General features: G+C 48.8%; 2 long non-coding RNA genes across 3 annotated transcripts; both read right to left on the bottom strand.

Moving 5' to 3' along the window:
- Positions 1 to 11740: 11740 nt before the first annotated feature.
- LOC120101772 (uncharacterized) lies at positions 11741 to 32052 on the bottom strand. The gene is made up of 5 exons (XR_005502681.2): positions 31226 to 32052; positions 25452 to 25550; positions 13035 to 13184; positions 12530 to 12610; positions 11741 to 12321 (listed from the first exon to the last, which is right to left on the bottom strand). It is a non-coding gene; the product is annotated as an uncharacterized LOC120101772 (long non-coding RNA).
- Positions 32053 to 52526: 20474 nt separating this feature from the next.
- LOC108350620 (uncharacterized) lies at positions 52527 to 54410 on the bottom strand. Of its 2 annotated transcripts, none has more exons than XR_005502680.2 (3): positions 54185 to 54410; positions 53364 to 53467; positions 52527 to 52599 (listed from the first exon to the last, which is right to left on the bottom strand). It is a non-coding gene; the product is annotated as an uncharacterized LOC108350620 (long non-coding RNA). The 2 variants fall into 2 exon arrangements; XR_001837470.3 differs by having other exon boundaries at positions 53364 to 53463; positions 54185 to 54364.
- Positions 54411 to 71654: the final 17244 nt, after the last annotated feature.

Here is a 71654-nt window from a genome sequence, read left to right as displayed (position 1 = left end):
CTGTGCCTGAGAGACAGAGGAAAAGGCTGTGTGCTAGGCTAGCTCTCCAGAGAGGGCTCTGGGTAGACTGTGGAGCTCCCGTTAGTCAGAGACGCAGAGAAAGAAATGCCTAGCATCCTCCTTGCCCCGACACAAGTCGGACATCGGAAAGGAGCAGAGACAGAAGAGAAGCAGATAGCACTGGAGGAGGAGAAGGGATGGAGCAGAGCACCGAGCACAGAGAAGGTGAGGGGGAGTTGTGGCTTTGCCAGGAGAATGCAGCAAAGTGAGTTGGGCTTTGAGGAATGAACAGGAGCTTGTGGAGCATCAAATTAGAGGAGCGTGGCCCAAGTAGCTGGCATATTATACTAGCTTCCCTGCTAGAATCCTGGTGGGTGCCTGAAGCCACAGGTTGTACTCAGCTTCATGCGCACTGACACTTGGATGTGGGTGAAGAGTCATTATTACTCTGATTCAGAACACACACTCTCCTCCCTCTAAGTCCTGTGTCCAAGTCTCAGCACATGGGTATAAGCTCCCTGCACCCCCTGAGGCCTGCCTCTGGCACCTTACTTTAACCACTAGCAGAGCCACCATGGGGGAGAGATTTTTGACCGGGCCATCGTACCTGGAACTTGTGTACTCAGCCACTGCCCAGTACTTTGAGAAGTATCCTGCCAGCCCAGAGTTTATGCTGACCCTCCTGGCCTTGAGCCCTTGGCAGGCAGCCATCGGGAGGGCCCAGAGCACAGGACCAAGAGACTCCGGTTTCCATTTTGCTCTAGCTCCAGTTTGCAGTCCAGATGCCTCCAGATCTAATTCCGAATAAATAATTGTGCTGAGTAACCCCGGTCCCTTGGTGATTAAGTAAACAGGCCAAGGCGGTGGAAATTGAATTAGTGCAGTGTGCTCAGCCATTATTACCCACCCCTTCTCATGAATATTAATGAGGGGTTATTAAGAAATGTAAATGCTGCCCCAGGGGGCGTGGAAATGGGGAGGGGAGGTCAGGGCCAGAGGACAGGCCCTTCGGAAAGCCGTGTGATCGAAGGCATTTTGAAAATTATGTCAGAACGTTCGCTTCTGTGCCATGGCATCATTTCTGGACGCCTCGCTTTTATTAAAATGAGGAAAAGGGAACAAATTTTAATTTGAGGATAAAATTAGCATTTTCCAAGCAGCCTTGGCAGCAGAGAGGACATATTTTGCCAGAAAAATGGACATTCAGGGCCGGGCGGGGCAAGGTTGTGCTAGGGGGGTGCAGCTGATGGACGATTAGTTCTCTCAGTTCATCTCCAGGCAAGGGAGTAAACAAATTAATCTCTGGGCAGGGAGCAGGCCGGAAGATGCTGGAAGCCAGCAAAGTCTTCACTGGAAAGTCAGAGATGTCATGGGGCCTGGAATCCTCTCAGTGTTGGCCGGGAGAGGTCAGACTCTGCTCTAAGGTCGTTCTGGAAGGTCAAGAGCTCTCGCTGAGTTTTGTAGCAAGATGGATGGAGATGGCTACTCCCTGACACACTGGGCAGGGGTGGAGCCCAGGGGTGCAGCCTCTGATCCCCACTCTCCTCACCTGACCTCCAGGGTCTGAGGTGTCTGCCGGCTCTGTCCTAGCTTCAGTCCTCACCACTCTGCTGCCAGATTCATCCCCCCCACCTCACCCACACCCACTTTGACCAGGTCTCCTTTCACTCTGTAACCTGCCAGGAGTCACTAGTTCCCTTAGGGTGAAGATTACGTTCCTCTTGTCCTTGTGGTCTCTCCAGGATCTGACCTCAGTTTAAGCTCCTGTTGTGCCCTGCCGTTGCAAATGGATGGAGAGAAATCGAGGAGACAAAAAAAAATAAAGACAAAGAGGTAGGAAAGAAAGGAGGAAGGAAGAACATGCTAAGATTCACTAACACTTTAAGTGATGCTGTGACGGGTCGGACAGCTGTCGTCCGTCGTGGACCAATTGCAGGCCCTGAAGCATAGCTGTCGCTACACCGCAGAGGACACAGCTCTCATCCGTGTATAGTACTCTTACTCCAGGTCACCGTGGGCATCAAAGCTTGACCTCTGACCAACGACTGCAACTATGGGGCTAAGGATGACCTTGAATTTTTCTGATCACCCTGCCTTTTCTTCCTAAGACCCACATGGTCCTCTGACTTCCACATGCACACAGTGGCTCTTGAGCCCCACCCTGCCCTCCACACATGTACATGCAATTTTAGGGACTGTTGTTTTGTTTTGTTTTGTTTTGTTTTTAATAAAAGGAGGATAGGGAGTTTGAGAGCTATGTCCTGCAAGTATCCAAGATAAACCGGCCGAAGAAAGGAGTGAAAGTTCTGGAATCAAGCCTCTTCCACCTTGAAGATTTGCCTCCTCTGGCTGGGGCTGGGGCTCAGTAGGTCACATGCTTGCCTGGTAGGCACAGGGCTCTGGGTTCCATTCCCAGCCCTGCCTAAGCTGGGTGTGGTTGTGCACACGCGGGTTCCCAGCGCTCTGGAGTTAGAGGCGTCAGGGATCAGGTCAAGGTCATTCTTGGCTGCAGAGTGAGTCAGGCCAGTCTAGGGTAGGTGAGGCCTCGTCTCAAAATAAACAAGGAGGCAGAAGGAGGGAGAGAGGAAGAGGAGAGAGAAAGAGACAGAGAGACAGAAGGAGAGATTGAAAAAAGACTGCCTTTGAAGACACAGATAGAATACACCTGCTTCCTGCACCTGAAGGAAGCCGGCTATCAGAGACCCAACCATGCTGTGCTCCCCACAATATCGCTTAGAGGAAGCTGGCGTCGCTCCCGTAGTATCCATAGACAGCCTCACCATGAGCCTCTGAGCTGCCAACGGGAGCCCAGATGAGGGGCTCTTGGGACTCACCCCCCCACCCCACCCCCAGCCAAGAAAGAGTGGATCAGATCTAACTCGTGCATTTTAACGACTTCTCCAGCACACCTCGCTCCACCCGCTCGCTCTCGCTCGCAGGAATAAGGGCTGACAGGTGCAGCCGAGTTAATCAGAGTGGATAATAGAGGAAGAGACAGGAATCGCTGGCCAAATTGCTGCAGAGAAAAATGGGGCAAAACCATGAGAAGCAAGTCAAAAGTGTCCAATTAAAGCGTGGTGGTGTTTAAAGGGCAAGAACCGAGTCCCTGAAAGTAGCACGCGTGCTCTAGGAGCCAAGGGCGCCCTCCGTCCTAAGAACCATTTCTCGTGGTTTACAGATGAATTCCTTTATATCTGAATAGATATTTTAATGTGTATTACAAAAATGCAAGTAGCATATAGAACCGGCTATTTCATGCATATTATTGCCTAGGATGAGTCTGAAAAGATATTTTATTGCTAGTCAATTAAAAGAAAAAAATTTATAAGGGAAAGGAGAACATGGTAAAAATGTGTTGACTCCGTCTGTATGTGCGCACACATGCACACACATGTCTGTATATGTCTATGTGATCTGTCTGTGTATGTCTCTCTGTGTGTGTATGTCTCTGTGTGTGTATAGGTCTGTATATGTATGCATGGTCTCTATGTGTACACCTTTCTGTGTGTATATGTCTATATGATCTGTCTTCCTCCATGTTTATCTGTGTGTATGACTGCATGTGTGTGTATGTCTGTATATGTCCCTGTGTATGTCCATATGTGTCTATATGTTTGCATATATGTCTGCATATGCATGCCTTGTCTGTGTTGTCTCTGTGTGTGTATGATCTCTCTCTTTTTTGTGTGTTTGTGTGTGTTTACATGTGTGTATGTGTATATATGTCTTGTGATCTGTGTGTGTGTCTATGTGTATTCGTCTGTATATATATATATATGATCTGTCTGTGTGTGTGTGTGTATGTGTATAGAATATGTATACTGATACCACTGATCCTCCTGTCTCGGCCCCCAGCCCTGGGGTGACAGGCATATAACCTATGACATAAACATTCACGTCCAGCTTTTTATGTGGGTGTGGGATTTGAGCAGGGCACACACACACTCTTACCTACTGAGCCATCACCCTAGCTCCTGATGTTGGCTCTTACATGAGCAAAGCTTAGGCAAGAGTATTTGAATTCCTTGTTACTAAAAGTGGGGTGCATGGGACAGCAGTATAGTACCATATAGCAGCTTGAGAGGAGTGCAGAGTCGTGTGTGTGTGTGTGTGTGTGTGTGTGTGTGTGTGTGTACCTTCCCCAGACCTACTTTGTCAATACTGCATTTTAACAAGAGCCCAGGTGACTTGCGTACACAAGTACACAAATCCTCAGTGAGAAGGAACAGACTAGAGAATGCACAGTCCTCAGGAGGCCCTCTGCTAACAGCTCCAGCAGGCAGCATCCACTCTTACTAGTTTACCTGACTTCTGCCAAGGCTCTGAAATGCCATCTACATTGGCCTGCACTTGCTCTCAAAGGTGGTCCACCCCTGTGAAGGAGGATGCCAACCGGGAGATGAACTCCTACGTTACTCTAACCTGGAGGTGAGAGGTCACAAAGCAGAGGCTGTCCTGCCCGGCCCTGGGGCTGCTTCAGATGGAGACAAAATTTCAGCTAGCTCCTCTGCTCTCCTACTGTGACCTCTGAAGCCAAACCCCACCCTTCAGCCTGCGTTGTGCCCCTCACCTGCTGACCCCTCACCAGTATGCAGCAGCAGGAAGTTTAATAGCCAGTACCATGGGTGTTGCTGCTACTCCAGGCCAACCAACAGAGGCAGAATTTGGGTTTTGAGGCTCAAGAAAGGGCGTTGTTACTCTCTTCTTCTGTTGGAGCCCGGAGCCCTGTTATCATATTATATAATCATATAATATCATATAGTCATATCATACCATCATGTCATATCTTATATCTCATATCATCATATCACAACATATATCATCATATCATATATCATATCATATTATATAATCATATATTATCATATGGTATCATCATATCATATATCATCATATCATATCATATCATATATCATATCATCATAGCATATGATATATCATATTATATAATCATATATTATCATATGGTATCATCATATCATATATTATACCATCATATATTATTATATGGTATCATCATATCATATGTATCATATCATACATATCATATTACTGACTCTAACCCAGTGAATAAGAAGGCATTGATGCCAAATATCCCTAAAGATTGAGGCACAATTTTGTTGTAAATAAAGTATAAGTTACTTGCAGAGAGAAAACAAGCCACAAACCTTTTCCTTTAGGATAATGAAGACACTTTCAGATTTGGTCCCAGAGAAAGGGCACTGGACCAAGAGTCCATTCTGGCTGTAAGATTCTCAGCTGGGTGTGGTGGGCATGCGTTTATTTCCAGCACTCAGGAAGCAGAGGGGCAAGGATCAGTGTGAGAGAGGCCAGCCAGGGACTGTCTAAAAACAAAGAGACCCTGTCTAAAAACAAAGAACAATAAAAAACAAATGTAAATTGAACCTACAAGACACCACTTCACACAGCCAGCAGGAGATGACTCAAGGGACACTAAGAGACAGAGAACCAGTGCCAGGAAGGACAGAGAAACCAGAGCCTCCTGCTCTGCTGGGGGCAGAGCAAATGGTGCAGCCACCTGGAAAACACGGCACACACCCAGAAGACAGTAAGCATGTGACCAGCAATGCCAGTCCTGAGACCTATCAGCCATAAAAACCACATCTTTGAACACAAAAGACTGCACAGAGATGCTTATAGGAATGTTACTTATAATCGTAAAAAATAGGGGACAACCCACGGTCTATCAATGGGTGAAAGGTAGATGGTACAGTATGTGCACACAGGAAGTGAAATATTACCCTCAAAAATATTCGTGTCATAGGATTGTGTTCACATGAAATGTCTATAACAGGGAAAGCTATCAGTGTGGAAAGCAGACCAGTAGCTGCCCACGCTGGGGTCTGAGCCACGCTGAGGAGTGAGCCATAAGGCAAGAACCAGGAGTGACTGCTAAAAGGCTTGGGGGCCTTTGGGGATGATGAAAGTGTACAAAAGCAATAGCAGTGGTGTGGTTTGAGTGTGCCTAGCCCAGGGAACGGCACTTTTGGAAGGTGTGGCCCTGTTAGAGTGGCTGTGCCACTGTGGGCTTAAGCTTTAGAACCCTTATCCTAGCTGCCTGGAAGCCAGTCTTCTTCTAGCAGCCTTCAGATGAAGATGTAGAACTCTCAGCTCTGCCTACAGCATGCCTGCCTGGATGCTGCCATGTTCCTGCCTTGATGATAATCAACTAAACTTCTGAACCTGTAAGCCAGCCCCAATCAAATGTTGTCCTTATAAGAGTTGTCTTAGTCATGGTGTTTGTTCACAGCAGTAAAACCCTAAGACAAATGATGACAGCCATAACATTGGGGCATATGGGCATACTACAACCGTGTGTGTGTGTGTGTGTGTGTGTGTGTGTGTGTGTGTGTGTGTGTGTGTATTATCACGCGCGTGCATGCACATGCCCTCACAAATATATTGCATATGGAGGTCAGATGCCAATCTCCAGTGTTGTTTCACTTTACTCTTTGCTGTAGGATCTCTTAATAGCCTGAAGGTTATGGTCATGGTTATGGTTACAATTAGGGTTACGGTTAGGGTTGTGGTTAAGGTTAGGGTTAGGGATAGGGTTAGAGTTTCCTGTTTCCTCTTCCCCAGTGTTATGATTGCTACTGTGTGCCACTGTGAGTGCTAGAGTTCAAATTCAGGTCCTTACACTTATTCAATAAGCACGTTGCCAGCTAAGCCATCTCCCCATCCACCACAATACTTAGTTCCACATTCTAAATGTGTTGTGTCCTATGGAGGCCTAATGATGGCCCCTGAGAGATGTCCATCTCCTCAGTCGCAGACCCCATAAGCATGTTAGTTACCATGGTGAGGAGGCGCTAAGCTCGCAGTGGGAAGTAAGGGTACCAACCTGCTGGTTTTAAATGAGGGAGGTTTTCCTTGGGGGAAACCAGATAGAAATATAATCCCAAGGGATCTTGAAAGTAGAGGCAAGTCCCAAAAAGGAGGTCTAACAAGGACTTGTGGCCACCGTTGAAATTCCAGAAAGGAATGTCTGAGTGTGGGAGGAGGCTTCCTCTCCACGTTTGACAAGAGGGGGAAACCAATTCTCTAGATGAGTCTCAGGAGAGGAGCCCAGCCCTGCCTCCACACTGATCTTAGCCTAGCAAGATCTGTCCCGCTTCTGAGCTAAAGAACCAGAAGAAGAGTGGCTAAGCTCGTGGCCATTTGCTGCAGCAGCAGGAGCAGAGGATCCATACGGGGAATGTGTGAGTTACATGAAAGGAAAGCTGTTTAAAAGTGGCTGTCGCCTTAGGCTGCATACGTAGAATATGTAGCAGGATGGGGGCGAGGCTTCTTACAATCTAAGGGAGCTAGATCCCACACGGAGCTCAGCTCTCAGTTATGTGCTATGTGAGGAAGGTGGGAGACCTGGGGGGGATTCAAAGAAAAATGGTGTGTTGGTTGAAAGATCAGACAAGACAGGTAAGGACTCCCAGAGGCAGGGAGTCTTCAACTGAGAGAAGACTGCTGTCTGCCTGTTCTTGTTGGCGACTATTGGCGGACACAGGTTGTTTTGTGGGACACAGGGGTATGGCCCTCACATATGTCAACCACAGGCCCAAGACTCGGCTTAAGATGAATTTGCTTTTCTCTTTAAAAAAAAATTTCTTTTACTTGGGGGCTAGAGAGACGGCTCCATGGTTAAGAGCACTTGCCGCTCTTACAGATGTCACAGGTTCAATTCCCAGCATCTGCATGGGGACTCTCACTGATCTGTAATTCTGTGACGTCCTTGTCTGGACTCTGTACGCACCAGGCATGTACTTGGAGCACAGACATACATGCAGGTGAAACACCCATGCATATACAACAAATAAATAAAAATCCTTTAAGAAATATCTTATTTTAGCCGAAGCACATGTCTACTTAGGAAATATAGATAAGCCAGAAAAATGAAAGCCCGGAGCAAGTCGATGGATGGCTCGGCAGCTTGCGTTCAAGCCTGATCGCCTAACACCCAGCCCTAGGTCTCACTTGGTAGAAAGAGAGGATGAATTCCCCCAAGGGCTCATCTGACCTCTACACCAGCATGCCCACACATACACACACACACACACACACACACACACACACACACACACACACACGATAAATAAATGAATGTGATGATGATAATTTTAATTTAAGAACCAAACAATTAAAAAAAAATGAAACAATCGCTCAACGTTTTGGTACAAGTCATGGATGCTTCTGGTGCCCTGCCCCACGGTGGGGAAAACCCAGGTCTGTCAATGTCACCGTCACATTCTCAAACCATCTCAGGACAGAGATCGTGGAGCGCTTGCTGAGCGAAGGCGTGGACCGAAGACACAGACGTTTTTAATTCACAGCACTAGCGTCTCCTGCACACACAGCCTCTCACCTGCTCCCCTGCTGCTAATCCCCCGGGAATGTCTTTCCAGTTCAATAAATATACATTTTTATCCTGGATGTAATGGAGCTGGCCAGACTGCAAATAGAATTCGGGGGGGGGGGGGTTGTGAACTCAAATGGGTGGGAAATTATATTCTTATTTTCACTTGCCTCAAACTGAAATTTCTCATTTCCTTGGTTTGAACATGGGCAAGCAAGCTAAGGAAGAGCTGGTGTGAGGTTCGGGCAGACTCCCCACAATGCTGTTTGCCTTTGCCACTGCTATGAGATGACACTGGCTCTCACACCTGCCGCTGGGTCCTGCCAGGAAATATGCTAATTAGGAAGCAAGTCAGTTACCGTATCGGGATTTCTAAAGTGTGCACCTGCGTGTGCACGCTCTCATACTCTTGTTCGTGCTGGGTTTTGTTTCCTTTCCCTTTTTCTTTTCTTTTATCAGCCCTTAACAACACTTTGACAATTGCTCTCCAATACTCGTCTTCGTGGAATTCTTAAAAAAAAAAAATCTTGTGTTTAAAACAGTTATTCTGAGAGGTAACCATGCTAGTCATCACAGCAAAAATTAAGGTTCCATGATCTAGCCAGGGCTGGTGGTGCACACCTGAGATCTTAGGCACTTGGGAAGTGGAGACAGAAGGATCATGAGTTCAAGGTTATCCTCAGGTACATAAGGTGTTCAAGACCCTGCCTTAAAAACACAATTCCTTGGGGCTGGCAAGATGGCTCATCAGGCAAAGGGCTTGCCGTGAAAGCGTAATGACCTGTGTTCAATCCCAGGGACCCACATAAAAGTTGGAAGGAGAGAACCAACTCCACAAAGCTGACCTCTGACCTTCACACATGCCCCATGGCACACATGCCCCCCCCAACATCATCCACACATACAGTTTATATATTTTCGACAAGAAGATCACAAGATAAATCACACGTCCACTTGGAGGTATTTCAGAGTGTCCTATCAGGAGGATATTTGGTGGCCTCCATCCCTCCTTTACATTTTCAGCATCTTATGCCATCGTGTACTTCCTTGGTCCCCTTGCAACAGATTTGTCGCTTACTGTGAGAGACAGAACTACCTGGAGAAACCAGCAGCCATTGGAGTGATGGGGAGGGGGATCCTGTCCTCAGAGGCACACAACAGCCTACCTGTATGGGATCTGTTTGCGTTTCCCTATAGAGAATCTGGTGGCACAGGTCACTCACACGATGCCCAGGGGTAAGAAGTAAGGGTGCATCCTCTCCTGGACCTGATCCAGGACCCATGTGCCATGGAGGGGACTCTGCTCTCCGCAGTGTGGCTCTGGTTAATCCACGGAGCTCCCTGCCCTACGGAGGGCTAATTGCCTCTAAGAGCTGAGCTCACTGGAGGGGAAAATGCAAGGCAGTTTGACCTTTGCTGGGCTCAGCTGGCCAATGGCTTTTCGCTCACCCAGCCCGCCCCTTCTCTCTGGCATGACTGCTAATGGATTGGGGGCAGGTGGCCATGGTGGCTCACCCAGTGCCAGCAAGGCAGGGGCTGCTGGGAGCTAGCACCAACACATGATGCTGGGCACCCCCAGTGCACAAGGGGCCAGAGCTTGAGAAGAGGGACTGGAAGCAGCTAAGGGAAGCTTGGTGCTAATGGTTGCTCTATAACCCACCCAGCACCAAGCCTCAGAATTGAGAGAGCAGTTCTCATGCGGCTACACAGTGATCCTGCAGACAAGAGGCCTCCTGAATTCATCCATTTGCATGAGGCTTGAAAGTGGACTATTTTAACCACTGGTCAGGTACACTGGAGTAAAGCATCATCTAGCAAGAAATACACCCAAGATCGTGGGTTGAGGTGGGTGTGGTCACTTTGCTGAGCAAACATGAAGCCCTGAGTTTGGATCCCCAGCACCTTCGGGTAAAGCCAGGTATGGCACATCTGTAATCCTAGTGGAGAGAGCCTGGAGATAGGAGGAGCCCTAGGTCCCGCCTACTAGCTGACCTAGCTGAATTGGGTGAGCTCCAGGTCCAGTGAAAGACCCTGTCTCACGAAAATAAGGTAGCACTTGGTAGAGGAGGATACACAGCATCCTCCGTCCTCGGAACATGGTGCACTAACCTATACACGTCTGCATCCATGTGTACACAGACAAAACGATTTTTGTTCTGTGTGAGACTCAACTTTAGCAGCTACAGAAAGACTGCAAAGAACCAGAAGTCCTCCTTGGTTTCCTCTGGAGGAGGAGGAAGAAGAGGCAATAGGTATTAGCTCAGTCAGCATGGCTTCATGATGTTGAGTCCAGTACCCAGAGTCCAGTCAGCAGGATCGGGCTGATGGTGTGACCTCGGTGGCTGAGTTAAGAAAGCCATTTGGAAGATGCAACAACAGCCAGGGCCTTAAGAGACACACTCCAATGTGGGCAGTGGATTCAGCCTACATGAATCCTGGCCTGGACCCCAAGGGCGTGAGCATGGGTGGATCCAGTCCCTGCCTTGAGCCTTAGGCCTGGCAGGAAGAGCAAGTCACAATTGGTCAGGTGACAGTGGATGTGGGGAAGGCTGTGGAAGAGCAGACAGACAAGGAAAGGTACCGGAGGCCGGTGGAGTGCAGGATCCACTGGACCTGAGTGTGTGGAGTAGAGAGCTAGGGAAGAAATGAACCAGCAGGGTTGAGGGAAGGCCAAGGCAGGCTGCTGAGGGGACTAAGGACGCTGGCAGTGCTCTGGGAAGATCCTGGGGAACTCTGACCAGAAATAGTATCATCTCACTTCAGTGATAGCCAACAGTCCAGTCAAACTCAGAAACAGTGTGGAAGCCATGTGAGAACCGAACCCTCACTTTGCCCTGGTAGAGCAAAGTGGCACCGGCAGCCTCTAAGGCAGAGGTCCTCAACCTTCCTGACACTATGACCATTTGCTACGGTTCCTCACGCTGTGGTGACGCTCAACTATAAGATTATTTCGTTGCCACTTCATGGCTGTAATTTTGCTGCTGTTATGAATCGTAATGAATATCTGTGTTTTCCAATGGTCTTAGGTGACCCCTACGAAAGGGTCATTTGATCCCCAAAACGGTCACGACCCACACAGGTTGAGAATCATTGCTGTAAGGAAGCAGGGGTAGAAATGTCCTGCTGGGTCTTGTAGTACCCTCCATGCTGTAGTACCACCCACATAATAGGATAGTACACCCCAAACCTCAGTTAAAATGTAAAAGCACAAGAAGGGTGAGTGAGATGGCTCAGTGGTTAAAGGAGCTTGCTGCTAACCCTAATGACCAGAGTTCAATCCCCAGAACAGGCATGGGTTGCCATACCTAGCATGCTAAATAGTTTTTCAATAACATTTTTAATTACATTGTGTGTGTGTGTGTATGTGTGTTTGTTTCTAGATTCCTTTCATCTTTATTTTATGTGTGTCCTACATGTGTGTCTGTGTACCACGTTCATGCATCCACAGAGGCCAGAAGAGGACATTGGATCCCCTGGAACTGGAGTTACAGAGGGTTGTGAGTCATCATGTGGGAGCTGGGAGTTGAACCTGGGTCCTTGGGAAGAGCAGCCAGTGCTCTTGACAGATGAGCCATCTCTCCGCCGTCTGATGCTCCCTTCCACGTGAGCAATGGGTGAAGGACGTGTGTTCCAGCTCTGCCACTGCCGCCCCAGAGAGGTTTGATACTTTGTCTCCCACAGTTACCTTGCCCTGTGCAGCAGATGTCATCCCTTCCACCGGCACCCACAGGTTCTTTCAAGCCTGCTGGTGATTGGACTTTGCAAAGTGTTCCCACTTCTGAAAGCTCCGGGGGATGCTTTCAAAGACCCGCCACGTGTCTGTGTCTTTGTTTCTTTTTGGTTGCCACATAATGTACCATTGTATGGACAGGTAGCCAATTATTTACCTATGTGCCATCAGATGAGCTGTGGGGGGGATTGTTTTCTGTTTCCGGCAACTCTGAGGAAAGCTGTTAAAAATCATTTGAAGGATGTGTTACTTCCCTTGAGTCAGTCTGTGAGTACTGGGGTTGGTGGAACTCATGGCCAATCCAACACTGAGGTGCCAAAGTGGTTGCTGGGTAAGGATGCTTAGGCTAGACAGGGTAGTGAGGTTGAAGGGCAGCCAGAGTCCCTGCCTGGAGCCCCACGGTTAATGGTTCCCACTGGTATACTCACAAGTTCCTCGAGAAACAGCAGACCCAAAGGCCGGGCCTGACAGCTGAGGCAGAGGACACGGGGTGGGGCCACTTTGCCCCTCTATGGAAGGAAATAATGAAAGAAGAAAAGAGTCAGGCAATGTGAACGCCGAGGAAATTGCCAGATACAGTGAAATATTAATTCATTTGAAGCGAGTCATTTTCCTCTGCTCCCCACATCCCTTGGTCCCCAGCAAATTTTCAAATTAAAGCGCTGAAGGGCCCTTCTCGCTCCTCACCCCCAGGTGGCCACCACTGAGAGCCGCTGTGGACAGAATACAGTCCGAACCAGCAAACCCATGTCACCCGCAGCCCCAGACAGGCCCCTACCCCAGCATGCTGAGAGGTGACATCCCCTAGTTTGAGGCAGGCTTGACCCTGGCGGGGCCGCAGGGGGAAGGGAGGTTAATGAGATTTGGATGAACCTGCCTTCTCCATTTTGTGAGGGAGAAGGCTCAGAGCGCTACTAATTAAAGGGAGCTGACCTGTGAAATGAACCTGGGGATGGGTGGCGGGGAAGGAAGGCTGGCCCAGGAGGAGAACAGCCCTTGGCTTTGTACTTCCTAGTGAGGTAGGGAGATCAGGCCCACAGGCTGGGAGCGATTGGCTCTAGGACACAGCCGGTTCAACCGGAGCTGGATGTAGAAGGTGGAGAAAAAAAAGAAAAAAAAGAAAAGTCTGAGAAGTGGAGAGATGGCTCGGTTCAGCAAGAGCTTGTCTTGCAAGCATGAGGAAATGAGTTTGAATCCCCTCCCCAGAGAATGCTCAGCACTCCGGGCAGGCTCCTACCAGGCTGCCGGACGCAGAGATGGTAAGTGGCTTGCCCAAGAACATTAAGCTGGCCAGGTTTATCTGACCCCATGCTTAGAGCAGCGCCTTCTAGACACTGAGGGTGAGGCCAGCTGGCACACGCTATCCTGTCACAGATACAGATAGTGTCCCTTTCCCAGTCCTAATCGAAAGTGTCTATGACTCCCCCACCTCAGCTGCACCCCATAAACCACGACAAGCCTAGCCCAGGCTCCAGGGCTTAGCATAATCTCAACAACTCACCCTAACACGTAGATCGGTGCCTATAAATTTTGGATGTTCCAGAAATATTTGTCTGAGGGAGGAGAGCATGAAAGAATAGGGAAACCCCCATCGGGGCAGGAACTCTCTGTAACAGTGTCCCACGGGGAGCCTGTGCAGGACCTGCTGTAGTGTTTGTTGATTGACTTCTGAAGTAGTCTGATGGACTGACCACCTAGACCCTAAGGCTGGGGTGACGGGATGGGGCAGGCTTGGGCCAGACAGTGTGGGGGTTCAGGCAAGGAGGGGTCACACTGCTTGCTGCGTGTCTTCTCTGGCCACGCCCACCTCCCCAGCTCAGCCCCTCCCTCTCCCTTCTCCTTTTCCTTTCTGAGATGAGACAGTGAAATGATTTTTCTACTTGAGCAGTTTTCAATTTAGATTAAGAAAAATGCAGGCTGCAGTCACTCAGCAAGAGCCCCAACAGCTTTGTCCCCTTGAGGACTGGGGTCTGCTCAACCATTGGCAAAGCACAGCTGGCTACAGAATGAGAGGCTTTGGAAACTGTCTTCATGCCCCTCTGCCTCCCCCAACCCCTCCCCTGGCTTGGTTTCCTGCCGTTCCCACCAAAGGTCTAGGGTATGCAATGAGATAGACTCCGATGGCCAGGCTTTGGTTATGAAGCTGTGTGACCTCAGGTGGGCAACAGGCCTCTCTGAGCTGTCCCACTCCATCTATAGAAAAGGTCTGTGTTAAACTTTCTAAACTGGTCCCTGCCTGCTACCAGATCAAGGGGGCCTCTGCCAGCCCCACAGCCTGTAGAGGAATGAACAGCAATGAGAACTGGAAGACTCTGAGCTCAGTACAGACAGGTAGGGAGAGCCTTAAAGACCACCAGGTGGGGAATACCATGCTTCAGTGTCATCCTGGCAGATGACATCACCATGTGACAGTCTCAGGTTGCGCAGCCTCTCCAGGCTCTGAATTGCCCTGTGTCCATCCTGGCTACATCGGCCTCAGAGATGTGACTTACATCTGGCAGCTACATCTGTCTAAATTTGTTTTGCTTCTTTGAGACAGGTAGCCACCGCTGTCCGGGAACTCCCTAGGTCAAGCTGGCCTCGAACTCAGAGATCTGTTTGCCTCTGCTTCCGGAGCGCTGGGATTATGGAGAGCACCACTATTTGGATATGTTTTAAAATCCATTCAGGCCACGTCACTGTCACCTTGGTCAAGAAAATCAATAGTTTGGCCTCAAATGATCTCTTGAAACTGGGCACAGTGGTGTATGCCTGTGACCTCAGAGCTTGAGAGGCTAAGGCAGGAGGATCTCAAGTTCAAGCCTAGGCTATAAAGGGAGATACTCATAGACACCCCATCGTGTAACTCCATGTAGTCCTCTCTGGGACACCTAGAAGTCCAGGTGTGCTGTGGGTCACCTGCCACTGGCCATGGTGCACCCGAAAGTCCCTCTCTACCCTATGACAACTCCCCCTGGCAGCCAGACCCCACTACTCACAATGCCTTTTTTTATCCTGATTCTTTTGTGAGTCCGTGAGCTGCTCAAAAGAGGGTCTGAGTATTCCAGTTCCGCTCATCACCAAGTCCCAGCACCCAGTAGGACCGTGCAAAACAGCAGGCGCTCGATAGTGAGTGAGTGAGAAGAAGCCTGTGTCTGAGGGTCTCCCTGGCTACACCCTCCAAGCGCTGCTCTCCTCAGTGGCCCTATCATTGTCCTGTCGGTGTCTGGCCGAGGTTAGAAAATGCTCCGTAAACGCTCAGTGCATTTTTTTTTTTTTTTTTGGTTCTTTTTTTCGGAGCTTGGGACCGAACCCAGGGCCTTGCGCTTCCTAGGTAAGCGCTCTACCACTGAGCTAAATCCCCAGCCCCGCTCAGTGCATTTTTACTCTCTGCCGCCTCTCCCGACAATCTGATCTGAGACATGAGGCACATGCATGCGGCTTCAGTGCAGACAAATCCTTCTCATTTTGAAGTGATTTCAAACTGTACAGGAAAGTAGCAAAGACCTACACCCAAAAGGCCACTTCCAGATACCTGCCTCATCTGCCTCACCCTTTTCTTATGTAAGTGCTTACAGATGCCTGGCTCTGTCGGCAACATAGAAGAACACACACATGGCTGTAGGTTGTGTTACTATTAAATAGGACTTGGCGTGGCCAATGAGATAGCCCAGCTGATCAAAGTGGGTGCCACCAAGACTGGCCACCTGAGTTTGATTCCTGGGTCCCACATTGTGGAAAGAGAACAGACTCCTGCAAGTTGCTCTTTGACCTCCAGACATATATTCTGTCTTTCTGTCTCTGTCTCTCTCTGTCTCTGTCTCTGTCTCTCTCTGTCTCTCTCTGTCTCTCTGTCTCTGTCTCTGTCTCTGTCTCTCTCTCTCTCTCTCTCACACACACACACACACTACTAGATTGATTAAAATGAAAAAAAAAGTACTTGAGGACCTGGGGTGTGGCTTAGTAATAGAACAGTTTCCTAGATATCAGGTCCTAGGTTTAATCCCAGAATCTACTGTAAAGCAGAAATTAAAGGTGGAAAGGAAGAAAAAGGAAATGAAGGGGGGGGGGGGAATCGGGCTAAGGATTGTAGCTCAGTTGGTAGAGTGCTTGCCTAGGATAAATGAGGTCCTGGGCTCCAAATAAATTCGATGTGCTAATGCAAGCCTCAGAAGGTGGAGCTAGAAGAATCAGAAGTTCAAGGTTATCCCTGGCTACATATCAAATTAAGTTAGCTTGGACTACCTGAAACTCTGATTAAAAAGAAGAGAAGGCATAAGAAGGGGAGGGAGAAGAGGAGGCAGAGGAGGTGGGACCGGGGACAGGATTTGGACATCTGTGGGTACCAACAGATTAACTTCCGGAATCGGCTTCAGTGTGACAGCCCAATTTTACTGGGGTGAACAAGGGCTCTATAGATCTTGGGGAGTGGGTAGGGATTTCCAGGGTGAGTGTATGTTTGGTGAGTGAGAGCAGAGGTTCTAGGAATGCTTTATTTACATGAAAAGAAACCCCAAGTACTGTTGGGCAGGTTCTTATCAGGGAGAGAGGAGGTTGAACCTGTAATTAGGCCAAAGACTGCAGGACTGTCCTCAGAGGTGGAAAGGTAGAGGTCTTGTGCTGGAGCAAGAAGCTGTTAGATGGGGAGATAGCAGTCCGAACTTCTGCCAGTCTCAGGGTGAGATTTTCAGGGCTTTGGGCACACCTCGGTCTCACTCTTGCTACAGGCCAGCTTCCCTCAGAAGCAGGTGCACATAGAGGAGAGGAAGGAAAGGAAAGAAGAATGAAAGGAAGAGAAGGAGGGATGAAGGAAGGGAGAAAGGGAGGAATGGAAAGGGAGGGCAGGCAAATCTTGGCCACCTCTATCCTCTACAGAGGTCGCTTTTCCCACATAACTGCCCTTTCAAGTGGTTCTCTCACTAGATTTGACTCATGAGACGTGATCAGAACTCGGGCCCCCTCTGGTGAGAAGCTGTTGGCCTGGCAGTGTTTTTTTTTTTGTTTTGTTTTGTTTTTTTTCTTTTGCCTTGGGACTGCTACAGTCCCAGCAGAGTTCAGAGGACAACATGGCCTTGGAGTGAGGAGGTTCTCTCCACAGACAGACAGGATAGGAAACAGCAAACTCCACTGGAGGGAGACATACTTCTCACTACAGTCTAACGTCACAGTCACAAAAGCATTTGGGGGGTACCCACAGATACTGATATTTGAGAAGCTGGGCACTAGCCAAAATGACCCAAGAAGGTGTGGTTGAACAGCCCGATTTGATGAGGGGAAACGGAGGCTCTACTGGTTAAGGTGTCTTCTAAGACCTCTCAGGAAAAGGGTGCTGATGATTCTGGAGAGTCTTGTCAGAGTCGACTCCTCCAGACAACCTCCTCCTCTCAGAGCTCCTTCTGCTCCTCTTCCTGACAGCCCCGTTCTGGGAGGTTCTTTCCTCAGCTGAATGCCAACTGGCTCTGTGAAGGAGTGAGCTGCAAACTGGAGGTGTTACCTGTTAATGAAGGTGCCTGCGGTAACTAAGGCATTAGCTAATATGGATTAACACCTCTCCAGGTGTTGGCATATTAATAAGGGATACAGGAAGGATTTTAGAGGGCCAGAGGAGCAGAGCTTCAAAGAAGGCAGAGTATGTTGGTCCACGATCCCCTCTGCCATATTGTTAGCTCAGGCCAAGCTCAGACAGACACAGTGAGCACATTGTAGACACACGGTGAGCACATTGTAGGCAAACAGTGAGCACAGTGTAGGTACACAGTAAGCACATTGTAGGCTCATAGGCACACATCATAGGTTCACAAAGCTCAGTGTCAACCAACTTGTCCCTCATCCACCATCTTTCCCTCAGTCTTTAGGTCACACAGCAAGGTGAGAGTCTCCATCCCCAATGTACCAATGGAAATTGAAGCTCAAAGAAGAGAGTAGCTTACTCACCAAGGCTATACACCAGGGGATGCTAAGTCCTGGTCCTGTGTTCCTCTCATGGTCTCCAAACCTCCAACATGGGTGAAGGAATATGGTGACTTGAATGAGAATGACCCCCATAGACTCATATATTCGAATGCTTGGTTTCTACTTGGTGGAACTATTTGGAGAGGATTAGGAGGTGTGGCCTCACTGGGGGAGGTGTGTCCCTGGGGGTGTGCTTCTGGGTTTCAAAAGCTCAGGACATTCCCAGCTAACTCTCCCTCTCCCCCGCCCCCCGCATCATGGTTGCTGGGTCAAGACATGAACTCTCAGCTACTGCTGCAGTGCCATGCCTGCCTGCCTGCCGCCATGCTCCACACTATGATGGTCACAGACTCACCCTCTGAAACTGTAAGCCAGCCCCCAATAAACTGTTTTCTCTATAAGTTGCCTTGGTCACAGTGTCTCTTAACTAAGACAAAGACCAGACCAATTTCAGTCTCCTCTTCACACTTGGACATAACAACTCAGACCCCAGGAAGTCGGAACCAAGACTAGGCTGGTTCATGAGTACCCATTGATTGGTAAATATTCTATTGCTGAAACAAGATAACTAGGAAAAGCAACCTAAGGACAAAAGGAAGGGTTTGCTTTAGTTCACAGAATGAGAGTATGGTCCATCGTGGTGGAGAAGGCATGGTAGCGGGAGTATGAGGTAGCTGGTCACACAGCACTCACAGTCAGAGAACAGAGAGACGAATGCTGGTACCCAGCTCCTTACCCACCCGCTCCCCTTCAATTCAATCCAGGACCCTGTCTGTGGGAAAATATCATCATATTCCCAGTGGCTCTTCCCTCCACAGTTAACCCTTTCTGGAAACACCTCACAAACGTGCCCAGAGGTGTGTCTCCTAGGTGATTCCAAATTGAGTCAAGTTGACAATGAAGACTAATCATCACTTGTCAACCTGAAAACTCAAACATATCATGCATGCGTTTGTATATGTGTATGTGATGTGCATGCATGTGCATATACATGTATGTGGGGGGCATGTGTATGCAAATGTGGGTGCATATATGTACTATGTGTGTATGCACTTGTGTCTGTGTATTTGTGTATGTGTATTTATAATGTGGTAGTTTGAATGAAAATGGCCCCGTGGGCTCATAGGTTGTGGCACTATTGTGAGATGTGGCTTTGTTGGAGTAGGTATGGTCTTATTAGAGGAAGTGTATCACTAGGGACAGGTTTGGAGTCTCCAGAAGCTCTAGCCAGGCCTAGCAGCTCACTGTCTCTTCCTGCTACTATGGATCCCGACGTAGAGCTCTCAGCCACCTCTCCAGCACCATGTCTGCCTGAGTGCCACCATGCTTCTTGCCATGATGATAATGGACTAATTCCCTGGACTGTAAGCCAGCTGGCCCAATGAAATGTTTTCCTTTTTAAGAGCTGCCATGGTCACGGTGTCTCTTCACAGCAATGGAAACACTAAGACAGATATTGGTACCAGGAATGGAGTATTTCTGTGATGAGCTGGACCTTGCTTCTTGTTGCCAGAATATGGACTTTGGAACTTCGGATTAGAAAAGCAACTGAACACATTAAGAGGGGCTTAATGGGCCATACTAGTAGGAACATGGAAGACAGCAGTGATGAGGGTGATTTGAAACATGGGGGCCAGGCTCAAGAGGTTTCAGAGGAGAAGAATTTTAGCATGTGGCCTAGGTATCATTCTTGTGATATTTTGGCAAAGAATGTATTTGCTCTCTGCCCTTGTCTAAGTTGAAAAGCTACAGATTAACAGCTTTAGCAGAGGACATTTCCAAACAACCTAACATCAACTGTGGGGTGTCAATAATGAAAAGGAGCAAGCGGAGTAAGGAAACATACAAAATATGTGGTTTGAGGAGAAAATGGGCGCCAGGACATGTAAACAGATTAAAGAAAAACCCGGTGCTAAGTGGAATAAAGGGAGCGGTGACCTCAGAGCAAGATCCCACCCAGCTAAGCTTCCAACCTGTGGAAAGCAATTAAAGAAAAGTGAAAAGGAATTAAAGAAAAGCTTAGGTCTGGGCATGGTGGTGCATACATTTGATTCCAGCACTCAGGAAGCAGAGGTCGGTGGATCTCTGAGTTTGAGGCCAGTCTGGTCTACAGACCAAGTTTGAGGGCAGCCAACCGTAGATAGTAAAAGAAACCATCAAAACAGAAACCTGGGGAGAAAGCCACAGAGGCCAAGCGAACGTCAGGGATGTCCCTGCATGGAGGCTCAGAGAGGACATTTCATGAAGGCAAAGCCTGAATTGTGTTAGAGGACCCAAGCTGTCGGAGATGCCAAAGTCGTGGGCCACCTGCTGAGGAAAGCTGCTAAGAAGTGGAACCAGCCCAAGAAAAGAGTGTGCTACAGTCAACAAAGGTGAGAGGAGGGGGAGAGCTGATGAGTGCTTGACATCAGACACAGGGATGCAGAGCTTGGAGCTTGGCCAGCTGGAGTTTCACCTCGTTTTAGTCCAGTATCTCCTCACTGTCCCTTTCTTTCCTCCCTATGGAATGGTAATGTATATCCTGTGCCATTATATGTTGGGAGTATGTTATCTGCTTTTTACTTTCATTCTACAGGAAATTACAGTGAAACGCTTGCATGATTCTCAGAAAAGACTTTGGACTTTAAACTTTGTTGAGATCATGACAGATTACGGGGGCTTTTGAAGTGGGACTGAATGCATTTCTGCATTATGAAATGACTACAAGCCTATGGGAGCCAGGGATTAGAATGTGGTGGTTTGAATGAAAATGGCCCCCTGGGTTCATAGGGAGTGGCACTATTGGGAGGTGTGGCCTTGTTGGAGGAAATGTGTCACTAGGAGCCGGTTTTGAGCTTTCAGACACTCCAGCAAGGTTTAGTGGCTCACTGTCTCTTCCTGCTGCCTTTGGATCCAGATGTAGGACTCCAGGCTCCTTCTCCAGGACCATGTCTGTCTGCACACAACCATGTTTCCCACCATGTCCATAATGGACTAATTTTCTGAAGTCTAAACCAGCCCCTGTAAATGTTTTCCTTTTTAAGAGTTGCTATGATCATGGTATCTCTTCACAGCAACAGAATCCTAAGACATGTGTATTTGTCTGCACTTGTGTGTTTGTACTTGTATGTGTGTATATGCACTAATATGTGTAGGCACTAGTCTTTGCGCATGCACTAGTGTGTGCATGTGTGTATGTGTGTGTATGTGTGCATATGTATGTGCATGTGTCTGTGTGTGTCTGTGTGTGCATGTATGCATGTATGTATGTGCGTGCATGTATGCATGTATGTATGTGTGTGCATGTGTATATATATGTATGTGCTTGTGTATGTGTGTGTGTCTTTGTGTGTGTGTATGTGTGTGTGCCTGTGTATGTGTGTGTGTCTCTCTGTGTGTATGTGTGTCTATCTGTGTGTACCTGTGTAAGTGTATGCATGTATGCGAATGTATGTGTATGTGCATGTGAATGTATGTATGTATGTGTGTGTCTATGTGTGTGTGGATGTATATGTGTGTGTCTGTTTGTGTGTATGTGTATGTATGTGTATGTGTGTGGGGGTGTCTGTGTGTATGTGTGTGTGTGTGCTTGTGTGTGTGTGTGTGTGTGTGTGTGTGTGTGTGTGTGTGTGTGTGTGTGTGTGTTTGATGAAGGCTTGAAAATGATGTCAGGTCTCGTTCCTCATAGTTCTCTACTTTATTGAGGCAGGCTTTCTTGTTGAGCCCAGAGTTCATCAATTCCAGGAGGCCAGCTTGCCCTAGGGATCTGATCTTGGCCTTCTGAGTGCTGGGAATAGAGGCTCCACCCCTGCCCAGCGTTTATGTGGGTGCTAGGAATTACACCCTCATGCTTCCCAAGGAAACACTTTATCCACAGAGCCATCCACCTAGTACATAAAAAGAACCACTCTTAAACCAGAACATTCCATCCCTGGTCCTCAGACTCATGGCCATCTCAGTGGCAAAATGCATCCAGTCCAACTTCAAAAGTCCTCGTGGTCTTTAACAACCCCCACACTTCAAAAGTCCAGAGCCTCCTCTGAGATTCAAAGCAATCTCTTTTTAAAAACCTTTCTGAAAACTTTGATTAAAAAAAAAAAAGCACAGAACGTAGACCTTTTCACGTCAGCGTGTGGCGTGTCACCTTTCCAGTTTGTTCAGTGATTTAAAGCTCAAAGCACTTTGCATCGTGCATGGACCTGAAGCAGCCTAGTTTTTGGCAGGCAGGCAGGAGACACAACAAAAAAATCAAAATAGGAAAAAAAAAAGGCAGACTGGATGCAAGGCACATCTGTGAACACATTACACCTGTGGAAATTACAGTCTCAGTAAGAGTGATATAGTTTATTTTTGAAAGAAGCATCTGAAACTCGCCAACCGGATACAGCAAGTTGTTATACGTATTATGCCTAAAAAGTTTTGTTTACGGAGCATGGAATTGGCGCTCCTCACTCATACTTCAAACAAACATAAGCAGGGCAGAAATCCAAAGCAAAATGAGTGTTTTACTTTCTCGCAAATCCAATAGCTTCTTTCAGGAATTGTTTGTTAAAAGCCTGGAGTAGAGGCTGGAGAGAAAGCCCGGTAGCTAAGAGAGCCTGCAGCTCCCACAGAGGACTAGGCTCAGTTTCTAGCAGCCACATAAGGAGCTGCAGGCTCTCTTAGCTACCGGGCTTACAACCACCTATAACTCCAGTTCCAGGGGGTCTGATGCCCTTTTCTTACTTCTGTGGGAGCCCAGTACGCACACGATGCACATATATGCATGAATATAAAACGCTCATATACGAAATAATTTTTAAGAGCTTGAAACAATTAACAATACCAGAAAAATCCATCCATACCATAATCACTCAATCTTAAGAAAAGGGACAGAGCAAAATGTAACTGCTTTCTCCCCAAATGTGTCCAAGGGAGTTAATCTCCTTTTGTTAGAAGGCTGACACTGTAAATGTCAAGGCAGCCTGAACTGTGAGCTCCATCAAATCAAACAGTAAGTCGCGTGCTTCCGTACACAACGGCACAGATCCAGCACTCCCATTCCGAGTAGGAGAAACGGGGCACCACAGGTAAAGACTGGACCAAAGCAAGACCAAAGCACAGCAGGGAAAGAACAAAGCTGTAGTTCCAGGGCAGGCACCTGGGGTTCTTAGTGGTGTCATCTGGACCCCAACAGCCTTGGGCAGCCTAGGCCCTTCAGTTCTGCCACCTACAACCCACAGAGCCTCACTCTTGGCCAGCTGTACTCTGTGCTGGCAGCTTTACTGGCAGATGTCCCTCGTCCTTGGCATATCCGACATACTCATGGTCTCCATTGCAACATAGGCTTGCCTTCCACAGCTTCAAACAGTCACTGCTTAGGGTCTCTGTCTTAGCTATTTTTCTATTGCTGTGAAGAGACACCATGACCAAGGCAACTTATAAAAGAAAGTTTAATTGGGGGTTTGCTTAGAGTGTCAGGGGGGGGAAGAGAGTCCATGCCCGTTATGGTAGCAGGCAAACAGGCATGGCACTGGAGATTACATGTTGAAACAACAACCATGTGACAGAAAGGAGGAGGAAGAGGAGGAGGAAGAGGAAGAGGAGGAGGAAGAAGAGGAGGAAGAGGAAGAGGAGGAGGAGGAAGAGGAGGAGGAGGAAGAAGAAGAGGAGGAGGAGGGAGGAAAGAGAGCATTCACTAATTGGGAATAGCATGGGCTTTGAAACCTTAAAGCCCACTCCCAGTGACACACCTCCTCCCACAAGACCACACCTACTAATCCTTACCAAATGATTCTACCAACAATTCCCCAAATCAAGTATTCAAACATAGGAGCCTGGGGGGTAGGGGCATTCTTACCCAAACCACTCAGTTTCCTTGCAGGGAATCTGATCCTTTTCAGCTTTCTAGAACCTTGGTGTAAGCCTCCACGATCCATGACTCCTACATTTTGCTGCCTGCCGAAACAGCCCCTTGTGGATAATGCTTCAAGTTCTCTGACAGCTCAAGATGTAGCCTCCTTTGACCACAGATGTGGCCTCCATGCACCTGGCAGCTGCACCTAGAAGAACACTTCCTATCGTGGTTGTGTTGAGCAGCAGGGTAGCCCTTCAACAGCATCCTCCATTAAGCCTCTGACGGATTGTGTCTTGCCCTGGGGCACCTTTCCCATCATACAGGTGAAGGGCATAGAGCTTCCCTTTAATGATATTGATCTGGCTAGCAGTGGCAACTGCTTTCTCTGCACCCTCCTCTTCTGCACCTTTGAACCGGCCCCCATCTTTCCTTGACAAACCTTCCATTGTTCATAACTCTCCACTCTTACTGTAAAACTGACTAAGAGCAGTGAGTAATAACCATGCCACAATCTAGCTAGGTAAGGTTTGCACAAAAGGTGGCCACTTGAAGGTAAGCCTAGAAATCTACTTTCACTCTCTAAAAGCCCTAGTAATGTTCTACTATCCAACACAAGTGACTGACATTTGCATCTCCATGGTCTCTACATCCAAGTCTCTGCATCCAAGTATGTGTGCCGACCGCATCCATACCAACCTGGCTCATTTCTGTGACATCTTCCATGGACCAGTGAGTCCTGTGGAGTAGGAGTAGGAAGACAAGAAGAGAGGAAGGCTCCACGGCCTGCTGTGTTTGCTATCCTTCATGAGATTACATGCCAATCATCTCATTGGCTTCTTCTGATGGTATTGTCAATTTGACCGGATCTAGAATCACCCCAGAGATGGGCTTCCTGATTATACATGTGATGTGACCTGCTGCTTCCAATCCCGGATGACTTCCTTACCACGATGAATTGTTAGCCAGAATAAACCCTGCCCCTTGTAAGTTTACTTTGTCAGAGTATTTGTTATAACATCAGAGAGAGAGAGAGAGAGAGAGAGAGAGAGAGAGAGAGAGAGAGAGAGAGAGAGAGACTTCCATTCCACTGAAATGTGAGTTTCTTGAGGATCAGCCCCATTAAAGCCTAGCTTCCCAGAGCTTGGCACACTGTGCCAGTTGTTGAAAAATACACAGATGTATGAAAAACAAGTTCAGGCAGTGCCAGAGCCGAGCCTGACAGAGCCTGGCTTGAATTCATTATAGGACTCTGGCTGTTTTCTGTAATGGTCTTAGAGGTCTCAGCAGGACTCTTGCCTGTGACATTCCGAAGCCAGGCTCTGCAGACTTTCAGGGCAGCCACAGTACCTCTGATTTGTCTCCCCAGGTTTGAGCACATGGACACTGGAGGGAGGGTGGAACCAAGGAGCCTTTCTGCCTCTTCACCTCTACTCCAGTCACTGGGTCTCCTCGTTGGCTCCCAGTCGAATGCACAACCCCCCTCCCTCAAGAGCTTCAGCTCCTCCAGGCAGCCCAGCTCCTGCCCTCTCAGCATCCTCTCCATACCCTGTAGCACTGGAAATCCCCAGACAATACCCAGGGGACAGAGGACGGGTAGTTATTACCTTCTGTAGCGGTGTCTTCCTGTGGATAAGGTCTCAGTGGTCTCAGCTCCAGCTCTTTCAAAGTGTCCTCTCTCTGTGCTAATGCTGCCTCTGAGACACCTGATAAAGCACAAGTGTACCCTTTGTTAAACACTTATTAAGCTAACATGACCATTGTGATAATCCTCTCACGGGGACTCCATTACTATCCAGATCCTAGAGATGGATAAACTGAGTCCTGAGGAGATTAAGAAACCTGTTCCCGGCTATAACAGTTAATAATTGGGCAGCAAGAGCTACGGGAGATCCTGGGTCAGATGCCCTAACAGAAAGAGGATTTTCTTTCCAGCCCTCTGCATGGTTTCTTGTCCTGGATGAGTACACTCAATCTTGTGTTGGTTGTTTTCTTGTTTGTTTTGGGGGAAATGACAGTTGTTTTGTTTTGTTTTGAGACAGGAGGTCCAGGTTGGCCTCAAACTTGCATTTCTCCTGCCTCAGCCTTAAATGTGAGCTACCATGACCTGCTGTCTGCTAGTTTGTGTTTCTGTAAGCTAAAAATCGACTTTGGATACACAGGGAAACCAATTCATAAATGCCTTTCTACAGTCAACCCTTTGCCTAGTATGTGATAGGAACTCAGTCAGGGCTGAGTAAAGGGATGGGTGGATAGACAGACGGACAGACAAAAAGGAATAGATGTGGGTAAGAAAATAGAAAGGGAGGGAGGGAAAGATGAGAAAGGGAAGGGAGAAGGAAGAGAACGAAAGATTGGGAAAAGTGGGGGGGGATGGAAGACGGATGAGAGGAAGAAGGATGAGCAAATACAAACCGGATGAATGGACCAGTGACCGGAGTCCAGAGCGATGGATGGAAGGGAAGACGAAAGGATGGATGAGTAAGACAGCATCGATGGACAAAGAGTGGACTAACTGATGGATATGACGGTGTAGTGGAAGAATGTGTGCTAGATGCCTGGGCAGAACTGATGGGCAGATGAGCAAATGGATGGCTGAGTGGCTGAGTGGTTAGGACGGTGATGGGGTGCGTGAGTGAGAGAGAGACAGGATAGGTAAATGGTTGGGCGAGTGGAGTGGGTGGATGGATGTGTGGATATGGACAGACTGGGTAGACAGATGAGGAGATGGGCAGATAATCCATGGAGAATGAGTGAAGAGGTAGATGCATTGGTTGGATGGATGGATGGATGGACGGATGGATGGATGGATGGATGGATGGACGGATGGACGGACGGACGGACGGACGGATGGATGGATGGACGGACGGACGGACGGATGGATGGACGGACGGACGGACGGACGGACGGATGGATGGATGGACGGACGGACGGACGGACGGATGGATGGACGGACGGACGGACGGACGGATGGATGGATGGATGGATGGATGGACGGATGGATAGATGGATGGATGGATGGATGGACGGACGGATGGATGGATGGATGGATGGACAGACGGACAGACGGATGGATGGATGGATGGATGGATGGATGGATGGATGGACAGACGGATGGATAGATGGATGGATGGATGGATGGATGGACGGATGGATGGATGGACAGACAGATGGATGGAGTGGGTCTATGCATGGGTGCAAAGTGTCATTAAAAATAAGTCTTAAATCACTCTCTCTTTCTCTCTCTCTCTCTTCCCCACCCCTCTCCTTCATTCCCTTTCTCTCCCCCTCCCCATCCCGTGTGTGTGTGTGTGTGTGTGTGTGTGTGTGTGTGTGTGTGTGTGTGTGTGTGCCTGAAATGGGAACTTAAGAGTTCTTTGGAAAGTCGGTTGGATAGTGTTTTGCTGGGGCAAACGTGAAGGAACATTTAGCTGAAGCAGACACAGGTGCAAGGATGTCTTACTAAAGCAAGCACGTGAAAGGACACACGATGAAGGATTCTTCACTAACAACACACATGTATTGATCAGCCTTATACTGAACAGCTAGGCTGCTAGGCTGCACTTGTCAGGACTCCATAGAGAGAAACAAGCCAAAAAGCTTCTGGTGGTGTGCTACAGTTTCCTGCCACTTCCACAGACTCGGGGTGATTGGCAGAGTAATGTCAGCTGAGACAGAAGCACATGCTGAGGCAAGACCCGTGGAGGACACATGATGTTTGGAGGGATATAAATAGGAGTCGATGGACAGTGACGGAGGCTGACCTAGGCTCGCTTATAGAGCTAGCTGTGCAATGCTTGTGGGTCTCTCATCTTCGCTGATCTTCCCTTCACTGAAGAGAGGCACAGCTGAGAACTTTCCCTGGCATCCCTCTGGGTCCCTCCTGCTGACCCGTCAGAGGCTGAGGCCTGAGCTGTCTCTGCTAGTTAATGCCACCATTCGTGTATGCTATCCTGACTCTATCAAAATGGACTGGTGTTTCTGTGAAGCATCTGTGAATGGATTGAGCTCCTGCTGCTTCTAACCAGTGAACTGAACTGCCAATTTTCAGACAACACAGATGGGAGTTGTTCATAAGAACCTTTCTAAACAGGTCCACTTCCCCTGTATCCTTTTTTTCCCCACTACCTCTGGTGGGTGGTGGACTAAAAAGATTCTTAAAATGTTTAAGAACCATCATTAAAGATAGGGTTTGAAAAAATTGAAGTTGCACATGCCCACTACCCAACACTGTCCTAAGCACTTTAAAGAGATTAGATTTTAAGCTGTGTGTGGCATCTGCTTATAATCCCAGTACAGCAAATGAGTGTGAAGACTTGGATTTGAACCCAGGCCAGCTAAATGGATCCAGGCTCCAGGCTTTTGAAACACCTCCCAATTCTCAAGGAATAAAGCGATCTGTATGCCTTAGCTCTCAAAGATCTGATGTTCTCAGCTGGACAGTCTGGGCTGCGGGGGGCTGGGTAGCCTCCCTGGAAAGAGAGAAGGCCTGGCTGGCGCCAGCTAGCCAACCCTTGCTGATGTCAGGAGCTCAGCTGTCACTCTTGCTGTTAACCTTGGGGGAAAAACACATTTGTGGCAGATAACAGGCGCAAGGGCGTGCCAGCGCTCCGCCCGTCACAGGCCTGATGGATGGGCTACATGGGCCCCCCCTGACCTGTGTGTGTTCTGTTATCTGCTCGGCCACGGGAAACTGTTCATCACAGCGACAGCTAGGCGAAGAGCACCTGCTGGGCTTGCATCAGCCGGAGCTACCAACATCCTGGGAGGAAGGAAGGGAGATTGTCCAAGGGAAGGACAACGTAGGCTGGGGAAACACAGGGAAGAAGGCTGGAGACCCAAGTCCAGGAGCATCCCCACACCAAGCACTGGCCCCCAACAGTGGCACTGTATTCCGGGGACGACGGTGGCTGCTGCTTCTTCTTCTTCTTCTTCTTCTTCTTCTTCTTCTTCTTCTTCTTCTTCTTCTTCTTCTTCTTCTTCTTCTTCTTCTTCTTCTTCTTCTTCTTCTCCTTCTCCCTCTCCCTCTCCTTCTCCCCCTCCCCCTTCCTTCCCCCTCCCCCTCCCCTTCCTCCTCTTCCTCTTCCTCCTCTTCCTCCTCCTCTTCCTCTTCCTCCTCCTCCTCTTCCTCCTCCTCCTCCTCTTCCTCCTCCTCTTCTTCTTCTCAATCCTAGTGGTATTTTGGAAGAGCTGTGTGACCATGGGCTAGTCCCTCCACCACTCTGAGATGTAATGTGAGATTAAGCTTTACTAGAAACATAGGATTGTGTTTTCCTCGGTAGCCAACCGCAAGGTTCTGGCATTTCTCTACTGGGACACTCCAGGGTGTCCCTTGTCTACTGGGACACTCCAGGGTCCAGATTGACAGCTCAGGGAGAGTAATTGACTAATACATGGTCACACAGTGTATCAGTGCCACCAGGAATAGAAGCTTGGTATTAGATCCAGACTTGAATGCTATAATGCTAACTTGTTGTTATTGTAAAATCAAATTATATCATTCTCCCCTTATCCTGTCAGTGTCTTCCGGTCATGCTCAGAAACAATTCACAATCCTTGCCGGGGACACATAAAACCTGGCCTCTCCATCCAGACAGACACCACATCGCTCTGTTACTTAAGATCTCTCTCTCTCTCTCTCTCTCTCTCTCTCTCTCTCTCTCTCTCTGCCACAGAGCCCAATTCAGTCTGGGAAAGACTTGCTGGCAGGAACCACACCCCAGCGCAGTCTCGCCCCGCCCCCACCCAGATCCCAGTGGATCCCCACACTCAGCACAGCCCAAAGCGATGCTGTCTATTCATGTGAGTGTTTGCTATCTCCCCCTCACAAGGGTAGGTGCTCCCAAGTGCCATGGCCCAGTGCTCCTGAGGCTTCTTCAGAATTGAATGAGATAGCCTCTCCTGCACTAAGGGCTTTGCGCCAGCTCCCTCTGCCTAGAAGCCTCTTTCCCCTCCCCTTCCCCACATCAGCTCCTCTTCACTTAGCAGATCAGTAGGTCTTCCATGAAGATGGTCTCAGCACTGCTCTGAGGAAAACGCTGGAGGTCAAGGGGAGTTGAGGCCTCCTCCCCTTGACGTGAGCTAAGTTCTGACTTCTTGTAGCCAAAAGGTATGCTATAACACAGGGATCCTTCTGAGAAGGCCAGGGACTCTGGGCCACTACGTTAGTACAATACACACCCAAGTGTCCTAAGCCCTTTCTGAGCCCTAACCCAGAGAAACCACAGTCAACAATGGATACAATGGTAGCTTAGAGCCCCCAAGCTCCTTCTATGTGAGTATTAGAGACTCAGAACTAAAGGTCTGCCTTCAGGACTCTGCCAGTGCCCTAGAACTCTGAGGTCTCTTTTTCCCTTCTCCCACTGAAATCTGTGGTGCTGCTAGCTTCAAGCTATGCCTGGCACATTGCAGGGCCTCAGCCAACATCATTGATTTGGTCATTCAGTCCTCCAAAACACTTCCATGAACACAGAGACATTCTATCCTTGCCTAAAGCCACACAGCAGAGTGGGAGAAGGCCCGATTCTTTTTGACTCCTCTCTATCGGTAGAGGGATAGGAAATCTAGGGGGATCCTGAAATTGGGAAGTGAGATGGATCATACTTCCTTCAGCTTAACCTTTCATTTTCTCCTGGGAGAAAGAGGCCAGAGAGGTGAAGGGGTGTGTCTAGAGCCACCATATCACAACCGGTTAAGTCCCACGCTCCGGGCCCAGGTGTCACAGGCTACATTCACAGAGCCTCTGTGGACTGAGCCCAACACAAGACCCAGGCTGGAGAGGAGCAGAGGCAACAGGAATGAGTCTCCCTTTGGGGAGAAGACAGTCGGCATCTCTGAGTACAAAGCCAAGGACACAGAATTGACCACTGCTTAAGAAAGCTCTGGGGTCTTAAAAATCCCACGGGGCATTGCACAACGGCCAGAAGATACTGTTACTGCACTTTTCGTAAGAGGAAACTGAGGCTCAGATAAGGCTAGATGACACCTGAGGAAACAGGCTGGTCCCGGCGGGATCAGAACCTGAATGCAAGTCTCTCATAGCCCTTGGCTAAGAGGTCAGGTTGGCCGCATACAGACTACCCAGGAGTCCATGAGAGACAGCAGGGTTTTCCCAAAGACTGAGCGCGTGGATGGGGGATGGGGGGCGCTGGAACCGTGTCAGAGTCTGGGCAGAAAGTGGGTCCCCATTCCTCCCCTCGCTGCCGGGTCACCTTCCTCAGCCCCCCGCCCCCCACCTCGCTTGAACAAGGGCTGGAAAATAAATGAGTCTGTTTATGAAGACCATCATGTTGCCGGCAAAACAAGGCACTCGGCGGAGCAGCTCGGCGCCTCTAATGGGACATTATTTATGTCATTTTCCTCTAGGCGTTGGAGCCATTACCGCCTGGGATGGTGCTCCGTCACCCTCCACTCCCCCAGTGATGTTCCAATGTCACGCTGAAGGATGTGCGCTGTGGCTTCACGGGGAGCAAACGGCTGCCAGCCCCAGGACCTGGAGAGGAAGGAGAGGGGGTGAGGTCGCCCTCCCCTGTTAGTCAGGGTCCCTGCCCCGCTACCAAGGGAGCCGGGCTCTTCCTCAGTTGCTCTTGATGCCCACGACTTGACTTGTGGATGGTTGGAATCCTTCATGACTTTCCACTGCCCTGCAGAGAAACCCACTGTCCAGCCAATCACAGAGGCCTTGGTTCTGGGCCCCGCCCACCACCCCCAATCTCGGATGCTGCCACACCCACCTGCACAGCCCAGGCCTCTAGGCATGACTAGGTCTCCCCACCAGAACCTTTACTTCACAAAGGGCTCCCGCAGCCTCTGTCTGCTGCTCTTCAAGTTAGCTGCCCCAGCCTCCCCTAGATAGAGACCAGCCTGCAACCTCCGTCCAGTGCACCAAACGACAACCACTGGTTCAGCTCAGTACTGGGACCTCCTGCTCTTCACATCTGTTTTACACTTAGTAAAGTGGCGGCTCATACATGTAATCCCAGCACTTATGAGGGGTGGCAGGAGGATTGCCATGAGTTCAAGGCAGGATTAAGCGATATATTAAGTACCGGGCCATCTGAAAAGCATCTTTTGGGGGGTTGGGTCAGGCTTCTCTAGGGGTCAAGCAACAGCACCCTTTAGACTCTCAACTCTAAAATGTAGAGCCAGCTGGAACTCTACAGTGATTACGTGAGGTCAAGCTCAGACACAGGCATTGCTCCATATACCCGGTACCCAGTGGATGCTCCTCTGTGTGCCCCTCTGCTAGCCGGCTCCTTCCTTTCCACTCCCCCTCTTTCCCGCTGCTTGGTTTGCACTGGTACAAGCTCCAGTGCCAGCCGGGCCTCTGCCTCAGGAAGTCCCATCCCGCTGTCCTTGCGTTCTTGCTGAATGAAGCATGAGACCAGTTCATGAGTTAGTCTTAGCACCCTCTGCTCTGGGGTGGAGATGGTAACAGTCTGGCTGCAGGGTTGCCGCAGTTCTCAGAAGACTGCAAGGATGTCTTGTGGGTTGCGCCTGCAGCTGTGGTGGTAGAGGATGTTTTGACGACCACGGATGCCTATTAACCTCGTCACAGGCGTGCCTGCCTCAGCACAGTGTCCCTCCCACTCCCACGAAGCCTCTGCTGTGCCCCGTGTGGTTGGGCAATGAGTTCGGTAGTGGTTGATGGGTTTCTGGCACCTTTCCCTTGGTGACTCCTGAGTTTGGCTCCACTGTATACCCTGTCCTTAGCACAGTTGCTTGGAAGAGGGTGCATGTCTTGATTTTAATAAGCAAGCACATGAATGAGCTCATGTTGCTCCTACTACAGTTCGGCATCATGAGATCATCTCCTTTTGTCTCCTGTTTCCCATCCATCATTTTTTGCATTTATATTTTAAAACTTTTTCCTCCCTTTGGATTTATTTTCTGTTATTCCAAGTAACCCAAATTGAAACTTTTATTTATATTTAAACATCTTACTTTTCTTTTGTGCACGTGCTCATGTCTGTGTGTGTATGAGTATGTGTGTGTGTGTGTGTGAGTATGAGTGCGTGTGCACCTGTGTGTGATTGTGCACCTGTGTGTGCACCTGTGTGTGTGTCTGTGTGTGCACCTCTGTGTGTGTCTGTGTGTGTATACCTGTGTGTGTCTGTGTGTGCACCTCTGTGTGTGTCTGTGTGTGCACCTGTGTGTGTGTCTGTGTGTGTACCTGTGTGTGTCTGTGTGTGTACACCTGTGTGTGTGTCTCTGTGTGTGTCTGTGTGCACCTGTGTGTATGCACCTGTGTGTGTGTCTGTGTGTGTGCACCTGTGTGTTTGTGTGTGTGCACCTGTTTGTGTGCACCTGTGTGTGTGTGTGTGTATCTGTGTGTGTGTGGTCCTGTGTGTATGTCTGTATGTCTGTGCACCTGTGTGTGTGTCTGTGTGTGTGCATGTGTGAGTCTGTATATGTGAATGCGCGCGTGTGTATGTGTGTGTGTGTGTGTGTGTATGTGTGTGTGTCTATGTATAAGCTTGTGGAGGTGTGGAGGTAGAGTTCAGGGGTCAATACCTAGTGTCTTCTTCAATTGCTTCCTACCTTATCTTTTGAGGCAGACTCTCTCTGAGTTCATAGCTCACCTATTCAGCTAACCCAGCAGCCAGAAAGCTTCAGGGACCCTCCTGTTTCCACTCCCAAGCTCTAGGATTTCGTGTATGTGCTTCTGTACATGGCTTTTTATATGAATTCCAGGAATCCAAATTCCAGCCTTCACAATTATGCATAAATCATTTTCCCAACTGAGCCACCATCACCCCCAGCCTCTAATCCAGATTGTTTTCAAATGCATTAAAGACTAAGAGTCTCCCTCTGATCCCCCCACCCCCCACCACTTTGGTCTCCACAAACACCAGTGCGGACAGAACACGTTCTCTCTGCCTTTTGGTTTTAAAAAGTTGTATCAGTTACTTTTCTATCACTGTGATCAAATGACATGGCAGCTTATACAAGAGGGTTAATGTGGCTGATGGTTCCAGAAAGATAAGACTGCATCATGGTGGCGATCGAGGCAGCAAGGAGCAGACATGGTGGCTTGAACAGAAGCTAAAAGCAGAGAGTGGAACTGGGGAAGACAAGAGCCTGAAATGTTAAAGCCCACCCACAGTGACAAGGATCCTCTAGCAAGGCCACACCTTCCAAACAGCACGACCCATCAGGGACCAAGTATTCAAATGTCAGAGACTACGGGGGATACCCCATTCAAACACCACAATGTATACCTTATCATTGTATGTATGTATGTATACCTTATCATTGTTTTATAAGTGAGAGAACTGTCAAAAGGAGGAAGTAATGAGCCCAAAGCCACAAGGCAAGAAAGACAGAGCTGGATCGGGACCCACAGCTCCCGCTTTTTCTTCCCCTAAATTATATCACCAGAAGTTGTGCAGTATTGTAGCAGGATATAACACAGTCTCTCAGGACTGCTATACCAAAGTCCCAGGCAGGGTACCACCAAGGTAGCTCTGAGGGTGGAAGGTCTAGGCCAAGGTCAGGGGCTGTCAGAGTCAGGTTCTGGAGAGGGTTCCCTGGATGAGGACAGACCCATGCATAGGGCTTTACCTCCTGTGCCTAATTATGTCCAAAGGTCATTCCTTTCAACTTCATCACTTCTGTGGTAGGGTTTGAATATATAAACTGCGGGACATGCTGATCTTCAACCTTCCTCAGTTTTACCAAAGGTCTCACATAGTGTTGTACCCTTCTCTCTCCCCTCTGCCCTCTGCCCTCTGCCCTCTGCCCTCTGCCCTCTGCCCTCTGCCCTCTGCCCTCTCTTTCTTGCCTTGTCTCTTCTCTTCTTTTTTGTTTCAGACTGTGTATATCCCAGCTTACTGGCTGTGACCCTGGGACATTCTCAAAGCTTACATCTCTAGAGCTCTCATGGGTTCCTCTCCTGTTCACAACTCTTAAGCTGACCTCTCCTTTCTCAGAGTGCTCACCCAAGCAGGTATGGAACCCAGAGTCTGCTGGATGGCTGAGGGATTCTTGGCCCACTCTAACCTTAGCAGTTCTCATGGGAGCTGAGGTGGCTTTGCTCGCCCCTGAGGATTTGCCTAGTGTTGCCTCTTGGCTTGCAGATAGTAAAAGACAAATCCTGGTGACTTCAGCTAGAAGCATAGCACTGGGACACTGTGCACCCGGTCAGCCACTTTCCTGCCGCTCACTCTCTGGATTCTCATTGGTGAAGGTGGCCGATGTTGATGCTGAGCCTGAGGAATTGGATTTGAGCCCCAGAACCCACAGGGTAGAAGAAGAGAGCTCAGCTCCTGAAATTTATCCCGTGACCTCCACACACGTGCCGTAGAGTGCATGCACGTGTGTGTTTGTGTGGATGTGTGTGTGTGTGTGTATCCTTGCACAATACGTTTGTGACTCTTGTGACAATGTCAGTGAGGTCACGGGAGAGGCTTTGGGTAAACTATAAAGTTCTTTACCTTTGGACAATGCTCTCCTAGGCTAGATCACAGGACAGGGACTTGAATGCAGATCCTCTCAGCAGACTAGCTTCCTATCCGTCTTTTATAAACTGCTGTGGCTTTGGTCATTGCAATAGAAAAATTGAATGCAGATCCTCTCACACACTAAAGAAAGAGTGGGAGGATGCCCGCTGTCCCCGGATGCCCACTGTCCCCGCTGTCTACCAGCCTCTCCTGGAAGCTCCTCATGGAGTATCCTGGCTGCGGGGGCGGGGGGGAAGAGTTTGCCCACTGTACTCAGCAAACCTGCCTCGGGGCAGGATTCCTGGCTTCTCTGCCTTTCCCCAGTCATTCTCAGATGAAAGTGTATACCCAGCAGGACAGAAGTCCTGGCCAGGGCTATGTCAATAGCAAACAGATGCCTGGGAATCTGAGTGTGATGGACACTTCAAGGGGGGCAGATGAGGCCCAAGGTTTCCCCTCCCTCCTTTTCCTTGGTACCTCTGGGTCTTCAGCTCAGCATTAGAGCAGGTGGCACTGCCTATCCACAGCAGTGTTGGGAAGGTCACCACAGTCCCCCAGTGCCCCTGATACTGTGCCAGGCTCAACACCTGCCATACTGAGTCTCAGCCACTTTAAATTGCCCTTTGCCTGCCCCCAGAGGCATGTGCGGGCACACACACACACACACACACACACACACGAATTCACTCATGCACAAACCCACATGCATACACACATGCACAGGTACGCACTCAGACATATGAACATGCATGCATGTGTTCAGGGCTCTGCTCTTGCTACAGCTCATGGCACTGGCACTCAGAGTTGTGAAGCCCTCTCCTTGACTTGCCCTGCAGGGTCACCCCTACCTGTTCTACAACTCACCTCCACAAATGGTTCCTCCCTCAGGGAAGCTATGCTGTCCTTAGAGCTGGGTGGTGGTTCCAGGGCCAGAGTCCCTCTCTCCCCACATTCTCCCCCCAAGGTCTCCCCTGTGTTGTCCTGCAGATGGCTAGAACAACTCTTTTGGTCCTCAGTGTCCCTCTTACCACCCACTCTACAGAGGAGCGGAAGTCTCAGGCTCAGGGAACTCTCCTGAGCTTGAATATCACTTGGCCTGAGCATCTGGGTGAGTTTGGCTCCTCCATGGTGTGCTGGCTGTAGGTCCTTTCAAGGGACCCCCTTTATAGTCCATTGACTTAGTCAGGGCTGGGGACAGGTGAGTCATGTATTGGAATCGATATGTTCAGGGTAATGTTTGAGATAACAGGCTTGCTGAATGACTAAATCTGTCCCACGCCCCACCAAGCACCTGCTAAGAGTTTGTCCCGGGCTCAGAATGGAGTGGGAAGCCCACATAACTGCCCTGATAGTCCAGCAACTGCTCTGGGAGTCCAGCCAAGAGAAGTGCTGCCAGGGCGAATAGAAACAAGAATAGGTGAATGAAATATTGGGTGTGTCAGGTGATAAGAGGGGGAAGCCAGGCAAGGTGCAAACCCTTAATCCCCTAGTCATGAGGCTGAGGCAAGACGAATGAAAGTTCAAGGGCTTCTTGGGCTACAGAGTGAGTTCAAGGTCAGCTGAGGGGAGTTAATGAGACTTTGTCCCAAAATGAAGAATAAAGAGAGGTATGAGTATAGCTAGAGCACTTGCCTAGCAGATGTGAGGCCCTGGGTTCAATCCCCAGAAGAGAAGAACAGATGGTTGGGTCGAAGGTCAAAGCACAGCTGGGCCTCATATGGGCATGCTCTGCAGTAGGTCCCAGGTCCCTCCTCTCTGGTCGCTGGGGGCAAGTCTTCATGTGGGGGACAAGGGCAAGGAGCTAGCAGATGACACAGGGTAATGGCCAGCCATCACCCCCCAGCCCTCATGCATATACCCCTGCCTGGCAGCTAACAGGCTCAGAAGCAGGACAGAGGAACCGGCTGTCTTCCTGTGCTTTGGCGTGACGGTGGCCACTCTAAAGGAAGCAGCGTGACAGGAATGGGCACGCAGGTGATGCAGGCAGAATTATGTCTCCTCATTGGTCTTATTTATGGCTTTAATGCTTCTGCTCCGGCCTTACATCCCAGGGCTCGAGCAGAGGGAGGGAGCCCCAGCCTTCCTGGCCCAGGGTGACCTGGCAGACTGCATGTAGCATTCCTGTTCCAGTAGTTTCCAGAGTAGGGCTGGCTTAGCACTAGGGACTAGGGTTCCCGCTTTCCATCCAGAAGCCCCAGAGCTCAAATCATGCCTCTTAGAAGCCCGAGCCATTTATTTTACTCAGAAAGCAGAAACAGGATGGGGAAAGTGTTTATCAAAACCTCTGTGCCAAGACCTCTGTGCTTTTTTCTTTTCTTTTCTTTTCTTTTCTTTTCTTTTCTTTTCTTTTCGGGCAAGTGCTCTACCACTGAGCTAAATCCCCAACTCCCCTAATGGCTTTTAATCGACACAGCCGTTCTGTCTGGAAATCCTATCTCCATGTTAGAAACGAGGGCTTTGTGACTCTGAGAGGTTAATTAATGGGTCTAAAGTCATACAGTAAGTAAAACACAGATGCTTTTTCTCTCTAAACCTCCATGCTCCTGCATCACCTGCTTGCTTATTGTCTTTCCCCTTCCCCAACGTTCTCTGCAGAGCAGAGGTTCATGTCTTAAGTCATGACGTCACACAAGGCTGGGTAACTCTTGCAGCTATGCCAATATCTTGGAGAGCTAAAGTCTCCTCCTCTCCACACCCGGGTTTTCCCAACTGTACAGTGTACATAATGATGCCCTCCTAATGTGGTTTAGGCAGGCGAGGTGCTGGGTATGAGGCCTTTGAGCAGGCCCTGCCTGATCTGGTAGAGCTCTGACACAATGGAAAGCCAGGAGAGGGTTAACGAGAAAGGAACTGCTCTTGTCCTGGTGGCAACAGCACCTTCAGGCAAGCTTTACCTGTTTACAGCCCATTACAAGCCATTATTGCTGAGTCCATGGCAGAGGCACAGCCTTGACCTTGGTGCGTGCCTGACAGCAGCAAGCTATAATCTGCAAGCTGTAATCTGGGCAGCAGGAGTCATTTCGGCAGCACCAAAAGGGTCACAGGGACTGAGGGCCTCTTTCAGGCCCTGTCTGTCCCAGCTTCCAGTCCAGGCCTGGGTCCCAGACTCTCAGGTAGCCTCCCGATCAGCACCCACAGTCCATAGCTTTGGCTGGTTAACAGCAATGGGGGAAGAACTCTGTCAGGAGCCAGGCTGCAGGGAGCCCCAAGGAGATGCGCCAACCTCCAACCTTGGTTTAGACAGAGAATGGAGCAGGTTAAAAGTAAGCCAGACTGGATCTCCAAGGATTCCGGGCTTTAAGATGCTCACAACTGGGATTTCAGTGATGATGGAAGGGGTGTAGGCTTGTAGGGGTTTATATGGTATTGAGTAGGTAACGCCACCTCTGGAAGTCAAGAAAAACGGACACTGGATGCAGGTGACTCTAAATCAAACTTCTTCCCAAATGACACCAAAGTGAGAGAGAGAGAGAGAGAGAGAGAGAGAGAGAGAGAGAGAAAGGTAGATATCTCTCTCCATATATATATTTATATATGTGTGTGTGTGTGTAGCAATATATACACATATACCTTTCTATATATATTATATAATAGTATTATATTATAATATTTATATAACACATAATACATACATGTGATATATATTGTATATATGACATAAAGTGTGAGTTTGGGTCTAAGCCTCTGCCTTGCCTCTGCCTTGCCTTTGCAGTCCACTCCTCTTGTCTTCTATTTTATACCTTTTTTTGTAAAGCCTTCAGTGCCCCTAGGCCTTTTTCCCATTCCCCTTTTTAAAGAGGTTAAATCTCATCCACACTCAAGCGCAAGCTGCTGGCAATGGTCCTAGGTAATAGAACTTTGAGAAGGGGTAGGGGTGGAGAGACAGGCCAGTGTTAATTAAGAGCCCTTGCTGCTCTTGCAGAGGACTGTAACTTTAGTTTTTTAAAACCTTATCTTAATGATGGTTCTTAAACACTTTAACCTCCCTTGTGGCCCACCACCCACCAGAGGTAGTGGAAAAGAAAGGATATGAGGGGTGGGGGAGTGGACCCCTTTAGAAAGGTTCATTGGAGAAACTCTTGTCTGTGTGATCTGGAAATGGGCAGTTCAGTTCACAGGCAGCGGCAGCTCGATCCGCTGCAAACATACACCAGCATACACCACCAGTCCAACTCAGTAGAGCTGTGTAAGCAACAGTGGTGACATGACCTAGCAGAGACACTCAGGCCTCAGCCTCAGCTCAAGTCAGCAGGAGGGACCAGCAGGAACACCAGGAGAAGTTCTCAGCTGTGCCTCTCTCAGTGGAGCAAAGATCAGTGAAGACGTGAGACCAACAAGTGCTGCACAGTTAGCGGTACCAGCAAGCCAAACTCGGCACTATTTATACCCTCCACACATCGTGTGTCCTCCATGATCTTGCCTCAGCACACGCATCCAATCAGCCTGAGTCCGAAGAGTCCTGAGAAATGGAGTTCAACTACACAACGTAAGGCAGACCAATACATGCATATTGTTAACAAAGTCTTATATCACGTCCTTTTACGTGTTTGCTTTAGTAGAACATCCTCTGTCCTGTGTCTGCTTCAGCAAAATGTTCCTTCATGGGTCTGCCTTGGTCACCTGTGTCCACTTCAGGAAAACACTCCTTTACCTGTTTGCCCCAGCAAAATACCATCTAACACAACTGACTTCCCAAAGAATCCTTAAATTTCTACTTCAGAGGATCCAGGTTCAATTCTCAGTTCCTGTTTTGAGTAGGTCACAACTACCTACTCCAATTCGAGGGGATCTGATGACCTCTTCTGGTTTCCTCAGGCACTCACCAACACACATGTACACAAATAAAAATAAAAATAAATCCTTCTTTAATAAAGAAAAGACATTCAGGCAGTAGTGGTACACACACCTTTAATCCCAGCACTTGGGAGAGGGAGGCAGGCAGATCTCTGAGTTCCAGGCCAGCCTGGTCTGTACAGCAAGTTCCAGGACAGCCGGGGCTACAAAGAGAAACCCAGTTTCAAAAATACAGAAAAAGAAAGAAGTAGGAAGACAGCCATACACACACCCATCCTAACCTAAATACAAGCCCTTCCTCCCTAGTGGTGGCGTTGTTTATGTCCTTACTGAAGAGTCTCCCTTCAGGAACCCCTTAAACCCTCCAAGGTAGTGTGGATGAAGATGGTGCCAAAAGGCTCACATGTTTGAATGCCTGGTCCTGAGTTGGTGGAGCTGTTTGGGAAGGATTAGGAGGTGTGGTCTTGTTGGAGGAGGTGTTTCATTTTGGGGGAGGGCTTTGAGGATTCAAAACACTCACTACATTCCCAATGTGCTCTCCTACCTCCTGCTTGTAGTTTGAGCTTCATGCTCTGAGCTGTACCTGCCTCTGTGTCTTTGCTGGGTCATGGACTTAACCCTATGAATCCATAAGCTCAACTAAACACTTCCTTTTATAAGTTGTCTTTGTGGTGAGATTTCGTCACAGCAATGAAAAGTAGATAAGACAAGCCCCCAGCTGACCTGCCTCCCCTGTGTCTTCCTCTACTGTTGTGAAGAACTTCTTAGCTCTCCTCATTGATTCTTAGATACAGCATCCTTCCCAGGCTCTTCTTCTGGGACCAGATCAGAGACAGTCCTTCTCAAGCCTCCTATGGGCTCTAGGTGTGTAATCTTTCCCCACAGAGGAACTAATTGATTTCCTACAGTGTTCCAGAAGCCATGCTGGATGCTTCATATCTGTTATCTTCCCTAATAGAGGAGGAAAGAAACAAGAGTCGGAGAGTATACAACACTTGCTCAGGGCCACACAGTTGATAAACAGTGAATCGGGGACTTGATCCTGGCTTTGGCAGGGATAGCAGCCTAGCACTGCTGTAAAGGGTGAATATTGCTGTAACAGTATATGACTGAGAGTTTGATGGCATATGACCAAGATTTTAATGGTATATGACCAAGAGTTTGATGGTATATGACCAAGAGAGTTTGACGGTATATGACCGAGAGTTTGATGGTATATGACTGAGAGTTTGATGGTATATGACCAAGAGTTTGACAGTATATGACCAAGAGAGTTTGATGGTATATGACCAAGAGTTTGATGGTATATGACTGAGAGTTTGATGGTATATGATTGAGAGTTTGACGGTATATGACCAAGAGTTTGCTGGTATATGACCAAGAGAGTTTGATGGCATATGACCAAGAGTTTGACGGTATATGACTGAGAGTTTGACGGTATATGACCAAGAGAGTTTGTTGGTATATGACCAAGAGAGTTTGATGGTATATGACCGAGAGTTTGACGGTATATGACTGAGAGTTTGATGGTATATGACTGAGAGTTTGATGGTATATGACTGAGAGTTTGGTGGTATATGACTGAGAGTTTGATGGTATATGACCAAGAGAGTTTGATGGTATATGACCAAGAGTTTGACGGTATATGACTGAGAGTTTGATGGTATATGACCAAGAGAGTTTGATGGTATATGACCAAGAGAGTTTGATGGTATATGACCAAGAGAGTTTGATGGCATATGACCAAGAGTTTGACGGTATATGACTGAGAGTTTGACGGTATATGACCAAGAGAGTTTGATGGTATATGACCGAGAGTTTGTTGGTATATGACCAAGAGAGTTTGATGGTATATGACCAAGAGTTTGACGGTATATGACTGAGAGTTTGACAGTATATGACTGAGAGTTTGACAGTATATGACTGAGAGTTTGATGGTATATAACCGAGAGTTTGATGGTATATAACCAAGAGTTTGGCACTGTTGGGAAGTGGGCAAATTAAGATAATCTTCTCAAAGGAGAATGGTTCAAGTTTTGAAGTCTCCAGCATTAGAAAAGAGTGGAGAGGAAGGGTAAGGATGCGAGTCAAAGGGAAGGGTTGTGCTTGTGTGAGCAGGGGCAGCAGTAGCATGTTCCTGTGGCTGTAACACATCCTTCTTGTAATTCTGGTGGAGATACGGGGGGTCAGGATGCAGACCCTGAAAGGATCGGACTGTCAAGGTCAAGGAGACAGGCTTTGTCCTACAGGAAGCTGAACTCCATGGTTGGCTTTAGGGACAAGAAGGACATGCATGTTTCTGTTTAGCGACATGACTCCAGTAGCCAGAATGGAAGACAGATTGGAGAAAAGTCTTGGAGATAAAAGAGGGAAATGTTTAGTGGAAGAGGGTAAGATCCTGCATTAAAGCTAGGGATGGGATAAAGAAGAGTGAGAAATTCAAGAGCCAGAGTGACCTTGGAAAGGAAAACACTGGTCCTGAAGCACTGCACGTAGTCATGAGAGAGGAGAAGGCTGGGATGCTCCCAAGTGTTGGCAGTTAGTTTTGTCTCCTGTCAGAGTAAGAAGACACTTCGAGCATTTGAAACTAGATTCTATTTGGATGCACGAAACTTTCTCCAGGGGGCGCTGTTGAAGAGGCAGTGGACACGGGGTCTCTCCTGGTACTCAGTCAGGTGGGAGGTGAAGTTTTGTACGGAAAACTCTGATTGGCTCTTTGTGATGTCATAGAAACGAGGCTAGAAGCAGTACCCTTGACCGTTAAAATATCGAGGACAACTTAGTCTATTTTTCTCATGTTGAACTCGCTGTGCCAAGTGAGCTTCCAGAACTGCATTCTTTCAAATTGAGTTCTTTGGACTTTTCCTCAAATTCTTCAGGATTGTGAACTTCTTCCTTCATGCCTGGCCTTTATCCACCCCACCCTATCCTTTCAAAAAAAAAAGTGTGAGTGTGTGTGTGTGTGTGTGTGTGTGTGTGTGTGTGTGTGTGTGTGTGTGTATGATTTGAGAGCTGCAAACCTCCAAATGGGGAGGTTATATTCTCGAGACAGTGGCATCCATCACCACATTTCCATTATTAAGGAACGCAGCACTGTGCGGGACTGCTTTCGCACCTTATCTGAACCTACCAGCTGTGCCCTAAATTCCAGCCGTGGCGCCTGTCTGCGGGAATTCAGTTGCCTGTGTTTAAAATGAGTGTTAGCATCTATCATTTCCCCACACCAAATGGTCTTGTGTCGGTGGCTGGCAGCGCTAATCTGTCACCAGGGTACTCCACTGCCCGGCTCAATACCTTCTCCGTCACTGTTGTGGTGGGGAGGGACGGGTGGCCCTCAGAATGGGGGAAATGTCACTGTGAGGACAATTGCAACATTTGGGGCTCTTTTATTAAAAAGGAAAAGAAAAAAAAAAACCGGGAGGGAACCGTCTGTGTCGACTGCCCATTCAGATTTGCCATCCCACTGATCCGGGTAGCAAGAATCCTTCAAGGGCCAGCTCTAGGTTAGAATGGATGTTGGTGAGCTATGGGGGGAGCCCCCCGCAGTTCGAACGCTGTCCGTGGTGCTGACCTGCCTTGGCTGCCTTCATTTCTCAAGGGCAGAAAACACATTCCAAACGTTTGCCCCAAAGAACATTTGAGCCACCCGTGCTGGAGAGTCGATCTCATTTGGGTCTCAGACACCTTTCCTAAAATATAATTTAAAAATCTCATGGACAAGGGTTGGGGATTTAGCTCAATGTAGAGCGCTTGCCTAGCAAGCGCAAGGCCCTGGGTTCGGTCCTCAGCTCCAGAAAAAAAAAAAAATCTCATGGACACTATATTTGAAAGGGAGACAAAAAAAAACCCCTAAAAACTCAAATTATGAGCCAGGTGGTAGTGGTACATGCCTTTAATTTCAGACCTCAGTAGTCAGAGGCAGGTAGATCCCTATGAGTTCGAGGCCACCCTGGCCTACAGAGTGAGTTGCAGGACAGCCAGGACTACACAGAGAAACCCTGTCTTGAAAAAAAATGTGAATTTTAGTACCAAAATTAGTGTAGTCTTTTTCTGGGATTTCTCAGACATAGCTAGATGCCATGTTAGTACATATCTGTCACATCTGTAATCTCAGAACTTGGAAGGCTGATGTCACAGGATTGTAAATTCTAGGTCAGCCTGGGTTCCAAAGCAAAAGCGTCTCTGAGAGATAAAATAATCAGCTATAAATCGACTTCAAGAAATGAAACAAAACAACAACAACAACAACGACAACAACAAAAACCCAAGCCTCCTGGAGAAGAGCTGTTTGTCAAAATCTTGAGAGTAGATGGGTGTAATGTGAAGGAGAGGATGGAGACAGTCATAGATGTGGTTGTAGTGGGAAGAGAGGGAGAACCAGAAGAGTCCACATTTGAGTCATCTCCACAACACACAGTTATTAGCTGTCTGGGTTGGTGACAGTTGATACTTTTTCCAAAACTGTTCTCTTCATTTGTAAAGCTGGGTGATGCTATGTAGTCTGTAGCTCGGCGAGCGGGATTAGCGTTAATGGGACAAACGTGCTGTAGTGGAGGCTGAACTGCACGCGCAGACCTCCCTTCGGAGCTAAAGGATTTGTTTCACCAGCTATCAGGGGTGTCCCTGGCAAGAGGAGCCATCAGCCTCTCAGTGCCTGAGGGAGCTACCTCAGCTGAAGAGGGCAGTTTCGCTCTTGGTAACAACACTTCTGGGGTAGCCTGTATTCCTTTCCTGATTACCAAGACAGTGTAAACCCCCTCCATGCCTCCCCCCCAACCCCCAGCAATCCTGCCAGCCCAGAATTGCTCAAAAGCAATCACGGTGCTGCCCAGACCCTGTTTCTTGGTCCCATCTCCACCCTCTCCCTAAGCGTGAAGTCGGACAAGTGCCCTGCACCCTGGTCTCCATCCCCACCGTTACCTTCTCCCATATGCGGATAGAGAGGTTCTTCTGCCTAGAGGGCTTGGGGGTGGCTTCTTCTACTGGGCTGGGCTGTGTGTAGAGTATGTGGCTTGTGTCTTCCTGGCAGTGCTTTGCTCTCTGAAGGTAACCCCTTCCAGGCTCCTCTGCTCAGTGAGCCTGGAAACCAGATTGGCTCCTGGATTAGCATCCTTAGTTTGGTCTGCCCCTCATCTCCAGGCAATAGAGTGGAGCTGACTAGAAAAAGATGCCTGGGTGACTTGGCAAGGTGCTGTCCCATTCCTGACTACCCTGAAACGCCTCTTCATGGGCGTCTTGATTTGTACTAGGTGCACGGGTGGCCGTGGCACAGCTCAGGTACTCCATCTTTAGCCAGAGGTAGCTAAGTGCATGCTGCAGGAGGGCTCTGGGCTCTGGGGATATGGTGTCCAACCTGTCTTGAGAGGCTCCTGGAACAGGTGTATTCACTCATTAAGGCAGCCTTGCAACTGTATTTATGGATCCAGATTTCATGTTGTGCCCTGGGGAGACAACAATGACAAAGAGAGACGTGTTCCCTTCCCTAAGAAGATCATGCCTCAGGGCTTCCCTGCCAGCTGGTCCCTCCCGGGGTTCAGCTCCCTGTGGTTGCCAGGAGACCACGTCCTTCTGAGAGTCACAGTTTCCTCATTTAGACTCAGTATGTGGCACTTGCCCACTCCACATAGCTCTAACCTGACCTTTGAAGGCCTTACCCACCCACCCCTCAGCTTCTTCTTGGTTTCAAATTAGTTTCACGTCCGGTCAGCTTTGAGTTGAGGTAGAGAGGCCAAGGTGTGGGGAGGAAGATGGCTGGGGGGGGGGGTAGTAAAGGTACCCAAGTAAAGAGCTGACAGGTCCTGCAGGCCTATGACCGCAGCACTGGGTGGCAGAGACAGGCAGATCCAGAAACTGTCTGGACAGCCAGCCAGTCTACCCAAAAGGGCTTGCTTCAGGTTCAGTGAATGGCTTTGTCCCAGAACCCAAGCTGGAGGGCCAGAGAGATAGCTCAGCAGGCAAAGACACTAACCTGACGACCTGAGTTCAATCCCTGAGACCCACATGGTAAAAAGAGAGAACCAACTCCTTCCGATTGTCCTTTGACCTCTATATGCACACCATGGCACATATGTGTACCATCACACACACAAATTCATAGACATGTATACACATGTTCATGTAAATTGGGAAAAAAACTAAGTTGTAAAATGATAGACCAAAACATCTAACATCCACCTCTGTTATTCACATGCGGGCATGTTGGCATACATGCCTACACATACTGGTGCACTTATACCACACACACATGCCAAGGTCACAAGACACGTATGTTCATCCACTAGAATTTCTCCATAGCTAAACGACTCTCACTCTTGACCTTTGCCCAACCTCCAGGCCTAAGCCCATCACGATGTGGAAACTCTCCATAGGATTGTGTTGCTATGCTTGGTACCCCTCACAAGCAGAAAGCCTGCTTCCAACCAAGACTACTGGGGGAAAAGGCATAAAGTGGAGAAGTGGCCAAAGTCATGCAGCTCTCCTGAGGTGCAATTTCTGCTACTGAGTGGAAAGGGAGGGCTGGAGAGATGGCTTAATGGGTAAAAGTGCTTGCCACTCAGGTGTGAGGACCAGAGTTTGGATCCCCAGCACCAACATAAATGCTAGGTGTGCCTGTAATCCTAGTTTACTGGAGACAAGGATGGGATTCCCGGAGCAAGCTGGCTACCTGGACTAGCTGTAGAGTTGCACTCTGGGTTCAAGTAAGATGGCCTACCTCAATGCATAGTGTATCTGCACACGCAGAGAGGACCGCAGACGTGCAAATGTAAGCACACACATACATATACTGCCGAACTCTCTCTCTGTCTCTCTCACACATGAGCACACACACACACACACACACACACACACACACACACACACACCACACTCACCACACACCACACACACGTTAGTAAAGTGAGAGAGACTGGTAGATGTAAATACGTATGTGAGAAGGATAGAAGAGAAGAACAGAGGGAGGAAGATTGAAAGGTAAACAGGGGTGAGGGAGGCAGAGGAAGTGAGAGCAGGGAGTGGGAGGGAGGGAGTGAGAGGGAGGGGGGGAGGGGAGAAGGAGGTAAGATAGAAAGGGGGGTCTGGCCTCTGACATACTTTTGCTTTCCTAACACATTTCTCTTCTCTTTCATCTGACCTTAGAAGAGTCTATTTGTGTTGAGATTTTAAATTGAGAAATTTCCCCCCACACACACTTTTTTTTTTCAAAAACATCTCCATGCTGTTAGACTGGCTCTAGATTAATTTCTATTCACGCCAATGGCTTCAGTATTTATTCTCCTCCAAAATCACTGAGTTGGAAGGGACGGAGTGAAAGTCATTTGGCTTAGTGTCTATTTGCTTTCTGAGCCTGAGCCCAAGAGTGGGGTTCGGGGGGAGCAGATGCTGCTGTGAGCAGGAAGGGTGATCGCTAGAGCCTGACTCCTGCCCAAATCCTGCGAGCAGGGCACTGGTGGACAGGCCAGAAACACGAGCCCCTGGGACTCAGTCAGTCAGCATTCCGGATTGATTTTGAAGCTTCTAGTAAACTCAGTGCCAGTGTCGCCAAGAAGTCCAATCTGGGTCTGAGGATCCAGCTGACTTCACCACTGAATGCCTACAGAACCCAACACCATCCCTTTGTTCTCCAAATCTCATTGGCTCTCCTCTGCAACATGAGGTCAGCAAAGATTCCAGTGCTATCATGAGGGAGGGGGGATGCACCAAGGAGGTGACATTCCAGGCAGAGTGTGATGTAGTGTTTGGGTGTTGAGTAAATAGAGATCCTGCACAGGTGCAGGACTCCTGCAAGCGGAAGAGACACAAAGGGGGCTCTGGAAACAGGGACACTTACACTCAAATGTGTTAATTCTCTCCCCAACGTGTGCCTGCCTGTGCCACCTCAGCCCAGCAGACTTACTTCTCTGAGCCCATATTTATGAGCATTCCCAGCAGAGATGATATGGTGGCACTTCCTAGGGTCGTGAGGGAAGAGTAAATCAGAATAGACATGCATGGGGCTCAACATGTTGCCTGGTGTACAGTAAGAGCTCAATGGGTGATCATTAGCAACAAAGCATTAGGTAGGCACTCTCAAAGCAGAGAAATAAAGAGGCCCAAAGGGGCACAAAGGACAGAGACAGGAACGGAAGGGACGGGCTGAGTAGAACACTGGGCCTGGAAACTTCAGAGTAGTGGTAGGAGCTGAGCTGCAGATGAGGGCAGAGAAGCACCTCACAGACCTTGACCTTTCTCTGAAAAAGGGAAAAGCCACTGGGGGTTTGAGCAAGAGAAGAGCATCATCTTGTGATGATTAAAACTGCTAACTTGACAGGACCTAGAGTCCCCTAGGAAAAGGACTTTTGGTTATGGCTATGAGGGATTATCTAGATGAGGTTAGCTCTGGACAGGCTTGTGAGGGATTATCTAATTAAATTAATTGAGGTGGAGTCTTAGTTTCCTTCCTAGTTGCTATGACAACTTAAGGGAGAAAGAACTTATTTGGTTTATAGTTCCAGGTTATAGTCCATCATTGTAGAGATGTCAAGGTGACAGGAACTTGAAGCAGCTGGTCACATCCTCAATCCAAGAGCAAAGAGAGAGAATGAATGAAGCATGCTAGCGCTCTGTTTATTGTCTTCCTTCTAGCATTTAGAATTCCCAGCCTAGGGATTGGTGCCACCCACAGTAGGTAGATTTCCCCACCTCAGTTAACATAATCAAGATAATCCCCACAGACCAACCTGACCTGGGCAATTCCTCCTGGAGCCTGTCTTCCCAGGTGTTTCTAAATTGTGTTACCTTGACAGTCTAAACCAGCCATCACAGGAAGAACCTGTGGGCAGCACCATTCTCTAAACTAGGATCTGGTACTGAATAAAAAGGAGACAGCAAACTAAAAAACAAATCTGTCCCCCTTAAGTTGGCATGTATCTTGTCGTAACCATGATACAGAGTAACCATGTACTAGGACAGCCTAGTTTTCGGAGCTCAGAAGGAAGGCATGAGTGAACAGATGTTGATAAATGAATGGAAAACAAACCCAGGCTCCTATAGGGAAGGGCTTGCCTGGAGCTTGTGGCGAGGCCTCCAGAGAAATAAGATAGAATCCCAGCTTCTCTCTTTTCTTCTCTTGTCCCAAACAAGTCCCAGAGTCCTGATGCCATGTGATCATGCCCCAAGTGCTACACACAGAACAGCCAGGATAACCAGAACTAAGCAAGTACTGGGCAGGCTGGCTAGTGTGTGATGTAGCTAGGTGGCTTCCCTGGCCCCTTCTCCTTCCCCTCAACCCCATCCTTCTCTCCTCTTACTCCTCACCTCCTCTTCCTCTTCTTTTTCCTCAAGCACAGACCCAGCTAGAAATGACTGAGTAAGGACCAGATTGAGGACCAAGGCTAGTACCATGAAAGTCCTTCCCAGCCCCTCCTGACAACACCTAAACTATGGTGGCATCAGTCAAGAAAGACATGATCAGGCAATGCCAATCCCAGTTAGGGTGGGTGGGATCTAAGGAATAACAAGGCCTTGAACTAGAAAGAGAACATGGAATAGCCCAGCCAGAGGTCCTGAGGCTCCAGGCCCTTTTTCGGTTGCCCTCTTGTTCCCTCAGTTATGGCCCCGTGAATCCCACAAAGGAGTGGGTGAAGTCAACCCATGTCGCACGCTGTGGAAGCATTGTCCTGCCCACACTCTCATAATCCCCGTCTCCCCAGCTCTACCCTCTGCTCTATTACCTCAGTACAGCAAGCTTCCTGAGTACTTCCCCACCTCGGGCCCTTCTGTGTGCTGGCCCCCGCTCTTCACCGCCTGTCTCTATGGAGATTCTCTCCCTGACGACTCCATCCAAGTCTTCCATCATTCTCTCTCTGAAGCTTGTTCATTTCCTTTATAGCTCCTAGCGTTGTTTGAAACTCAGTTAATTGGTTTGATTCATGCCTATCTCTCTCTCTCTCAAGACTTAGTCCAGCAAGGGAGTTTAGGCCTAATGAGTTGAGTCAAGTTTTCTGTGTAGAAGATATCCAGTAAATATTTATAGGAAGACATGGATGGAGGAAAAAAAGAATGGGAAAGGAAGGAAAAAGAGGAGGAAGGAAAAGAGGGAGGGAGGGGGGAAAGAAGGAAGAGGGGAAGGGAAGAAAAGATGAGTCTGAGAATAGAGAAGAGGGTAGGAAAGAGAGAGACCCTGACACAAGGGTCTGCCCAGTCACAAACCTAGAGAGGAAGTTCCTGACCCAAAATACTATATCCACTAGGAAGACGTGATACACACCCAGACCTAGATCCCGGCTTAGTGGCACATGCCTAGCATCCCAGCAGTCAGAGAGCTGAGGCAGAAGAATTAAAAGTTTGAAGTTTGGGGTAAAGAGATGACTCAGCGGTTAAGAGCACTGACCGCTCTTTCAGAGGTCCTGAGTTCAAATCCCAGCAACCACACGGTGGCTCACAACCATCTGTAATGAGATCTGATGCCCTCTTCTGGTGTGTCTGAAGGCAGCTACAGTGTACTTACATAAAACAAACAAACAAACAAACAAATAAATAAATAAATAAAAGTTTGAGGTTTGAGGCCAGTCTGGGCTTCGTATGGAGATACTGCTTCAAAAACAACAGCACAAGCTTATCAGGTCTTTTTCTACTTCCTGTCCTGCCCTCCAGACTAAACACAGCTGAGCACGTGCAAATGCTCCAGCAGCAGAACAGGACTTCGACTTTGAAGGTGCCAGAGCTCCCTCCAAACCCCCAGGGGTAATCCAAACAGCAAGTGGCTTCTTTGCTTTTCCAGGTGTATGTGTTAGTCTCTCCCCTGAAACATATGCCCGACTGTATTTTTTTCGGATAAAGAACATCGTTCTCTATGTCTATGTGCATCACTTGCTTATCCACTCCATGTCAAGTTGGCAAGCACATCTCAGCAGCTCCATTCCACTCATCTTCACTGCCGTCTGCTCTTCCTTCCTCCTCCCTCCCTCTCTCACTCCCTCCCTCCTTTCTTTCCTTGCTCCCTCTCTTCCTTCCTTTCTAGTAGAGTCCTGTTTTATTCAGTATATTCAATATATTCCCTACCGTTGCTGTCAAGATTTACATTGGCCCGGGTCTTGAGTCCCCTTAAATCTAGATCCTATGTTCCTGTCATAGAAAATGGTATCTAGGGCTAGAAAGATGGCTCACTGGTTAAGAGCACTGACCTCTCTTCCAGAGGTCCTGAGTTCAAATCCCAGCAACCACATGGTGGCTCACAACCATCTGTAATGGGATCTGATGCTCTCTTTTGGTGTGTCTGAAGACAGCTACAGTGTACTTATATAGAATAAATAAATAAAACTTTTTAAAAAAGAAATAAAAGAAAAGGAAATGGTATCTAAAACCCCGATATTTGGGCAGGTGAGATGGCTCAGCAAATAAAGGCACTGATGACCTGAGTTCAACTCCAGGAACCATGTAAAAATGGAGAGATTCATGCTACAAAGTTGCCTTTTTAAAAATTTATTTTATGTATAGGAGTACACCGTAGCTGTCTTCAGACACAGCAGAAGAGGGCATCAGATCTCATTACAGATGGTTGTGAGCCACCATGTGGTTGCTGGGATTTGAACTCAGGACCTCTGGAAGAGAGGTCAGTGCTCTTAACCACTGAGCCATCTCTCCAGCCCACAAAGTTTTCTATTGGTCTTCACATGTGTGCCAAGGTACGCCATTCTCTCTCTCTCTCTCTCTCTCTCTCTCTCTCTCTCTCTCTCTCTCCCTCCCTCCCTCCCTCTCTCCCTCCCTCTGTCTCTCTCTCTCTCTTTCATACACACACACACACACACACACACACACACACGTGCCTGATTCTTTTTAAAATAATCCACCAGCATTGGGTACATAGGATTATGCTTATGAGTTGGTATGGTCATTTGTAAGCTAGCTCTCTAAGCAGACGGGAAATGGATGCATAAATGCATGTGCACCTAGAACACACTTCCCTCTACCCACTGGCTCATATACACCCCTAGTTCCAATCAAGCACACTTCTAGCTTGGCAGAGCAGCCCCTATGGCCCCATATCTAGTTTGCTCAGCTCCCTTCTGCACTAGCGACCCTCAGCCGCTGCCTCCTGGGCCCTGCTGCTGCTGGCTCTGCACCCACACCGCTGCAGGCTTGGGTTTCTTTGCCTCCTTAAGCTTTGCCACTAGTGAGTTCTTCAAAGAAGGGAAGAGAAGGAGGAACAGGAAGAGGAGAAAAGGAAGAGCCCTTCCTTCTCTCATGAGCTCACTCCAGCCTCAACCCCTCATCAGCCCAACAACATGTTGCCTTGACCAAAATCAGCAACGATTATGCTGCCCAAGTTCCCATTGTCCTGTCTCCCCGCAGGACTGCCAGCCTCCCCATCACGACCTTCCGGGTTCCCCACTTGAAATGCGACTCTAAGCCTCTGCTGCAAGACTACCCAAGATGCTTTGCCAGACAGAATCCGGATGCTCAGTTAAATTTGAGTGTCAGGTAAACATCATGACGATTTTATTGTAAGTGTGTCCTAGGGGATGTCAGGGATGTACTTGCACTAAAAAAGAAAAGGAAAAGAAAAAAACACAGTAAGATTTTTGTTATTCTTTATCTGAAATCCAAATTTAACCTGTCACTTTATCTGGGGAATTTGACGCTCGTGTTTCCACGGCTCCCGTCTTAGCTGAGTTCTTGCCTCTGGCCTGTGGCTCTGATCTGTCACACCTCTACCTTGATGTCTTCCCCCTTTCTTCCTTAGTGATGCAGCTACAGCCGCCCTGACCTCCCTAAAAGGCCAGCCCCACCCCATCACTGCTGTCAGGATCTGGGCACATTTCTTTCAGAAGTAGTAGCTGCCACTGACGACCCAGTTCCTCTTTTCTCCTGTGGGTCTTGGGCCCCTTTTTCTGATTTATTTTCCTCCTTGGGCCTTGGTATCTTCTAATATATGATCCTCAGATGTTCTTCAACTTAGGTCGATGGTGCCACTCCCATAATAATTAATACCAATAATTAATAATAATAATAATAACCCATCTTATTTCAGAAGTGCATTCTCCCTTAGACTACAGAACTCCCCGCCTTGAGTGTGATTCACTGACCTACGATTGGCTATCACAAGACAATGCCGTGTTACCTCTGCTGAACTGGGTGTGTGTGGGGAAGGGGAAGGGCAGATTAAAATTCAGTAAACTAGTTAAAAGTAAAATCTGGAGGCTGGGGAGATGACTCGGTGGACAAGGTGTTTGCATTGCTAGCACAGGGACCAGAATTCAGATCCCAAAAACTCATGTAAGAAACCAGGTTGGGTATTGCAGTCACCTGTAATCCCAGGACTCGGATAGGCCAGGACAGGAGTCTCCTGGAGTGAATTGGCCGACTAGATTAGCCAACCTCCTGTTTCCACGGCTCCTGTGTGACCCTGCCTCAAAAATAAAAGTGTAGAGCAACAGAGTTAAGACACAGGAAATCCAACTTCAGGCCTTCACACGTGCGTATGTGATGCAGGTGTGAATACGCATACGAACCCATACATATATACGTGTTCAAATATTAGATAAATAAATAAATCCTTAAACCAAAAATGAATTCTCTACCCAGTTCTATTGGATTGTATCACTTTAGTCTGTCTATAAAGTGGGAAAGGGGCAGCCGGGCCCTGGTAAGTGTGGTTGTTTGTGTTTATCCTCCGGTCATCCCTTCCTTTGATCAGAATGAGGCTCGCTCAAAGGTTGGAGCTATCGTCTGCCTTGCTCACTGCCTCACATACAGAGAGCCTGGCCCAGAGAAGCAGCTCAATCAACACGGAGAACAAATAGCTTTTCATCTTCCATCTGTCCAGCGCAAATATGTCCCCGATCACGGACACGCTGCCGTGAGCCCACGAATTAACAGTTTTAAAGCTGTCTGTGGAGTAGTGTGGGCGGAAAGGGCAGCTTTGGCTGCGGTCCTCCTAGTGGCAACTTCTGGAATTACAGGCATAGTGCTGCCAAGTATGAATCAGTTAGCGGGGACCAAGCCCAGCCAGGCCTTTTTAAGACGGCAAACAAAACCGGGACTCCTGAACTAGCTTCTAAAGAGCCCAGCAGTTACCACATGACTCGGAGAGCCAAACCTCCGAAGTGCTCACTTCACGCCCTTACTTTCTCCTGTACTTGCTCGCCGCTGGTTTTGAATTCTGTCTTGCTGTCTGCCTAGGCCTTCATTATCCTCTGCTTGCCATGGAGGGCTAAGTTAAAGTGTCAAGAGCAATGTCATTTACAGCCTCCTGTTGCTAAGCAACGGACCCAGGTGAGTCCTTGAACTTCCTTCTTAGCAGCTGAAGTGCATCGGGTAGAGCGATTGGGGGCCCGGGCTGAGCTATGTTACCACCTGGGACTAGCTGGAGGCCTAGTGGCCCTGTCTCTCTTGGGGCTGACCCAGGGCTCTGTCCTCAGTCCCCTTAGTTAAACAGCACTGCTCAATCCTCCTCAGTATCTGCCCCAGGATGTGCCTTCCTGGGGGGGTGAGGGGGGATCTGCTCTGCCTTCTAAAGCCCCTAGGCTGGAGAGAGAGAGAGAGAGAGAGAGAGAGAGAGAGAGAGAGAGAGAGAGAGAGAGAGAGCGCAAAATAGGACATCAGGATTCAGGTGGGCTCCCACTGCCTTCAGGGAAAATCTCTGGAGAAGACTATGGTTTGCACTGATGGCCAGGAGCTGGCCTAAGACAGTTTGTGTGTGTTGGGGGATGGGAAGACCCAGGAATGCAACAGTCTAGGAGTCAGGAAAGCCTGATTCCTCTGCTTCACTGCTCCTCACTCTCACAAGAGTGGGAGGGTCTTCGAGAGGCCCTCCCCCCCCCATGGCCTTAGGGACACAGGACTGGGGATTAAGGCTATAGGAGTTCCTTAAATATAGCACAAGGCATGAGCCCAAATGTTCCCTGGATTTGGGTGTTTCAGGGTCAAACTTTCATTTGAATAGTTTTAGTGTCATTAGTATTCAAATACCAAACAAAGCAAGTTGTTTTGGCTTTTTAGTCAGGATCTCACGTTTGAAGCCTGGGCTGGAACTCACTACAAGGCTAAGGATGGCTTGGACTCCATCTTCGTGCTTCTCCCTCCTAAGACCTAGGACCATGGCAGTGTCCTACTATCCCAGGCTGCTGAAAAGTTGCTTTTAAAGATTTTTTTTTTAAAAATGTGTGGGGTGTGTGTGTGTGTGTGTGTGTGTGTGTGTGTACCAGGTGTTCTCAGAGGCCAGAAGAAGGTTTCAGGACATCTGAAACTGCAGCTATGAGCAGTTGTGAGGCACTGAGAACCAAACTTGGATTTCCTGATGTCTGAGTCATCTTCACAGCCTCCAAACAAGTTATATTAAAAACAAATATGTGTGTGTGTATGTATACATACATAATATACACAAGTATACATACATAGTTAGTTATGTATGTATGTATACACACATATATGTATAGAGAGATATGTACATATGTATACACATGCACACGCACACACACATATGGGGGGGCATAGCTTATCTGATAGAAGTACTTGACTCTGATCCTGGCAACCTGGGTTTAATCCCTAGAACTCACATGGTGTTGTTCTATGACCTCTACACACGCAGCTTGGCACACTTGGGCACACATGCACACACACACACACACACACACACACACACACACAAATGTTAAGAAGGAAAATACTAGGAAGAAAGGCATCCAGGACTAGATATTACAGCTGAAACCTGGAGAAGCCCCACCAGAGAGGAAGGCAGATCAGGTTTTCTGTGCTGGGGCCACGAAAGGACCACACCGTCCACAGTGCCTGACACTTGGCTGCTGCCCCCGTGTACTCTGGCAAGAGAATCCCCTGCATTTCACAGTGGGGTCACAGAGGCCAGAAATCACTTGGCAAACATGCAGCTCAGAGAGTGAAACTTAAAGCCTGTGCCCTCACCTGAGTCTCTGTCACTGTCAGGTGTCGTGTGTAAACTGAGTTTTCACGGGCAGCATCCAGGAGCAGCTGTCATGTCTGCCGAGCCCTGCTGTGGGATCGTAGGCCAGCAGGGTCCTTCTCTAGGCTTTATTTTGCCACCTGGGCAATGAGAGAGTACCCTGTGACATGCGGTACATGTCAGGGTCCCCTATAGCTCTGTATTCTTACAGTATGAGTCTTAGGAACACTTGGGGTTAAGAAGCCAGAAGCAGAGAGGGAGGCAGAGACAGAAACAGCCTCCTGGACTCACTGATCAGACAGTTGCTCTAAACAGTCAGAGGTGCAGGGGTCCAGAAAGAAGCCTTGCCGAGACCCTATCTCTTGGAAGATCTGGCTTTGTGGGTCAGGGGTCTGACTAAGACAGTCTTTTGAGGGCACCTTCTCTTCTGTGCTGGAAAAGCCCCCGTCTGATAGGAAAACCCACCAGCCATTTCCTGGAACCACGGGTTTCTACGACGAGGGGCTGTAGGGTTGAGAAATGGAGAGGTACTCGGCAAGCTGACAGGGGGGAGTCTTGTGGCCTCCCATCATGCCTGGGCAGACAGTTTGACAGGCTTCCGGTGAAAAGAGCTGAACTGTCAGTGTCACAGCTGCCCCATAGTGGAGCTAGTCTTCAAATTAGTTGCTGGTGTCCCCCAAGAATCTTGAAATTCATACAGGACAGAATAAAATTAGGGTGAGACCCAAGGAGGAGGCAGCAGGAGCTGACTCTGAAGTTCTCCCTGGGGCTCTCTATATTAGAAGCGCCATTGTTCTCTTTCCCACAGAGCTCAGAGGTGTGACCTACGCTGCCAACCCCACCCCTAACTTGCTGGATCATGGTGCACAAGCCATGGATTCTCTGGGCCTCATCTTTTCCTAATTAGAGAATGGGAATGTTATATTTGGATCACATTACCTTGGGTAGGTACAGAGAGAAGGTGGCATGAAGGTCAGCCATGGATGTTACTGTGTTTCTAAATCCAGCCGTGCCTGAAGTCAGCTTAGGCTGTCAAGTGATAAAACCAATAAACATCTGTTTCTTGCCCATCGTGGTGATATTCCTGCACCCTTAGGACTTGGGAGCCTGAAGCAGAAAGACCATGAGTTTAAGATCAGCCTCATAGGAAGACACCGTCTGACTAAGGAACGAAGGAGATGGCTCAGTTGGTAAAATGCTTCTTATTCAAGCGTGAAGACTTCAGTTTGAGCCCCGGAACTTAGGTAAGAAGGCTAGGCGTCACAGAGGATGCTTGTCTCTCAGCACTGGTGAGGCAGAGATGGGCCAAGGTCTCTGGGGCTCACTGGCCAGCTAGCCTAACATAATCCATGAGCTGCCGTGTAGCCAGTGAGACCATTTCTCAAAAGAAACACACAGAGAGAAAGGTGAACGGTGTCTGAAGAAAGAGGAGTCTCGGGTTGGGGATTTAGCTCAGTGGTAGAGCACTTGCCTAGCAAGCGCAAGGCCCTGGGTTCGGTCCTCAGCTCCAAAGGAAGAAAAAAAAAGAAAGAAAGAAAGAGGAGTCTCCACCCACGCACACAAATGCCTGCAAATTACTCAAGCCAACCAAATTATTCTTTAAAACAAAAACAAACAAACAAACAAAAAAAAACCTTCTTGCTTAACAGTTGAACTGGGCTCTGAGACACCAATAGACAATCTTGGATAATTTGTAGCAGTTCCTGTGTCCTTCCATTCAGGGACCCAGGGATATGTGTGTAGGTTGATTAATTAATTCATCCGTTCTGCAAACATTTACTAGCATGCACCATGTAATAGGTACTGCGTAGCACAGCAACGTGATGATCAACAAGATACAGTGCAGGCCTCGAAGGACTCGCCATCCAGCCAGGGAGGCAGACAGGAAAATATGCCAGCGTAGTGAAGCAAGCCTGGAGAGGGAGTGCCAGACCCTGAAGCAGACAGCGGAGGCCAGAAAGAAAAGAGAGCTGGCCAAGATATAGGGGGTCACTCTGCCAGAGCAGTGGAAGCAGGAAACAGGAGGGGGTGGTTGGTGGGTCACAGAGACTCAGGGTTGGACCTGTTCTGTGTTGACTCCTGGGTGGACCTGCAGTTTCTGAGAGGAAGAAGGGGTAGTCGTTCCCAAGGTTCCTGGTAGTGGGGCCACAAGAAAAGTCTGCTTGCTGTGATTCTAGGGGATGGTTAGCTGTAAGTGTGAGGATAGGTGTCAGACAAACACCCTTATAAAAATCTGTGTAAGCCGGGTCTTTTCAGGGAAGTGGGGTGAGCAGGGAGGGATGGGGGGTGTCCCAGGCAGGGTGCTGGGAGGATATGCCAAGTGTCAGGATCAGGAGCAGCCAGTGTGTCTTCCAGACAGAGGGGAGCATCACCTCCTGAAGCCAAGAGGTATGCTCAGTTCCTATGACCAAAGATAGTTCTGAATGCAGCCTGTGATGTTTTGTATATGCTTGGCCCAGGGAGTGCCACTCTTTGGAGGTATGGCCTTGTTGGAGTAGGTGTGGCCTTGTTGGAGTAGGTGTGGCCTTGTTGGAGTAGGTGTGGCCTTGTTGGAGTAGGTGTGGCCTTGGAGTAGGTGTGGCCTTGTTGGAGTAGGTGTGGCGTTGGAGTAGGTGTGGCCTTGTTGGAGTAGGTGTGTCACTGTGGGTTTTGGCCTTAAAACCCTAGTCCTAGCTACCTGGAAGCTAGTATTCTGCTAGCACTCTTCAGATGAGGATGTAGATCTCTCAGCTTCTCTTGCACCATGTGTGCATGGATGCTGCCATGTTTCCACCTTGATGATAATGGACTGAACCTCTGAACCTGTAATTTAAGCCAGCCTCAAATGTTGTCCTTAAAAGAGTTGCCTTGGTCATGGTGTCTGTTCGCAGCAGTAAAACCCTAACTAATACACAGTCCAATACAAAAATTATAAACTAATTTAAAGATTTATGTATTTATTTATTTCATGGATATGAGTATGCTGCTGTCCTTGACACACCAGACGAGGGCATTGGATCTCATTACAAATGGTTGTGAGCCACCATGTGGTTGCCACCATGGGAATTGAACTCATGACCTTTGGAAGAGCAGCCGGTGCTCTTAACCATTGAGCCATCTCTCCAGCCCATAAACTAATTTAAAACAAGAGATTTTTCTGCATTCCTCCCCTCTCCATCCCCCCATTCCCTCCCCTACACCCCCCCCCATAACTGGATTGTACAGTTCTCAAGCATGAACTTTGTAGATGACATGTGCCATCTCCTGGGACTCTAGGAGGTGATCCCAGCCTGGTAAAAGTGTGGGGACATAAGACAAATGAGGAAAGGAAGCCAATACTTGGGAGGTCACTACCATGGGCCTGGAGCTCATGCCTGAGGGCCCAGAGAGAGTGTCACAGGTTCTGCACTTGTCTTAGAGGGCAATGGGCCTGGAACTCAGGACCTCTACTAGCTGAAGGCTGTCACTGAAACGGCTGCTTCCTGCACTGTCAGCTTGTTCCATTGGCTAGGACCTGCTCAGCTGGACAATGTCCTTGAGATACATCTAGGATCTTGTACTGATGACCCTTGGGATCCTGAGTGGGAAACAGGGCAGAGGCCTGGGAGCATCCTCCACTGCCTGTCAGCATGTGGACCTAGCCATTGTGTGCTTTGTTTTCCTTACTGCTAAATGGAGCTGATGGTGACGCCTCCTACAGTGGACTCATCAGGACACGAGATGCTCGGCAACAGGCTTAGAAACTGGCTTTGCAGGAGCCGGATGTAGATCGCTCCTGAGAGACACAGCCAGAATACAGCAAACACAGAGGCGTATGCCAGCAGCAAACCACTGAATTGAGAATAGGACCCCCGTTGAAGGAATCAGAGAAAGAACTGGAAGAGCTTGAAGGGGCTCGAGACCCCATATGTATAACAATGCCAAGCAACCAGAGCTTCCAGGGACTAAGCCACTACCTAAAGACTATACATGGACTGACCCTGGACTCTGACTTCATAGGTAGCAATGAATATCCTAGTAAGAGCACCAGTGGAAGGAGAAGCCCTTGGTCCTGCTAAGACTGAACCCCCAGTGAACTAGATTGTTGGGGGGAGGGCGGCAAGGGGGGGGAGGATGGGGAGGGGAACACCCATAAAGAAGGGGAGGGGAGAGGGGGATGTTTGCCCGGAAACCGGGAAAGGGAATAACACTCGAAATGTATATAAGAAATACTCGGGGCTGGAGAGATGTCTCAGCGGTTAAGAGCACTGACTGCTCTTCCAGAGGTTCTGAGTTCAATTCCCAGCAACCACATGGTGGCTCACAACCATCTGTAATGGGATCTGATGCCCTCTTCTGGTGAGGACAGCGACAGTGTACTCACATATATAAAATAAATAAATCTTTAAAAAAAAAATTTAAAAAAAAAAGAAATACTCAAGTTAATAAAAAAAAAGAAAGAAACTGGCTTTGCTTTGCAGACAGTGGCTGTCACGGCTTTAGTTTTTCGTGTGTGTGTGTGTGTGTGTGTGTGTGTGTTTGTGTGTGTGTGTGTGGTATATGCATGGGTGGGTCTGTGCATCTCTACATGCATGTGTGGGGGCCAGAGATGCACATCAGTGTCTTCCTCAAGACCTTCCCATCTTATCTTAAGATTTGTTTGTTTTTCTTTTCTGTGTATGGGAGTCTTATCTGCATGTATGAATGTGCAGGGCCTTTGGAGGCCAGAGAAGGGAAGATATCAAGATCTCCTGGACTTGGTGGCTTCCTCTGGAAGAATACCCAGGCCTCCTAACCAAAGAACCTGAAATGTACTGACTAGCTAAAATATCTGGCCAACAAGTTACAGAAACTCTCCTGCCCCTGACCCCTAACACTGATATCACAGGCACTCACCCCGTCTCCAGCATCTCAGGTGAGCATCGAGAGTCAAACTGATTTCCTCATACACTTCACTCACTGAGCCATCTCTGTAGCCTAGCGATCATGATTCAAACAGGACTGTAAGTAACTCTGAGGTGCTAGGAGGGGTGGGGGGGAGAGCGGGCATGGCAGTGCACATCTGAAGTCCCATGCTGCGATTGGGGTGGGGGTGGGGTGGATAAGCAGATCTCCAGAGCCCAAAGACTGCCCAGCTCCCAGACCAATGAGAGAATGAGGTCATCAAGGAAGGCAAGCCCCCCACGGTTGACCTCCGACCTCCACATACAACCAACACACTTGAACACCTACATGCACAAGTGTAAACACACATGGTTGGGAGATAAGAGAATATCTGGACTCCTTTAGGCAGGATTCATACATTTTTCTAGCTTGCTTTCTAGTTCTGTGATAGAACAGTGACCAAAAGGAACTTGGGGGTAAAGGGTTCACTTGACTTACAGGTTACAAACCATCATCAAGGAAAACAAAGGCAGGAACCCAAGGAGGGCATCAGGAGGCAGGAGCTGAAGCAGAAGCCATGGAGGAATGCTGCTCCCTGGCTAACTCTAGGAGACATACTCAGCTACCTTCTACACAACCCAGAAACATATTAGGGTGATGACTTCCCCTACCCAGACTTCCCCTACCCAGACTTCCCCTACCCAGACTTCCTCTACCCAGACTTCCACTTCCCAGAGTTGGCTCCACCCACAATGGGCTAGGCCCTCCCCCACCAATCATAAATCAAGAAATTCTTCTATAGGGTTGTCCAGAGACCAGTCTGATGGAGGCAATTCCTCAGCTAAAGCGCCCTCTTCCCAGGTAACCCTAGGTTGTGTCTGCTTGCAAAGCTGTGAATTGTCAGGCCAGAATAGACAATGAATTAATTATTGGTGAAAGCGGGACTGGGAGCCTGGGGGCAGGAGAAAGGCTCCTCAATCCCACTCATCAGTAGTGTGTGTGTGTGTGTGTGTGCTACTTCTGTAATTGTCTTCGACTAATTTTCAAGCAGTAAATCTGGAAAGCTGGGTCCCTGGAAACCCACATGGATCTCATCACCCAATTCTGCTGCTCTGAACACCCAGCAAGGCAGTTTCTGGCCCAGTAATCACTGGGAAAACTGGTTTGACTTTGAGGAACAGTGCACCCTAATATGTTTCTGTTTTGAGCTCCGCTCTCCTTCCATCAGCAACCCGGGTATGAACCATAACAAGAACTGTGTTTGCAGCTGGGCATCCTGCCTGTGTTTTCTTAGTGTCTCCATTTGTCTGTTTGGTATCCATGCATCTGAGGACCAAGCTAACAGCTGAGGTGGTTGACATCTGCCCTGGATCCAAGCCATACTCCCATCGTTTCCTTAAGCTGACTGCAAACCCCTTAACTCTGTGCCTGGCCAGGTAGGAGAGACAACTGGACTCACCGCTGTGGCCACAGCGTCTGGAACCTGTCTCATAACAAGCAGAGCTGTCGCCCTGACTGGCCTGACCCACAAACTGCCTTTGAGCTAAGATGGGTTCAAGCCACCACTTGTGTGCCAGACCAGGCCTTCTCCGTACTACACTGCAGGGTATTAGGGATTATGTGCTGCCGTCCCTGTAGGACGTGCCCATCCACATACCTGTTACCGGCAACTTCTACTTTCCTGCCCATACCCTGATCATATCCTGCTGTGCAGAATACTTCGAAATCACCTCTGGTGGTGGCTTAAAACCAAGGCTGGGACTGCCTTCTGCCTGGGAGCACGTCATCCAGGTAGGAAAGGCAGAGGTGATGGAGGCTTAGACCTGCGTATGCCCACCCTGGCCCAGTGTGTCAGGGTGCAGGCCAAGCATCTCACCTTCCCATTTCCCTGCCCTCCTCACACAGGCACAGCAGCTCCACTGCTCTGAGCTCCCTTCGCGCTGCTCCCACCCTTTTGTGAGAGTATATGCTGATTTGAATGTCTCCCTCTGGCCCTTAGCTTCTAGACATCCAGACTTTATCTTGTTCCCACAACACTCCAGTCTCAAATCCATAAGGCACAACGTATTCTGGCGTTGAACTTGGAAGGAATAAACGGAAGAATCAAGGAACCTGAACCAGGCTCCAAATAGAGAATTTATTTGCCAAAGCCCCCAGGCCCTGTAAGTGACAAGGACAAATAGGGGCACTACTTCCCCTCCCTCTCCAAGACTCCAGCACCAGCTGGGACCCCCAGCAGGGTTTAGTACTGGTCTCTCAGCCTACCTTCTGTACCACGTATCATTAGGGAGCTGAAAGGTTCTCTTACTTCTGGAGATTCTTCCTTGTGGAAGAGGGAGGCAGTCACCACCAATCCCACCATCCCACCACAGCCCGGGAGGGGACCAAGCCTGTGGCTTCATCCTCATCTCCTCCAGAACTGCTATAGCCCACCACAGTCCACAGCCCACTTCAATTAGCCCACAGCCTACACACCAATTACTGTGTCAATCACGGCACCAGCCGAGAAAGCTAAGGAGGCTTGGAGGAGACAGGGAGAGGGAGGGTAAGGCTGAGGCAGCCTGCTGCATACACTGGATGAGACCAAACAGGGCTGGGAGAAGCCCTGACTGAGCTCCCTCCCCTTCTGACTAGTTTGCTTGAGAGCTCAGGTTACCCCTCCCCACTATTCTGGACTCTTTCCAGGTAAAGAAACAGAGGGCCTCCCACCGAATCCCAGTGTATACCCTGCTTCATTTATATGAGCCTCAGTATCCCCGTGCACTAGAGCCTACGTTCTGAGTGAGAGGGAGTCTCTATCTCCTGGGTACCAGAGACACTTGATGGTAAATGAATTGTGACATAAATAAAAGCACATCTGTTACAATGGGAATCGAAATAATATCCTAGAAGGTGACAGCAGAGATACAGACATCCAGAGGACTGGGGTTGGCTCGGTGAATGCTCCAGCCACTCACTTAAACAGCATCTCACGTCACCATCTCTATGTCCGGTCTTGGATTGGATGCCAGGGACCCAGCAGGAGGCTGGCTTGGTATACCCAGGAGCTCTCAGACTGTTTTGACTAGATCGTTGAGGTTTGTCTTCTCCATATCATGTTTCATTTTCTGGGCCCTAAAGTCTTTTAGACCTTGAAAAAGAATGGGGTTGGGGTCCACAAAGAGGAATGGAGACTGTAGCTGAGTAAGGAAGGGCAGGAGGTGTGCCCTCCCCTACAGAGCAGACACACAACATCCCTTCCCTGTGTACTCTTGCTAGTTGTCTCCATAGGCAGAACAGTCTCCCCTTAGAATGGTTCCCTCAGCCTTCTCTTGTCTGGTGCTTTGGGGGGAGCCCTTCTCTCTTGATTTTCTAACTATGAAGGGGCAGAAATACCCACGCTGTCTCAGCCAATTCAGGGGTTGCCCAGTCAGAGTTCTCCTTCAGCCTAGCCATAGCAAGTAGTCCAAGCAAGACCATGTAACCCTAGCAATCCAGTCGGAGGTTGCTATAGCAACCCTGGGGACAGACAGTGAGAAGAACTGATACTTGAGCCAACAGATTGAATCTTCTCAAGCCAGTCAAGGTCAGGCTTTGGACAATTGTAACCAAGTTTCTTTTCCAAACCTCCATAGCCGTCCACCTACTTACAAATTAATTAATTAATTTAAAAGTTTAATGTGAGCCAGGTGGTGATGGCGCATTCCTTTAATTCCAGTGCTCCGGAGGCAGAGGCGGGTGGATCTGAGTTCGAGGCCAGTCTGGTCTATATAGAGGGAGTTCCAGGACACCCAGGGCTATACAGAGAAGCCCTGTCTTAAAAAACAAACAAACAGAAATTTAATGTGGAGAGGCTTTGAACCATTCAGGTGTGGGGGGATGGAGACGGCTCTCACTTAAGGACTTACTGCTCTTGCAAAGGACCTGAGTTCGGTTCCCAGCACCCCTCTTGGGTGACTCCCAACTGCGTGTAACTCCAGCTCCAGGAGATCCAGTGCTCTCTCCTGTCTCCAGTGTACCTGCACTCACGTGTGTACCATTTATACTCACATGATTAAGAACAAGCTAAATCCTTTTAGGATACATAGGACGAGGCACCGGTGCAAGGCAACGTCCCCCCTTTTCTGTCCACTTGTGCTCTGTGTCATTTCTACCATGACAAGTGTTACTCTCAAGATAAGAAAGAAACATGGGCTCTAAAATGGACACTTCGCCATGGTGTTGGGACATTGCAAGCTGGAAGTTCATTGAGTCTGTGTCTACGAGGTTCAAAGGCAGGCAGATGGCAGCTGTAGCCCCGGAGGGCAGAAGAGTTGGCACCATGTTGACGTGGACTGGGCAGGTCCCAGGAGCTTCTGGTGTGTTAAGAACAGTGTCCATATCCCTGGCAATGGTCTCCAGGGGGTCAGAAACCATGGAGCTGAACCTGTGAGGAGGTGTGTGTTTCACCTCATGTGTGCTAGTCTTGATTATCTCCTGTCGCTGAGTTGGTGCCTGAGAGCATTTATGAAGAGGAAGGGTCATTTTGGTTCCTAGTTAAAAGGGCCTCAGTCCAGAACTTCCCAACAGCATCCAAGGCTGGAGATCAGGTGAGATGGCTGTTCTTGGTTGTCAACCTGACTACATCTGGAGTTAACTAAAACTCAAAAATGGAGGACACACTTGTGAGAGATTTTTTGCTTAATTTGAAATGGGAAGATCTACTTTTAATCCAGATCTTTGAGGGACAACCTACCTTTAATCCAGATCTTTGAGGGACAACCTACCTTTAATCCAGATCTTTCGAGCTGGGAACACCTACCTCTAACTTGAGCTGTGCTTTCTGCTGGAAGCCAATATGATGACAGGATGGGAGGAAGCTTTCTCTCTGTGCCGGCCCACATCTCACTGGCAAGTCCATTCCTTCACTGGCCTTAGAGCCAGCTTCTTCAGGATTCCGGTCATTGCTGGATTATCTAGACCACAGCCTGTAACAAATCACACACACACACACACACACACACACACACACACACACACACACACACGGGGGGGGGGGGAGAGAGAGAGAGAGAGAGAGAGAGAGAGAGAGAGAGAGAGAGAGACTCTTTCTATAAGTTCTGCTACTCCAGAGAACCCAGACCAACACACCAGGCATCCCACACGTGGGCCTTGGGCCAACACTCCTATCCCAAACAAAGCAATAATCACAATGATAAAAACATTTCACAGGGGCTGGAGAGATGGCTCAGTGGTTAAGAGCACCGACTGCTCTTCCCGAGGTCCTGAGTTCAAATCCCAGCAACCACATGGTGGCTCACAACCATCTGAAATGAGATCTGATGCCCTCTTCTGGTGTGTCTGAAGATAGCGACAATGTAATCATAATATATAATAAATAAATAAAATATAAAAAAAAAAAACAAAAACATTTCACAGTAGCGCTAGGGAGATGGCTCAGTGGGGAAAGTGACCTGAGTTCAGGTCCCCAGCACCTACATAAAAGATGAACCTAGAACTGGGGAGGTGAGATTGGAAGATACTTGAAGAGAATTTATCCGCCAGCAAGTCTAGCTGAGTGGGTGAGCCCCAGGTTCAATGAGAGACCCTGGCTCCAGAATAATATGCAGTAATAGGAAGGTTGTATACATATACACATACACATTTTGGGAAGGGTGATGGACCAGTGTAGCCCCGACTGGCCTGGAACTCACTGCATAAACCAAGTTGGCTTTGAAGACCAGGGATCCTCCTGGTGCTCAAGCTCTAGGCTTAAAGGAAAGGCATGCTCCACCATGCCTGGCTACACACACACACACACACACACACACACACACACACACACCCCTTTAAACCAACAATCCGTATTCCTATCTGTGGGGAACTTTAAGCCCCTTCACTAGTCTACTCACTGGCCTCTCAAATTTTACATGCTCTTTCAGGTGACTTTAAATGAAATAACTCAAGATAGTTTCAGTCAAAAATTAAAATAACAGAGGATGGGGTTGGGGATTTAGCTCAGTGTTAGAGCGCTTGCCTAGCAAGCACAAGTCCCTGGGTTCAGTCCTCAGCTCCAAAAAAAAAAAAAAAAAAAAAAAAAAAAAACCCGGAGGAGCCTAACTACCACCATATGGGGGACATGGGGGACAGAAGAAGACACCCAGCGGCCCATCCACTATGAGAGACACTGCAGTGTGCAAGTATATAATAGAGAGACGGAGCAGAAGAGAAGAAGCAGAAGGGTTTAAGCACCATGAAAAGAGGCAGAACTGGAGACTTAAGGAGCAGCCTGATGATGCCATCTGAGGCCATGGTGAAGTCCCGGCCCATGGTGCCACCAAGAGCCATGTCTGGGTCCATCACCCTGCAGCAGCAAGGGTCTGTATCGATGTCTGTGGTCCATGTTACCACCAAAGGCTGTGCAGAGAGTCCTGGTCAGGGTTGCTGCCTTGAGGCCATGCAGAAGTCTGTGAGGGAGGGGCTGAGTAGAGTTGGCCCCGCCCCTCACTGGCCATGTAGTAGCCTGAGCTGAAGTACTGAGGAAAGCAGTGGCAGGGGTGTGAGAGAGCTGTCCCCACCCCTTGCTGGCCATGCAGTAATATGGATTCAGGAGAGATTCCCCCACCACCACCCTCTCGTACTGTGGCCCCCACTGCCCCTCCCCTGAGAAGTGCTGGAGAGATGGCTCAGGTGATGTGTGTGTAGGAGAGCTGCTGGCTGACCAACGCAGCTACCACCCAGGCCCAGATCCAGAGCTTTGATCCAGGGCCCGCCCCAACATCAACCCCATCTGTAAACTGCTGGAGTTCATGAAGGAGCTAGTCCTGCAGATCCAAAGCTGCAGGGTCTCCATGACACAAAGCAACAACAGAATGAGAGGAGAGCTGGTGAGGATCCAGTATTGATAGTGTAGCAGAAGTCAGAGGCCTTGACCAGACCAATGACTCATTGCAGTGAACATTTGCAATTAAAGATGTTTGGATAAAAGGGTGCACTGTGGGGCATGCTTTCTGAAGCGAGATGCTTTTTGGTGTTGTTTGGTGATGCTTCTTTTTCTTTTTTTAAATGTTCTTTTGGGGGAGGTTGCAAGGGCAGAGGGTGGATACAAAAGGATGGGGAGACGAGTGGGATTGGGGTGCATCCAAAGTCCTCAAAGAATCAATAGAAGGTTTTTTAAAATTAAGAAAATGTTACTGGATCCCCAACCTTCTCCCAACACACTTAGGCTAAGTCTCCCTCTCCTAGAGACTCCTACAGAAATCCTGGCTGTTCTTGGGGTCAAAGTAGACACATTTCAGGGTCTGGACCATCTAAGGGCTGCTTCCTTCTCAAACAGAGAGCCTGGCATTTGGGAGAGAAAAGTCTTGCTTTCCCAGCAAAAATGGTTTCTTGTCACCAATGGGTGGCACCTCCTCATGGATGGATACTCCTTTCCACAGGACTAATTATAGATTTATTAATATTTATGGGCCTCTCGTCACAGCCGATAGATCTTGTTCGAGGACATTAAGCCTTATCTCCCTCCCTCCAGGAAGGGGCATCGAAAGCCAGCTCTAATTGGGTAGCCAGCAATCAAGATAGAAAGGAAAAATGACAATAGCTTGCCTGTTGCCATATATTAAAATATGGTCCTCCCCTCTCAATGATTATCTGCAGAATTAATATCTTGCTAGTCCAGGTTTGGGCCTTAATAGCAGGAAACCGTATTAAATACTTTGCTAAGAGCAATCAGCTTTTTGATAAGGCTAATGGCCCCAGCCCTGGCTATTTCTCATGCTGAGCGTTCTGTTCCTAATCCAGCCGAAGCCTGGCCACTTTGTCCAGCTCACTTGCCATTTAAAGTCAGCAACACTGGCGCCATCTCCTGGTGAGGCTCCGTACTGCCTCGTTTCATCCCCATCCTGTCGTGGGCTGGAAGGCTTGCTCTGGGAATGAGGTGGCAGGTCAGATTGCATATGCGGGAAGAAGCGAGGGATGAATGCTGGTTCCCAACTTGCTTTCTCCTCTTCATTTAGTCTAGGCTCCTAGGCCATAGAATGGTGCAGTCTGTATTTAGGGTGGGTCTCCTCACCTCTGTTAAGACAGTCTAGAAAATCCCTTGAAAGTCGTTCCTGCAGATCTTGTTGCCATGGCGACTCTAAATCCTATCAAGCTGACAATGAAGGTTAGCCATCACAGGACCTCTCTGGGCTCAGTTTCTGCATTCATAAAATGGGACTAGAAGTTGTCCTCTGCAGAACCCTCTGGTCCAGCCAGAGTACTACAGCTCTCAGAAGGGAAGCCCGTGTAGGGCAGAGACCTGGGGCCTCTACCTGCTACCCCAGCAGCATCAGTGCCAGCAGCTGGGGCAGGGCAGCTTCGGGTGGGAGTAGACCGTGGTGACAGAGGCTGCAGGGGCGTGAGCCCAGCCTGCCGGGTGGGTTCAAGATCCAGCGACGAACGCTTCTGGAGAGAAAACTCTTCCCCAAAGTGTTACAGCTCAGCTAAACAGCCACTCTCAGATGATTCTCTGAAGTAAATTGTGAACTTTATTCCATGTGATAGGGACTTTATAAACATTGAGGAGAAGGGTGGGATCCAGGGGAAGATGCCTCCCATTGGCTCAGTTTGAGATGCTAGGGATGCTGTATTTGCATGGGGAAGGACTTCAGATGTTTTACCTACATGGCCAATTGCCATGGTCCTCTCCGCGAGGTGTCATGGTTATGTGTTCCAGAGCAGGTAGAGTTAGGGAAGGAGCTGGTGGCGCCACTCCTACCATTTCTCAATTCTGAGCTTCATGGGGTCTGGGCTCATACAGCCTTACTAGTTCTTCTGTCTGGTGGCACAGTCCACTTGTTCCACAAGAAATTCCTATGACTGCTGTTTTGAGCTTTAAATGAGACTGTGTAGGCAAGACAGAGTGCCCGGGCACAGGCAATGCTTACAGATAAACTCGCCTTCCCAATATCCCCTGGCATCAGCCTGCCATTCAGAAACCTCTCTGCCTATCTCCATCTGACCTTGTCGTGTGGTGCTTGGACGTGGCACAAGTCAGGGTGTTCTTCTGTGTCTCCCTCTGCCACCCTAGACTCTAGGTTCTCGGGGACGGACGTGCCCAGCTTTACCATTTCCTGAGGCCCTGTGTAGCTGACATGAAACCTGTCACGGAGTGAATGCCCAGATGTTGCTTCAGGATGGCTATCCTTCCAGATGTGTAACACTCACTGCTCTCCACACCCTGTGGCAGGGCACTTTACAGAGACTAACGCATAGTAACCAGAGACCGACAAGAGTCCTCGGCCACCAGCCCAGGGAAACAGGCAAGGCTTCTGCTTCCCAAGTGTGTCTCGGGTGGCCCTAGTGGGCACAGTGATGGCTTTCTTTCCCCCAAGGTGGAAACTGCTGCTTGCTGTGCTCCCAGTCTGTGTAGGCTCTCCCCAAAAGTATCCCCTTTTAAAGTGACTCCTGTGGTTTTCATATAAGAGTGATGGGTACTGAGGTTCAGAGAGGTTAGGTGATGTGCTGGGTCACAGAGCATATTAAGTAGAGGTTTGGGTTTTGAACCCAGGTCCAGAGGCTCTGGTTTATTTGGGACTAATGGCTTGGTGAGAAGGATAAGTCTGGTCCAGCTCCTGCTGGACTGCCACCATGTCCTTACCTTTGTGCTCTCTTTTGGGATACCGGTACTCTGGCACTCTGGTCTGTGGTAGCTGGCTCTTTATCTTGGGAGGTAGACCCACTCTGGGCTCTGCTTTTTGAGCTTCACTTCTGATCACCATCTGGAATCTAATTTTAACAACTACAGAGTCCCCTTTCTGGGATCCAGACCCTGTACTGTCCAACTCTCACCCTGGCACCCTTGGGTGGGGTGGGGCCTAAAGTCCACAGGATCCCCCTCTTCAGTTTACAGACACTGGGCTGAGAGGCAAAGGGTCAAGAAGAGCTGTAGGGTAGGAGGGAGGGAGACGACCTCCTGGGTGAAGTAGGGCAGGCAGCCTGAAGACTGGACCCAGGCCTTAGAAACACTGAGCTCACCAGAGAGCCAGCGAGTAGGCAAAGGAGTGCCAACACCTTGGGGCTGCAGGACCAGAACCAGAAAACTCAGGCAGGACAATCAGTCTGTAGGTCTCCAGCAAGGAACAGACCCAGGTCCTGTAGGCAGTAAGACCAGAATTAAAGCTAGTGAAACAAACCCAGGGGTTAGGCCTTGCTCTCAAATGCACAGGGCCTGGCTCACCCTTCCATGTAGGCAGATCAATAGGCCGCAGTGGTACAAGAACCCAGAGCCCAAGGAGAGTTGATTTCTCCTCCTGCTGCTGGCACCTGTCACCAAGACAGCTATGCGGTGGCTGCTGACAGGTACCACAGCCCTTCACCATCTCAGGAGTGCTGACAGCTGCTGGGACTGCCTCTCTTCAGGGAATACACTCATCTGAGGCCAGACTGTCTCCAGAGAGGCATCAATGAGGAAAAGGGGGCAGGCCACAGGTTGTCACTACACTGGCACTCCCAGGCACCACCTGACGGGAGACTTTTAATCATCAGAGCCGTGGAGGGGCTCTGTAAGGATCTCTGACCTCAGTGGTGCATGCCTCTGCCCAGACATGCCTTGAGCAAACCTGAGAGCCGCCTATGCCCATATAACGAGTGTAGACATGCGCTCAGCCTCTGACATGCAGGACGTAGCCGAGGCTTGTGCTCCAGAGACGAGCCGCTTGCACAAGAGCACACATGTGTGCACATGCAGGTTCTCACCACAGAAAGTGCAAATGCACAGGCACTCGTGGTTTAGCTCCCACATACTCATGAGACTGAACACTCACACGTCCATAGTCAGAAATACACAGGCAGTGCACGGGGTCCCGGTCTGGACTCTTTCAAAGGGAGCCTCTAGG

The sequence above is a fragment of the Rattus norvegicus genome, chromosome 3, assembly GCF_036323735.1.
Source record: "Rattus norvegicus strain BN/NHsdMcwi chromosome 3, GRCr8, whole genome shotgun sequence".
Lineage (NCBI taxonomy): Eukaryota > Metazoa > Chordata > Mammalia > Rodentia > Muridae > Rattus > Rattus norvegicus.
The sequence above is the reverse complement of the archived record's forward strand: the minus strand, read 5'-3'. Positions and strand labels throughout refer to the sequence as shown.